General features: G+C 48.7%; 2 long non-coding RNA genes across 2 annotated transcripts; one reads left to right on the top strand and one right to left on the bottom strand.

Moving 5' to 3' along the window:
* Positions 1-35,216: 35,216 nt before the first annotated feature.
* On the bottom strand, positions 35,217-37,755 carry LOC144161481 (uncharacterized). The gene is made up of 2 exons (XR_013320479.1): positions 37,648-37,755; positions 35,217-36,188 (listed from the first exon to the last, which is right to left on the bottom strand). It is a non-coding gene; the product is annotated as an uncharacterized LOC144161481 (long non-coding RNA).
* Positions 37,756-44,524: 6,769 nt separating this feature from the next.
* LOC144161489 (uncharacterized) lies at positions 44,525-62,948 on the top strand. Its single transcript, XR_013320482.1, has 3 exons — positions 44,525-44,675; positions 59,747-60,036; positions 61,979-62,948. It is a non-coding gene; the product is annotated as an uncharacterized LOC144161489 (long non-coding RNA).
* Positions 62,949-72,089: the final 9,141 nt, after the last annotated feature.

The following is a 72,089-nucleotide window of genomic DNA, read 5'->3' as shown; positions in this document are numbered from 1 at the left end:
CCAGCACCTCCAGGCCTCGAGCCACGAGGGCTATGTGGGTCGACATGGTAGGGCCCACCACTGAGCGTAACGAGAGTGATAAATTAACAGTGATGCATCAGATAGCCCACAATTTGGAAAAGATAGGAAAACGAGCTAGTGTAAGAGTTGTATTTTCTGCGCCAAAAAAGCTTTCTGCCAGAAGGGTCAACAAAACCAAAAGAACAATGCCGTCCTGCTCTGCTAAGCACGAAAACCGATTTGTAGAGTGTGTTGAAGGCGCCGTGTATTCGATTCCGCTGTCCGAAAACGCATGTGGGCCAAACGGGACAATGCCTTAATGAGAGATTAAAAGAACACAACTGTAATGTACATAAGGTGATTAGTGGCAACTTAGGTGTCCGCTATAGATTACCGAGGCTGCACCCCGATCTTTCACGCAACACAGGTCATTGCAAAACACGACAAAATAACCAGAGAAATAATTGAGGCTGCAGAAATTGAGCGCCGAAAAGAAAGCTCCCAAAAAGGCTGCGCGGCCGTTTTCCCAAACACCATGTAGCTCTTTGCTCTCATCAGTGACGATGACAGTCTTGGCACCATATGCAGTCTTGCAGTGCTTAAGTTCGTCTTGCAATAGGGCTGCTTCATCCTTTCCATACGTTTACCGTTTCAGGTCATGCAAGTACTTTGCAATCACTGCTTTTCCTGCGCACACAGAAGTTAACAACATTGGTAATCAGAACACAAGGTATCCCTACAGGTAAAACATGGTGCCCCTTACCAGTTTGTTCTATGAGCTTCGCCACAATCATGCTGGGGCGCACATTTAGCTCCAGCAATGGTTTCACGAAGCTAATCTCATCATCACACAGCTGACGTTACTAAGGGTACGACTTGAAAGTTTCACTGCTGACTTCGTGATTGTGCTGCATGTGGATCTCCGTAATCTCCAGTTCCTGGGTGGCTCGCCGTGCTGCTAAGACGAGCTTTGCAGGGCAGTCTTTTTTATTGTCCTGAACAAAGGACAACAGTAAGTCGAAACAACTCCACTGTAATCAGCTTTGTAACAATGGGCACACATACAAGTATGGCAGAGCGACAGCGGGTAGTGGTTGCACCGAAAAAAATTGGCAGAATGTCTACACTGGCTATCTCTCACTGCCAAAAATTTTTTGGCTTGGGCAATTAATCGCTTATACCTCACCAGCCTCGACACATCAGGATCCAAGGATACTTTACAGAATAAAGTCCGGTAATGTGAGTGCCGGTGCGTTGCTCTGAGCATGATTGCTAACTGCACCCAAATTTCACCTTGGCCAAATTTAATTTGGATGTAATCCTCCCATGCCACCTCCTACCATACAATCTCTTGGAAGAATCTCTTGTCAAGGTGGGCCGGAGTTTTAAAGTTCCCTTTGAGACAAAGCGTTTTGAAACTGCAATGCCAGTAACATTACTATGCGCGTTAGTAACAAAACGCAGAATTTATTAATGCGAATTTTACCGTTTGGCTCGAAGGACAAGGCAGCACACTCAAGAACTGAGCATACGGGTGCAGCTCGCAGTTTTTTTTTTTCAGAGGTTTGGAGTGTTCGAACTTAATAATTGTACATACATCTCATCCCAATAGGTTACCCGAAAACAAATCGCTCTAATATTTTAATCTACGACTATAGGTGGGCGGAGGGTTCTCGATTATCGGGAGCACCCCCCCCCCCCCGGTAATTCTGAGCTTTTTAAATGTGTAAGAATTTATAATGTTAATATTGGCTGCTCTGAAACTATCCTTTTACGCGGGCTGTTTTGATCGGTGCTATACATGCTCTGTCTTTACGAGGAAAAGTAGAACGAGGACATGATCCGCAATCGATGCAAAAATGAGATTTACGTGATAAAGTGTTTTAATGACGACCTGCTTTTGGTCCCCGCCTTTCAGGGGCTGAAAGTAAACACCTTTCGGAAGGTACCATGAGGGTTCTTCGGCTGCCATTATAGTGAGAACACACACATCGTCATAGCCCCACGGTGCAAGTTACACTGAGTAATTGTATGGGGCAAATTTGGCGCCCCCTCCTGCCCCCCCCCCCCTTGCGCACGAGAGTGTATTACGCAATTGAACCTATGTGCCAGACTGTCGGCGTATAGTCTCTGGCGGCCGCGGCGAAGGCGGATGACTTGAAGCGTCACTTACAGCTGTACCAACAAGAAGTATACGACAAGGAGAGTTTAGGTGCCCTCGGATTTTTTGTGCGCAGTTATTCTAATTTATTGGCCTTTTATAAACAATTTATAAGCACCGGTTCACAGAAAAATGACCCTAATTTCCAAATTTACCATTTTTCTTGAGCGCAAATCACGTACCGTTATGAACCATTAATTTTTTGTTCATTCCGGAGCTACCGGAACGAAACTTTTAGTTACGAAATCAAGCAAACTTTAGGGTAATTCTATGGCAAACGCCCCAGACAGCAAGCTTGACCATCTCCGATTACACTACAAAAAATTATGGTCGACGACTTCACTACAGTATTCGTCGTTTTAAACAATTTTTTGAGAAAAAAATACTTTTTCTTTCACAGCAATTTTAATGTCATGGCTGCTGTGGGGAACCACGACCGCTCATAATTACAATAGACTTATTATATTGCAAAAAAAGGTACTCAGAATTTTTGCAAATTACCACGGAAGAATTCAGGATTTAAGAACCCATGATTTATTTTCCAAACATGGTTTGCTTAAAGCTAGTCAAGTATATTATTACAAATCGCTACAGTACATCAGAAATAATAACCTTTATAACACCTATACTCTTCACCCAGCGAGTCTGTACTGCCTGTGTGGTAGAAATAGAAAAACACCACAGATCCGTACTAATTATGGCAAACAACACTGATTTCCAGATTCCATGGCTCTTAAATAAAATTGAGGAAAACTATGATTGTAGCAGACAGTTGTCTAACAAATTCATTAAAAAATGCTTCTAGAACTTCGTATTGAATACTCTTAACCTGCCTGTTATTGCTTTTTTTTTTATGTCTGCAAATGTATTATTCCATTTAATATATGTTTACTGTATGTATACAAGATATACGTTCAACAATAATTTGTGTGTTTGCTAGCTACAAACAATTTTTTGTATTTAAGGATTCTACAGCATTACGAGAGAGCCTGTGAATATATGTATTGATCCCCACTCTCCTCACCCTACTCACGTTTCGAGTATATATTTGTGTGCATAAAATTGAATGTTACTGTTTTGATTTCTGTACTTCCGGATTGCCCCGTGAAGCAAGAGCCTCCGTCAGGCTGTAGCCTTTAGCTCTTGCTTCACTTTCCACAATTGGAAAGTGAAAGTGAATAAACTTGATAAACGTGAAACCTATGGATTGCGGTGAAAAATTCACAAAAATACAATATTGTACGGAACGTGCTAAAACGTTTCCAGAGGGTATAAAAAAAAACCGCGCTTCCTTTCATAACACATTCACAGCGGCTAGTGTGTCTCAATATGTGCTTTGCGGGGAAGCAATGCGGTGTTTTTGGACCATGGTTCGACATTTTTTACAACTGGTACAGCTTTTTCAGAGACAATGTGGCTGAATAGTTCCTTTATATTGTTGACGGTAAGTACGGAACAAAATGCGGGAGTCGGAAAGCCAGCAGTTTCGAAGCAAGTTTGGAAACATATATTGCTCATGTTCAGGAGCCTATCGCAGTGCGTGGCGGTCCATGTAAAATACAGTCTTAGGCTCATTTGAAAGAGTGTAGAAAGTGCACATATTTCTGAAAGTTTAATCTCAGCACTTTTCGTTTTGGGCGAGAAAATAATTTTTATATTGAGCGGCCACCGCGGTCTCAGTCGGCGGGCAGTAGGTTCGCTTCACTGCACTGACGATGTCCCCGCGGCAGGCCAGAGGTGCGGCGGCCACGCAGTTCGAGACACCCCATGCATCGTTTGTTTCCAAGTGTATTGTCGGGGCTAAGACACGTGATAACTCGCAACGCGCGCGGCAACCACATAACTCGCTGCCTCAGAATGACCATGCAGTGAAGCGGACCTACGGCCCGCCGACTGAAACCGTACATGGTGGCCGCTCAATGTAAAAATTATTTTCTCGCCCAAAACAAGAAGCGCCGAAATTAAACTTTCAAAAATATATCCACGTTCAACACTCTTTCAAATGAGCCTAATACTGTATTTTACATGGACCGCCACACACTACGATAAGCGCCTGAACATGAGCAATAATTCAATGTTGCCAAAGTTAATGTGTTTAGTGCTGCAAAACTGCTAGCTACACGACTCCCGCATTTTTTCCGCACTTACCGTCAACAATATAAACGAACAATTCAGTCGCATTGTCTCTGAAAAAGTTTTACCAGCTGTAACAAAATTTCTAACTATAGTGTCCAATAAAGTCGCATCGCTTCCCCGCAAAGCACATATTGAGACACACTGGCAGCCGTGAATGCGTTATTGAAAGGAGGCGCGTTTTTTTTTTCTAACCTCTGGAAACGTTTCAGCACGTTATGTATTTTTGCGAATTTTTCATTGCAATCTATAGATTTTCGCCACAGCTGGCCACGACGTTCAAATTGCTGTGAAAAAAAAAGTATTTTTTCTCAAAAAATTGGTTAATCATTGGCAGTGATTTTTAAGTCGAGCGTGATTTTAGGTCGAGTGCACTCTCTGGGACGTTCGGCGTTGAATACAACATTTGGTTATGAGTCCTGATATTTGCGCTGTGCGTGCGTGCGTGCGTGCGTGAGTGCGCGCGCGTGTGCGCGTTGCGCTCTTCAGCTAGCGCAAGCAACCAAGTGTAACCAAACATTCATTTGATTTCATTGTAGGGTTTAACGCGCCGACGCAATGCAGGCGACTAGGCGCGCCGTAGTGGGGGGCTCCTGATTAATTTTGACCACCTGGGGATCTTTAACGTGCACCGAAATCTCGTACAAACGGGCCTTTTTGCTTTTCGCCTCCATCAGAAAAGCGGCCGCCGCGGCCGGGAATCGAACCTGCGTCCTCGTGCTCAGTAACCAAACATTCAAGAACGAGACCACATGCGTCAAGTCGGTTGCTTACCTCTGCTGTGGACGAATTCCCTTGCATGTAGACCTCAGATGACCCCCCGTGCTTGCACACATAAACAACATTTGCGTACCTAAGTTTGCCATCAAGCTTGGTCAAGTCGGCGGAGAGTCGTGCGTTGACAACGCCAGCAGTGTTGCTTGCCTTCGTGACGAAAATGGAATAATTCGCCACTTGAAACTTCCTAAACGCTTGATCAAACTCAGCGTAGCAAATTTCGCAGCTAACTGAATCGGCATAGTGCTGGTGATGGGACGTACGTACGCGTGAGACCAGCTACAGCCGCCGCGGCATGTCGATCTGGCCCGGCTGCGTCGTTGAGTCGCAATACGCGCAGAATCCGGCAAAGCAGAAAGCGGAAGTTTGGAATGGTATAATGCCCAAGATATAATGCCCAAGAAAGTGCGCGTTCTGTGCTTCGGTACGGAAGGAAGGACCACACAAAGCAAGAAACATTTTTGTATTCCTTCTATTGTGAGAGTTTGCTTTCCCGAACGTTAACAATCACCACGTGTGGGAGCGTCCATTCGCGTGCGCGCACGTCAAAGAACTATCCGAGCGCTCAGCGCGGAACACTCGGAAGGATGAGAAGGGGAGAAACAACCAACACCGTATGTGAGCGTACACCTGCCGGCGCGCAAGAAGAGCGCGGAGAAGCAGAGTAGGTATACGGTTGTCTACTTCCACGTGTAGTAATCGTCAGCTTCCCAGCGCGCAGGCCAGCCGCGCGAACGCAGCGATACCGTCGACCGCCGTGTAAACTGCCCAAGACGGCGAAAAAAAAAAAAAAAAGGAAAATACCTCGGTAGGTGGCGCTAGCAATCGGAGTCGTGCGTAGAGCCATTTCCGGCCAGAGCGCACGACGTCGTGCTGATACGAAAACCAGCGACGAGAGACACAAATCAGCCCTTGTCTTCTCGTTTCGCACAGCTAGCAAGCTATCTCCCACGCCGCGACTACGCACTTCAACTCGCCAGCCTTGGCTCACCGAACAAAGGAAGGGACAAGTGTTTTCGCTCATTGACATTTATTACTGAATAATAAACATACAAAGAGCATGCAGGCTAGCCGGTTGAGAGCAAGGATCTGTTTCTTAGCCCGGGCAATTTAAGGGAATCAAGAGGTTCGACTCACCGTAACAACAATCCTCTCCGGGGCGTCTCAGCGCGCTCGCGATTGCTTCGGCGGACGCCGATGGCAGCCATTGTCGCATTCCTCTGTTTGCCCGATCCTCGAAGGAAGGAGGTCGCCAGGCGCGTCCTGTTACCTCGCTTCCCCAACACCAACCTCCCGCCGCTTGCATCCCGCGCGCTCTCGATGATATTGATGATATTTGGGCTGTGCCCTTTGAATCGCCGGCCCCAAGCAACGCCACCTAGAGACCTTCTCTGGGTGTCGTTGCCACAAGGCCCTCCTTCGGCGAGGAGGCAGATTCCCCTCGCCGACGTATCGCCCAGCAAGTTCCCGCGAGGAGCCAGCAGTGCGGCGAAGCCGAACGAAAGGAAACGCGCTATGGTAGTGTTCTCACATCCCGCCAACCTTAAACCTTTCCGTACGGTGGCAGGAATACAACGCGGGGACACCCTTACGCAATGTTCATAACCCAATGGTTCGCCCCGCCTAGTAGCTGTCCTCGCATTAGCCGTCATCAAACAGGCATCGTCAGCCACACGCACAATATAACGCTCAGGTGTCGCAGGTAACACCGTAGGTCAAGACTGCTGCGCCGGACGCTAAGGTGACAGTGAACAGGTTCGCTCGAACCGTCATCCGAAGCACAGAGGCAGTCTGTTAGTCGACAGATGTCTCCGGGGCCGCTTGCATCTCGTCCCGCTGAAAAGGCACTAGCAGGACCAATGAACCCCGGGCTGCAGAGCGAGCCAAGGGTTCGACGTAGCGCAGCGCAGGCCAACGCGAGCAATCGTCGCTCGCGCTGGCGCTCTTCTCAGTCGGTGGCGATGATCAGCAGGTCCGGTCCTGCCATGGCCGAAGACAGCAGGCCAGGGTCTCGAAAGGTAGGGCTGAAGCCAGCACAAGCAAGTGTAGCGACTGCGCTGACAGATGACGTCCGTGCAGCTGCTCCTCTCAGCCCGGACGCGCCGGGGGCGTATCACCAGGCCCAGGAGCCTCCGGACCGCGAACCGTGGCCCAGGCACCGAAGTGACGCCATCCGAGGCAGCATAGGACAGCAGCGGAAGGAAGCTCGCACGGAGCCTCAGCTAGGCCGCATTCAAGTAGCTGCCACGCCAGAACAGCTGCCCCCAGCTCTCGAACACTCGTAGGCCTGGAGCAGCAGGTGGCAGCGCAGACATCGCGTAACAAGCAAGCCTGGGTTACTCGGCTCAAATTGCGTGTCACAGCAAGCATTCCCTGAAGCCCCGAACTCAGGCAAGGACGAAACTTCAGCTTCGGCAGCTTGGCACGACGCCAAACGAGTGCGGTTGTCAAAATACGGCTTCCGACAGCGCACAAAGAAGCCTCACTTTCTTGAGGCGAAGGAAATTTTTTTCCCCCTGCTACGTGCAGAACCACTTAAAACAAGCATTACGACGACACGCACCCGGCATTCAGTGGAGAAGAGGGGCTGCTTTCCGTCCGTCGGCTCCCGAGCTACTTCCCCCTCGGTCGTGTACTCTCCCACGCGGTGCCGTCTCCGAAAAGCCTTCGCTACACGCACCTTTGGCAACGACCGGCAACCCAACGGAGGCTTGGCTCTGCTGCCACGTTCACACAGCCACGAAAAAAGCGTGAGACACATGGACGATTGGTGCATGCGAATCGCACGCAACTGATCGTTACGGCTGTCGCCACGACTAGTCGTACGCGTGAATTTGAGACACATGGTCCGATGCGCGCGTGCGATGCGTCGTCGGCGCCGCTCCGCCCACTGTTTTACTGCAAAGCAGTATAAGTCTAACCACCCAGTTTTCATTCCGGTGTCATCGATTTACTTGGCGCCGCTCCGGGGCTCCTCCTCACACCCAGTGACACCTCTTTCACAACTATTTCCCCCCTCACCTCCACCGATGCCCCTATGGTAAGTTGGCATTCGGCAGCAAACGGTGGTAGTGCGGTTATCGGATGATTGCGAAAAATGAACAGAGGCACGGATGGGCGAAAAAAAAGTGCTCTGCGATTACTGGCGATCAAATTTTCGCACAGCGCGAGCTGCAGTCTTCTCGGTCCTGGCGCATTCCTGCTGCGTCTCAAGAAGTGTTCGCGTCATCAGCGAACGTACGGCGGCGTGCGCTACTCTGCTGCTACCTCGAAGTGCGCCGACGCCGCCGGCCACCATGTTGCAAATCGTGTTTGAACCTCCCGCGCAAATGTCACGTGGTTTAGATTAGCCCCGCACAAGGGAGCAGCGAGCATGTTGTTGCTGTTGTTGCATATCGTGTTTGAACCGCCCGCGGAAACGTAACGTGGTTTGGATTTGCTGAGAATGGAACAGCGTCTGGGGAAAGTGTCAGGGGGAGGGCGCTCCTTGATGGCGGTGCATGAGACGTGTGAGGGAAAGGCAGTGAGAGAGATGATGCCGTAGCCGCACGTGTCGTACTCCACTTCACCCTTCGCCAGACGCTCCTCTCTGTTTTCTGTCTTTCGTCGCTGCCGCGTTCGCTCACTCGTTTACACGAATATAAACAGACGCCGCTCCCGCGAAGCCCAGGTAACGGCTGCCAAAACGCTTGCCCCCTATAACGACCGAAATCCGCCGTCACCGTTTCTACTAAAATTCACCTCGCCAACCCTGCGAATCCCTCCAGGTAGAAGAGAAACTTCCCCAGTTGGAACGCCGGCTTGAGCCCATATTTATTTTTCAGCTTGGAAGGCCTTCCAAGCGACATTTTCGCCGGTGTCTTTCACGCCTAAGTATGCGCCATCCCCGTTTGCCGGTTTAGGCTTGCATGGTTTGTGGGTATAAAAGGGGGATGCACCTCATGTAGTGTATGACTCCGCCGAAGCGCCGGACCCGTGACGTCAGTGCGCGCGCGTTTTGAAAGAGGATCGCGGTAAATGCGTGACATCATCTGCTTTTCTCACCGAGTTTTTGTCGTCACTGTAGTAATTTATGAGCAGATTAAGTCCGAAAAGTCATGGAAACGACTCGTGTCCGGTGTGGTTATTGTGTGCGTGCGCTGGCGGTGATTGCTATCGGTTGTTTATCTTGCGTCTATCATTTTAGAACTGATCGATTGTTCACACCTCACCCCACCAGTTCGTGGACGGCGCGAAATTTCGTAATTATGACATACGAATGAACAATTAAGTTTTAATATAGCGCGTAAAACAGCGACTGCGTCGTTAATATGTACAAGACTCACCATGTTACAAAGATCGATGCAGTTATACGTACCTGAAGTACTCGATATACTGAAGCATAGATTTTGTGAGGTACGCAACATAATGCGCGTTCGACGACGACGCGGAGAACAATTTTAGATTTTTAGATTATGCTGATGGGTAATAACAATGGCATCAAACACTCTTGTGTTTAGTAATGTGTGCACAAAAGTAGTGTGTGCACATTTTTGGGAAAAAGCGCTTTTAAGCTTAGTTCTGTTCAAGTCTCAACGCAATGCACTTCTAAACGAGTCTACGCAGGCGTTTCCAAATAGATGGTAAATTCTCCATTCCTGAAAAATGCTCTTTTGCAGCTGCCATGGCAATTGGGATTTTGAGAACGGCAATATAGGTTATAACAGGCTATCTCATTTCTTTCAGATTGTTATACACCCTAACACACAGCATTTGGAGTGTCATTTTACGATACTGGGGAAAATGCCTGTACAGGGAAAATTTTTGGCGTCATAGTTACAGCTCACGTTTTTATGCCCATTGCTTGAATTTACATCTGCTGGGGCAAGCTCAAAGAAATCGCAGTCCAAACAGCAAAAACGTTTGCTTTTTTCTTAATTATATGTGGGAGTGAATTATGCACACTATAATTTGGCTAGAGAACCGCCACTTATAAACAGAATTTGTTTATATTCCCTTTTACGCTGAAATGTTTATGAATGGAAAGTTGTAGTGTCATTAATGCAAATTCAAGTGCCAAAACAAGGGCATGATGCAGACAGTCTCATTGGCAGATGAACTCATGGATACGAGCTTAAAGTACCAATTTACAAATATGAAAAGGTTTTAGAACCCAGAAACATTAGAAGGCGCCTCCCCCACACCAACCAAAATAAACTGGGCTAAAACGTTTTGTGTGGTTTTGACATGGAGCTTCACCGAACACCAGAATGCAGAGTACGACAGGTGATTCCCTGCAGGCGTTCTATCTGGATTTACCACTAGGGCACTACCGCAGGTGTATGAAGACATTCACAGTGCCCGTACGCAGTTTTGTTCAATGTTTCCTCCACATTGTCACAATAACGCACTGCTAAGAACCTCGATATCTGACATTTCTCTCTGAAGTATGCTTTACAGCCCAGATGTTGAAACAGCTGCTTACACTTCTGTTCAGCTGCTTATTTATATACGCGAGGCACTTTCGACAAACTTGACACTCAGCCTTCTTTATCACATCAAAACAAAGTTGAATTTAATGAAAAGAAAGTTGCATTCAATAACCTCCCCATGCCCGTAATATGACAGTCACATTTTATCGTGCCTTACAATGAGCCTGAGATCCGAGATTCGAGATTCGACCATTCGACACGACACCAAGCCAGGGATGTGCTGCAAAATTGCAACTGCGGCGTCAATTGTAATTTTTTAATTACATATTACATACGTTGAATTACACTGCAAGCTTTGAATTGAAATCACATACAAGCACACCTGTAGTGAGAGGAAAATGTACACATCCTCAGTGAAAGAACAAAACATCCCATATGTGGCGCTGCCATGAGAAGTCCATTCAAGCACATAAGTAGCATATGATGCCACTTAGAACACTGCAGTGATTTCCCTTATACCTTACTTCCAAATGCTGCCGGGGCAAAGGGGCAGCATTTGGAAGCATTTGGGGCAAAGGGGCAGCATGGTTATACAAGTCGTTTTGTATTGCCAGCATTGAAAGCAGTTTCAAATGAAATAAAATCACCAAACAACGAGAAATATGATTGCAGGTCACGTAATGCTGCAAGACAATTTCAAGCTTATGCGCAGAAGGTTCCTACTCATCAGGCACAACGCCACAAATTAGACGTAAACAGAACAAAACGACATGAGCACATTTTGTACTGCAGCTAGTTATCGTAGCAGCCATTTAAAAAAAAATTTCTGTACTGCCGCGAGGCACAGTCCCTTCGTTGAAGCTTGTCGCTGAAACTTTCAGGCAGTCCGATAACTTAATCAGACAGCCTTGCCCTGGTGGTATTCAGCGTATCTTGTGAATTGTTGCAACATGTTGGCATTCGTTCAAAGGGTAGAAGAGTCTATTGTGGAAAGGCAGGGCACACATGGTAGCACCGTCAAAAAATTTGTTGATTGGACACTAAGTTAGCCTGCTAAATGTAGTTGTGCGGGCAGAACAGCCATTCTTACTAGAAAAAGAGACTTCCTTAAATTGAAATTGTTAACTGCAAGCTGGGGCAGATGGTGGTTTCTCCCTGGTCGATGCAAAAATGAGCGGGAAGTTTTTCTCTTTCCTTTGCGTGCATTCCCTGACAAGGCGTAAGCTCGTACTGACCTGTTTGCTTCCCCACGAACAGTACCACGTAATGTACCAGGAAATGTATTTCTTCTTCATGAGGAGATATTAGTTGCATAAATTGTCAGTGACAACGGAGAGCAGAGCCAGACACCCTCAACTTGTACGTTAATGTTCGTTTTGTGGGACAGTGATAGAATCCATGTGGACCCGGGACGTCAGTGGGGTGCTGCCCCGCAACACAAGGCGGCATGGCACGTCTCAAGCTCACCTGGACCGCTTCTGCGCTTCTGCGTTACCAGGGACTTCTTGCAGTGGGTGGTTAGATACGGTGTCGCACGTCTTTCTGACCATGGACTAGTGTCTTTCTCCATGTTAATCACCTTGGCTCGTGTGGAAAGAAAGACCATCAATCGCCGGATAACGAATCCTGACGCTGTTCACAAACCTCAACTCGTTGAAAAGGTAAACAAGACCATTGGCAACCTTAAAACCAACACTGCTGACGTGGTCGCATGAAAATATTTTAAGGCAAGAGTTGAGCGTGAGGCCACAAAGATAGGTGGGCGGAAGGCAGCCGAGCATAAAGTTACAGAGCGTCGCCTCTATAATACAAGATTGTATTTTCAATAATGCAAGATTGTGTAACCATCCCCCTTAGTTTTATGTTTCATGTTGCTCAGCCCTACATTGTTGACCAGCCATGTAAACAACCTTGGTATTGTTCCAGAAAAAAAAGCTGAATTCTGCTGCATAAAGCAAACATAGTGGGAGTATACACAGGTGACAAGCTGGCTGTAGGGCAGACCGCTATTCAACCTTTGGTGGACACTTAAAACAGCCGTTTGGAGCTTCGGAGCTGAAGACTGCAGCATGGTAAGCCTCAATCCATTTGCTGGATGCCGGAGAGGTCGTCATCTGCACTCCCACAGCTGTCGTCGTCTTCCTCCCCGAGGCTGATGATGATTGGCTCCACATGGTCGCTGAAGCCACGCGCCTCTCGGCACTTGTCCTCAATGCCAATGACATGCTCAGCAGCCTTGGCCCAGTTGTTTGGAGAAACATTCTCAGCTGCTGTGATGAGGAGCTTCTGCACACTGTCAATCTTGAAGTGAATGTTCAGCCTAGCAACTTCACCTTTCATCTGCGCCCAGATCAGCTCGATGGGGTTAAACTCGCATGGGGTTAAACACCTCAGAACGACGCACCCAGCCTTTTCTGCCGCGACATCAACCCTGAACTTCACAAACTGGCCTTTCACCAGCGCAACCAGTTCAAGAAGCTGCTTCTTTGTCATCGTTGCATCACACGGGATACCTTTTGATGTCAGCCAGGCGAGTATGTCAGGCTTGCGTGAGGACATGGTCGGGACAGTCTCCAGGCGCCTGGAGTGGTAGGACGCGTTGTCCATGACGACAACACTACCCTGGGGTAGCTTAGTGAGAACAGAGTCAAACCAAGCCTCGAAATGCTCGCCGTCCATTTCCTCGTGATAGTCTCCCGACTTCGCTCCTTTGAAGACGGACAGACAGCCGTCAGCAAAGCCGTCCTCGTTGCCGATGTGGGTGACTATCAGCCGCGCTCCTCTTCCGGATGGCCGTTTGAGTCCAGTTGTCAAGCTTCGCTGGAAAGTGTCCTGAGGCGATTTCGCTGTCTCGTCCCCCCAAGCCTTCGTCACGGTGTGGCCAGCGTTTACCCAAGTTTCGTCCGTGTAGAACACCTCGCAGTGCTGCTGCCTGTACTCAGCGATCTGACGAAGGTACCTCTGCCGCCAAGTCAGCACGTCCTGCCGCTCGATCATCATCGAGTTTCGTTCTCGTTTCTCGAGGACTAAACCGATGTCACTCAGGAGGCGGTGGATGGTCCACGTTCGATGGCTGTGGAGATGCTCACCCCTCCGAAATTCTTACGCAATCTTCTGTGCAGTAGGAGTCTCGTTGCGCCGGAAGAGATTGTGCACAATGTTTCTAGCGCGCACAAAGTGAAGCCGTCATACATCGCAGTGCGGCGTCTGCGGTTCTCGCTTCCGGGCCTTTTTCCGCGAAGTTGTTGTCAGCTTCGCGCCCGTCGCCTTCGCTTTGGATTTGATGTCCAAAATCTTGTGGAAACTGACACCTACTCACTTGTCTTGCGGCAAGTTTCTTTCACGCCAACGTGCGGGTGCTACTCTCGCAGCTTCATGTAGACGTTTAAAACTGCATGCTGAACGTGGCGACAAAGAACAATGCCGCTGCACATCTTCCTGTACAGATTCTTCGGCGTTGGTGGGCTCTTTGGGGGAGGTGAACTCGCCCCAGACCGCAAACGCGACGAAGAATCTGGAGTCGAAGAAACAGTAACAAATGCGGCTGCAGGTGGCACTTCGTAGTCATGCATGCTCCGCCAAAAAATCGACCTCGTACGAGACGTCCATGTTGGAGAATGAGACGGTGGAAAATGTGGGGACAAAAATACAATGCGCGAAGCAAAAAGGCCACTATACGCTAATACTTCGTAATTTCAAAGCTAGTGAATAATGCATACGTATGTAAAATACAACACGTAAGCCATAAAAAGTAAACTGAACTTTGTTATTTTTTCTTAATAAGGTTCTGTTTTGTCATTTTGCACCGGGTTTTAACTCGGAATGGCAATTTTTCATGATATTTTTACGTTTTGATGCACTTCAGTTGTGGTAATGTATCTCACATAGAAAATTTAAAATCCCAAGAACATTAAAGGAGCACTGACACGAAAATTTTATGTTACACTTTTATTGCTTTTATCGATGCTTAATGGCCTGGTGAACCTGAAGCAGCATTTCAAATACTTCAGCGCGCGATAGTTATTTATATTGAACGGCCTAAAAATCGTTTGTTTCAAATTCCCGCGCTTTCATTCCGAACGGCGCATATGACAGTCCCTGACTGACATCACCTCTTTGTGCGGACGTCACCAGCGCCCGCTTGAGAGGGTGTTGCGCCCGCTCGCCGCTCGTGGGGCCGCGCGCATGAAGTGACGTCACGAGCTTTTGACGAGAGCTGCCGCGTCACTTCTTTTGGCTTTCACTGGATGATGTCACGCTGGTGTCCCTTTGCTGAGTGCCGCTCCGCGCGCTGCTCCGTCGGCGCGATAAATGAGATCAAATTAAACTATGTTCCTCGCGTCGCAGGCCGCTCATATTTCAGACAGGGTATTCTGTTGAGCGAAGGAAGCGAACTGTGCAATAATATTAACGCCGAAAATTGGTGTCAGTGCTCCTTTAAGTTTACTTGTTTTGTTTTGGGGGGTTCTTTTATTTTGTGCTTCCAAAAATATTCGCAGTAACGCACTCTTTGCGCCGAGCGGAGGAACAGCCGGTAGGGGTGATGAAGTGCAAGGGCAACTTACGGTGCCGTTCTTAAGTTGTAACCGAGTATATCAAGCGGCTCCGGTGCAGCGTCAGACTTGGCTACTGCGCAATTGAGGCGCGCACCTGGGCACGCGCCGGCGCCAGTGCGTCTGCCGCGGCTATGACGCAACACAATCCAACACAATCCAGTTTAATCAAATCCAATCCAAGCCAAGCCAATTCAATCCAATGTCCCTCGCGCTTGCGCAGAACGGCCCTTCACTCCACACGCGAAACTGCTCAACCTCGGCCAGTGTAGCTTACGCTACAATAAATTATCAAAGCTGCACTTCTCTCTGCCGTTTCGCTTCATTTTTTTCGTGACGTTAAGGAGGCCATCACAAAGAGTCCAGACTGAGTGGGGGGCCAATTCTCGACTTCACTCGATAGCCGCCATTTTCCTGAAAGGCAGTTCTCATCGGCTTTCACTTTCGTCGCAAAGATTGGAAACATATTGGAAAGTCTCTTTTTTTTACTCCATCTTGGTACGGCCGCGCCCAACCAAAGTCAGCCATTCAGCCCCACCCATCTATGCCGCCCTAGCGACATTTCCGATGAGGTACTGCGTGGGCATATCCTAGCATCAAGGAACAGAATAACGCGCCGTCGTTATTCTCACTGCTCTAGCGCAGCACCGAACTAGACTCTGCCCACAACGGGTTCGAGCGAACCACGGCTCTCGCTGCGCATGTACAAACACTACACTGCACTACGCACCTAGCCCCAGGGGCAAACACCCGTCATCGCCGGCCCAGTCCGTCATCGGGCGGCAGTTAGCGTCCGCCTGCGAATGCGCCGACGCGACGCGATGCTCGCTGAGGTCATAGTCCCGTCTTTACCGCGCTACTTGACCATGTTTCACAGGTCGAACCAACTAGCCCACATTTACGCGTTGACAAGTCCCCAATGGAGTCCTGGACTGAGGGCCCCACACCACATTACGATGCTGTCAGTAAAGTTTATCCTCCTCCTCCTCCCGGTGTACAGGTTTTCACGCTTTCGGCATTTTTTGTGTTAATAAGCAACCGATATTGCTGCTAGTGGTATATTTCTATTCACGACACCCAAATCTACCAATAGAGGCCAACTAAAACATAGCACCAAAGCAACCACGCATCACGATGGCGCCAAACACGCCTCTCGATCCTCAGTCGAATAACATGCAATAAAATATTGCAGGAACTAATCCCAAGTGGAAAGGGTCGGATAAAGTCTTAAACCGCTCTGCTATACATCGGGATTTATTGAAGTCGGCTTCATGACTGTGCGCGGACGCGTTGCTGGAAAGACATTTTTTCTGGCGCCACATAAACAGCTTTAACATAAAGTAGGAAGGTCCAAGGTCCTCTTAATAAATACCTCCATAAGACCCCATGTATCCCAGTATAGTGCTATACCCCGTAACCCTTAACTATTCACAAATTATTTTCCAGCAAGTTGTTTTACCCTTACCAAAACATATACAGTGAAATCTCGTTGATACGTTTTTCACGGGAACCGGAAAATAAAACGTATCCGAAAATCGTATTATCCAAATAGGTTAAAAAAGAAGAAAAATATACATGCTCCTTAAGCAACTCACTTTTATGGAGTAACATTGAAGTAACTGCTTACTTTGTGCTGCCCTTTCTTCTTTTAAATGTCCAGGAGTAAATTCTTCTAAAACGCACAAAAAAAAAAAGCTGCCGGTCTTTGTTGGCAGCTTTTCGCAGACACTGGCAGACACTGCCTTTTGGCAGTGTCTGCCAGTGTCTGCCTTTTGGCAGCTTTGGCAGCAGCTGGCAGACACTGCCTTTTACGACAATCTGTGTAGTGCAGTAAATCGGTGAAGGCAGCCTCCAGATACTTGAAAGTTTTGAAGACCCAAGGAGAGCGTGATTTTGTCAACTGTTTCGCGTTGGACTGACCCGTTGAAGTTTACTCCTGTCGCTCTAGCTTCCTTGAACCATGTAAGCAGGATATTTTCCTTTTACTCATGCATAGCACCTCGCATTTGTCTTACACCAGGTCCAGAAACTTGCAGCTTCTTTAGAATTACTCTTGCTGACCGACAATACACTCTTAATCTGGTTCCACGTAGGATCCACTTAGTAACTGGAACTTTTTTGCAAAAAAGTTCCAGTTATATATTTGGAACAGTGTTCCACATACCCTGAAAATTAAGTGGAACAGTGCACCACATATTTTTGCAACTAAATTATGTGGATCGGTGTTCCAAATAAAAGTATGCGGATCACTGTTCCAAATAAAAGGGTACTTTAAGTTACTGGAACAGTGATCCATGTAAAATGATTATAAATTTATCCGGTGCGCCGTTCCAGGTACCTTCAGACCAGCTGTTTATATAAAACGGTGTTCCTATAGACATGGGGAAGCTGTCTATGGGACTCCACTTTTCCAATATTTCTGCTTTCCTGTCGGTATACCCCGAGGTCGTAATCCAGGCTGGCGGATGCATTGGTATCAGCAGGAAACCGCAAGCACCATTTTAACACAGCCTTGATATATGACCCGCAATGATACCAACAATTGGAAAGCAGAAACCATCGCAGCAGTGTGGTCCCTGACTGTTCCCAACAGTTGCCTATAGGAGCACAGTTCTATATAAAAGTTGGTCTGAGGCACCTAGAGCGGCACACAGTCTTTGGCGTCACCCGCAGAATCCTGTGCCGAGTGTTAGCTGCATGTAAAAGAAACAATGTACTTGCATTAAAATACGCACGAAACCAACTATTATGACTCATACACTGCTTTTCAATATACTTTACAACTTTATTGGGTGTTAGTATGCATACATTTCAGATATGAATAGCTGTCTATTTTAAATTGCACAGAAAATGACCAACGTACAAGGAATAAATACCATAACGATTGCACTAGGCTCCAAGTGGCATTTTCGCATATTCACCTTTACTCTAAAACCTGGTTAATAAAGACGGTATTATGGGCAACTGCTTCACAAATAAATAGACGTGCGCGTCTACCGCGGCACTGACACAGACATTATACAACAGTGAGCATCAAATATGCTGTCTTATCAGATAAACCAAGGTAATTCAAAGGCGGAATTACCCATTCGCTTGCCATACTATGTTTACACATAACTGTTTGCGAAAATGCAGTTTGCTATTAAATTGTACGGAAAGGCCTAAAAACAAGACATACACGGTTGTATTACCACAAGCCTATAACAGTGCAGTGCAAGAGCTTAGGAAAAGAACGCTCGAGCAAACATTAACGATAAAACATTTTGACACGAGGTCACATGTGGCAGTATGCCACAAATTAAAACATGAATATTAATGATAGTACAGTTTCCTGACACCAGACGTAAGTGTAACATCAAGCTATTTTCAGCCAAAACAGACTTTATGAGCGTCCTGAAAAGACGTTTCACTTAAGGCACGTTACTTGCCCAAACAATTTGTAGTTTAAAATAATTCATCCCAAGAAATCTCACAAAAGCCAACGTGAATCTTATCTAATTTTTCAAACCAGGTAGCTGGGAGCATGTTACACATATTAAAATTTAACAAGCAGACTAATTATATACGTCATCAGTTCAAGCGGGAACAAGTCAGACATCCTTAAGGAGCAAACAAGCCAGCGTTGAATCATACAGGTGACCAGTTTTACAAAGCAGACTTGAAAGCATTTTTTCCAGCCTCAACATTTTACCTTAGGTAAAATTCACAGTTGCGTGCTATAAAAACCCTCCCGTCTTGCTGTCAGTGTAATTGCTACCAAAGCCCTGCTTCTGCCAAGCAAGAAATGCAACTTTGTTCAAAGTGGAAAACTTGTTCAAGCCAAATACGCACATTTTAAATGCTTCTACGGCATGGGTGTCACCTCACATACAGTACTAAAATTTATCAATGAAGGCGGAAGCCATCTGCAGTAAATAAGCACTGTCACTTTTGCATCAGCAGCAGCACTGCCACGAAAAATCTCATGAGCTACACTTGAATAATAAGGACGTTACAATGCGGTGCCATGAACTACATTAACACCCACTATAGATTAAAAGGCAGCCTGCGCATTGTGCCAATGACAAAAAATCGTAAAGCAAGGCACGACTTCAGTGTTCAGTTGACATGAAACTTGCATGTGCCAGTAACTTAAACCTCTTCATCTGACCTCACCCCCTTCATGCCTTCTATCTGACCTCCTTCATGCCTTTCAAGAGATACTTTAACCTCTACCAATAATTTAAAATCCCAAGTAGAGCTGAACCCTTCAAGTATTTCAACAGAGTCTCCAACTTAAATGACACCAGGCCACTGTCAAATTTCTCATGCTTTCCGAGAACTCGCTGCAAAAGTCCCAAGAACTCTCCAAAGGTACATAACCATAAGAACATGACGCGATGAAAAAGATGACATATGCGGCGAAGAGGATGACCACATCCCGAAGTGACAATGCAGGCGGCGCATCCGTGATGTGTTTCTTGCGGGCAATATTGATGCCGCCAGTCCCTTCTGTCAGAATAACCGGGCCTCGAGAAGACTTACTGCTCACCTCATGTACCTTCAGGGAAACAAGAAAATTTTGTTACATGGTTGCCTTAAATGAGTGAGTTTCTTAGGCCCTTTCATAACACAGTAACTGATTTAAAATAAGTGATTTCTTGGGTTTTTTCTGGGAGTGCTGCTAAAGGTGAAAGTGCGCTAAACAATAACACCACAGACAATCAATGAAATTGCCCTGATTCTGGAAAGTATCCGACTTTGCTGCCTCGGTATCCTGAATATAACGTTTTTTATCCTTGAGAGGTTTCGTTTATTAATCAAATAATAATTACTATAATCACCTTTCGGCATTATATTTTACACACCTTCTCTCTGCAAAAATGTTCTCTGTACTGTATAATGTGCTCCCTAGAATGCTGTAGTGAGGCTGGCTTAATATAACTTACAGCTAAACGATGTTTCTACCGCAAAGAAATAAATGGCCAGTTATAGAAAATCATAAATATCGCACTGTGGCAGAAATTTTTTCTGGAATTATTTCCATCTAAAATATTTCCCTCTCGATGTATATTCCTCTATGGTGCGTAGTGGTATGAGCCAGAAGTTGAGCTCACTAATGCTAAACTAGGGTGTTGCACAATTTTCTTATAAATCACAACTCCTGCACATTTTATTGCAGACGTCACTTTCTGTACTCCAAACAATTCCCTTCAAAAAATAATCACCCCTTATTTAGCCACCCATCAAAATCCAATGAAGCATTACTCATGCTACACCTGTATTTGGGAGTATTATTGGTACTAAGGGCATATTAAAAGAGGGAAATTTAAATCTTCAGTTGCCACCGTATTGTTGTAGCAGCAACCACATCGGGCGTGTCCGTGGTGCTGGCAAATCCCCGCAACAACTCTCAAGGTGTAAAAGCTAAATATTTACAAAACTAAATACAAAATAGTGAACTTTTGGCCACTCTTGGAGCATCCGTAATAGGCGGAATGAGAACACAATGGCCAATATTGGCGTTCATGATAACTTCTTAACAGTGAGATTTTATCAGGATGAACAGTCCCAGAAATTGAGCCCCGCAAAAACAAAATGCTAGCTTACCCAACCAAAATTAAGATCCGGGTGTTTCTGCCACGGCCGTCTTAAAGTGCACTTCCAGGAAAGTTTTGGTAACGTGTTCCGAAAAGCTCCTACTGTCACCTTGAACCACAGGCCAAGTTGTCACTGAAAAGAAGTTTCAAACCATTATTTATAAACCAACTACCTAAAAATGCGCCGTAAAAGACCCAAAAATGGCAGTGCGTACTTACTTGTAGAATGCAATTATTTCACCCCGTGCAAGAGCTTTAATGTGTTGCCTTGTGATCATACACTTCCAAGAAGGGGTCCAAATACAATTAAAATGGCCATATGGATTCCTTTTCCCGCTGTTTTAGGTCTATGTTCGGCCTGTTGCCTAGAAAATAAACAGTACAAAAATATCAGAGAATAAATTTATGCCTTGATTTACCCAGGGAGCACGAGAAAATTTTGAACAATGTCTGATTTGTTCCACGAAACTCGAATGTTTTTTTTTTACAGCGGAAGCCCTGGTAATCTTTTCATGCTAAACAATTTGAGATATAAAATATCTGAACATACTTTAAGCTCACCTGTTCTTGGTGTATGCGAACTGGTGAATATGTGCACAATATGCACAACTCAAAAGGTACTCTTTTGTAGCTTATGAGCTCCACAGGGCATTCATAATCCGCCACACTCTCCCCAACGACCCTTCAGCATGCCAAAGATGTCTTCAGCCATAGTGAATTCCCCAGCCATGACTTCGCAGGAGCATGTAAGTTATGGAAATAATTTGTTTTCATTGTTTTTTGCAGAGGAACAAAAACATCTGTCACAACCTATCAGTGCAGGGCCAAATGTCTCCACGGTCAGCCATAGACTGTTTCTGAACAGGTCATAGAGTATGAATACAGAATGTGGCTCTGCTTTTGCAGTATAATTTCTACGTTCAAAGGAGAACAGAAATGGATTAACGTTTGGTGTACATAATGATGCAACAACTTTGACCCTAAGCGTTTTGAAAATTATTCCAACTCTCGAGCTGCCACTGACATTGATAGCATAAAAATGCAGGAATGGATTATTTTTAAGCTTACTTTGTGATGTTAAAACTTTTAATAGTCCACACGTGAGCTTTATGGGTAATTATTCTGAGCTCTCAGGTTACCACTGACATTGACAGCATAGAAACGGCACCACACTTTCTGCGTGATCCCACCTGCCTTCCCCTCCACAAAAGGAACGTTTTGTCACTACGCTACTGCTCAGACAACCACTTTCCCTTGCATTTCACTACACGTCAGGGAGCCAACTTACGTTGACTAGTGTAAATAGAACATCTGAATACATCGAAGGCATTGGAAGAAACCGGGAATAACTACACACACAGCACAGATAAGCAGTGCTGCCGCTAACACCTTGAACGCACATTAACATTAGGCGGAATAGCGTGATTAGCACAGTAAATCTATAGCTCTCAGCAGACCAACACAACGCAATTAACACGAAAGTTTGAAAATACCGATAAGTCTAAAGACAGACGCTCTGAAAAACAAGTTGTGCAGTGTGTGCGCGCGAGACAATGGCGTGCGACTAACCCGAGAAGATTCAGTACCGCTGACAGGTACAGCAACCGTCAATATGCAACTAAGCAACACCACGCCATAAGGGGACATGCAGACTCGAGAAATGCGCACACCAGCAACTTTCTAAATAGCACTAGCTAATGTACGCAGTTGGAAATGTCAAGCCGACTCCGACCCACGAACACACAAGCTTAAAGGGGCACTGACACAAAATTCTGAAGGCGAGATAACTTCGGAGATAGATTGGTGGGAACACATATACATCATCTGCAAAATATCAGCGGCGAATACAGCCTAGAACATATTTAAAATCGATTTTAAAGTGTGCGAAACGCAACCGAGCAGCCAACCGAGGACCACGCGCAATCGACATCCCGAGGATATTGTGTAAATAAACAACACCCAAACACGTCACGAGTTTGTGTTTGCCGCTTCCGCACTGCCGGCGTTTTTCGCCGGCTCGCCCGGCTCGCCGCTCCAATCGCAGGGCCGGAGGGCGGAGCTTCTGCTCTCGAGAACGAACGACCCGATCGTTGGCGGCGGAGGCGCCGGGATTTCGTCAGCTCATCGGGCAGCTGGCCGCGACCAAAGTTCTACAGCGATTCCATGCAGGCACTCTGTTTCTATTACTGTTTATTGCCATTGGATGCGAAAACGCGCCGGAGGCGCGAAAAGCCCACTGAGCTAGCCGCACGGTCGCTGTGCAGGCGGCGGCCACGGCCGCGAAGTGGCCCAGGCCGGCGCAGGTAGCCCGAGTGATAGCTTGTTACCGCTGCACGAAATTGTCCCCAAGTCCCGACCATGGTGGCTTACATGAGAAAGGAGTTAATGATGCGATGGCGGGTTGCATTAAAAATTGTCATCTGCACCGCTTACGATAGCGGCACTCGAATATCCGCCGCAGTGCTAAGCCGAACACATCTGTAGGCGGACCTGTAGGCAGACCGGCCGGCTGCTCCCAGCGCGCGTCTTGCCACCCACCGTCTCGAGCGTCGCGCGTCGTTCTTTAGCCGCGGTAGCATTTGCACTCGCAGCGCCTGCGTCACATCCACGGTCGCTTTTTAATTAAGCGCCTCACGAGATCAGTACGTGGGGGCATTCGCAGAAACTGCCGTCGATGCGGATTCGGCAGTGCTACGGCGGCTCTGCTCTGTGATATCCCTCCGGCGGTCACGTGGTCAGCTTTGTTCACACAAAATCCACAAAATCCATCATTTCGCGGCACTCGCTGAAACCGAAACTGCGACTGGCCGCATTGAAAATGCCTCTAATTTGTGGTCTCTCTACCTCACAATATGCATAACGCTAGCTTTGCACAAGGCAGGCATTCATGCACACTGCGAGGAACCACCGTGGGTTCGGGCTAGTTGAGCACGCTCACGATACTGAAACGCCGTCGCGCCAAATCAACACCGCCTCTGTTGGGCAGGTGGAGAAAGGGGCGACAAAGGAATATGCCCAGGGTACGGAGGGAAGACGTTTATTTTATACTAACATTCTAGTCACATATTTTACAGTCACAATTACACAATTTACAGTACAGGTACGTACTTCCCGTTAGGTGAAAGGGGCGATGGGGCGCCACGCGCAAGTGCGCACGTTTCGTCGGCGCAGAGCCAGTGGGCTCTTCTGTCAGGGCAAATTCCGGGGTGCACGCACGTTGTGCGCGCGCGCATCGCCGTGCTGGCCAGATCGGCTCGCAGCAGCGAGGGAGACGGGGCCCATTCGCTCACAGGCGCGTACCGCACGGCGTGTTCGTCGAGTGGTAGGTACGGCCTTACTATATGCAAGCGTAGGGACAACAGGAGCAGCCTTGGGCACGGGCCGCAGCCGGAAGGGCTGGTGGGCTTTCGCCGGCGCCACAGAGTGGCAGCCGGCTGGTAAAGAAAGCGTCACATACCTTCGGCCAACGCCTTCGGCGTCCTGGAAGCGTCTCCCCGAACGCACCCCCGCGCAGGGCGCGCGTTCGCCTCCCGGCGAGAGTCGGGTTCGGGCCTCGTTCAAACGGACCAATGAGGTGAGGTTAGCTCCGCTACCAGGGCGGAGCGCCCGCTGCGTGACAGTGTTTTATCGCCGCAACGGTCTCTGCAGGCTTCACCTCACGCAAGAGTTTGAGAGACGGCTCGGCTCTACGCAGTGGCGCCAAGACGAGCCGGAATTTTCGGGGAGAGAGGGGAAAGGCGCCGCGCGACGCCACAAACCCAGTGATCGCGCAATGGCTTGGGCGTCAGGATCCCCACACTCCCCTCTCCTTAAATGCCCTCGCCGGTCTGAGAAGAGTTGACCGGCCATCGCCCAGGCATGCAAAAGACGGCGAAGAGTAGAAAAGTATGCATGCACAGGGCAGTCTCAGTCCCCAGCCCATACAAAATATTTACAAACTACACTACCAACACTACCCCCCTCCAGCACGAATGATACACACAGGAAACTACACGCGACACTGAGATACATAATCGGTTCCACATGCATACACAAAATGAAGCTATTGAAATATACAATTACAATGAACGCGACACTATGATAATAACAATAATGGTAATAATAGTATATACATGCAGGACGATACTATGCTACATAGGATTACAAGAAAAAAAGAAACACGCACTACGACAATAAAGAATTAGGACAAAAGAGACGGCACAGGCATGCTATACAAACTACGCTGCGGTGCGAAAATAATATTTGCAAAAAAAATTCGGGAGACACCGTTCCGCGGGGCTTTTGCAAAGTTCGGCGGTTGGGAGCACAAAAGTTTTTCGGGGAAACGTTCGTTGTGGAAAATCGAGGAGAGAAGATGGTGGGCACCAGTACCGGAACGACCTCACCGTTGCGCGAGATAGCAGCTCCACGAGGGGGGTACCAGCCAGGAGGACATGCGGCTGGAGCAGCCAGCCGACAGGTATGATGACCGCGAGGGCGCTGCTCAGTTGTAGACCCCGCGTGGCACTCGATGGGTGCCCGCCAAGGAGTGACCTGCGCTGGTGGTCGCCGCTGCTCTGCGTGAGCGAGGCAGCATCCGGACGACAGTTGTTGAGCCCTGGTGCCCATGACGCATGGTGCGGTTCTGATGACCCCACCATATTGTCCGCATCTGGAGAGGGCACCTATGCCGCAACTCGCAACTGGCCGCCAGTCCCGCCCTCGTCGGTGCAGCGCAGCCCGGCCACGTTCGCCAGCTGAAGGCGGTGCGCAGGGGGTACATGCCGTTGACCGCCGAGTCAGCACAACTGTTCAGGGCCCGGTCAAGATCACGGCGCGGGAAACCCCCTCCCCATCCGTCGGTTACTCTGCCCGCGGACCTTTAACCACACCGGCGAGGCACGACATGACGGAGGGCGCACTGGACGAAGCAGAAGCCACTCGCGGAATGCACCGTTGGGTTCGCTGAAGCCGGCAGAAGCACACACCAAACGCACTCACGAACGCCTCCACAACACGCGCGTCACAGTGTTCGTGCCACCGGGGCCAAGTCCCTTCGCAACAACGCGGTGCGCCCCACTCGTAGCGTACGCCCGGCCCGCGTTTTCCAGGAAAACACAACCCCCCGTTGGCATTGAGTATATGGTCCCCCAAAGTCTGGCCTGCTCTCCCAACCGCACACAGTTCACGCAACGGCCTCCAGTACGCGCTGCTCGCCCCGAACACCGGGGCCGTGGACGGCCGAAATCCGACACCTTCAAAACAAGACTATAACTCTCGACCCTGGCTGCGCGCGAAAGCCAAAGACAGTCCTCGAAGGGCACTCCCGCGACCGACACAGCCGCCGCTTTTCGGGATTCGCTCTTTCGTCAAGACTGCGCCTGAGTAAAAAAACAGAAGAGAAGTAAACTAGCCCTGCTCACTGCTAAACTGGATAAAAAAAAGAAAAGAAACGTACACAGCACTTCGTCCCGCATGCGCAGACTAAGGGGGTTCCTGTACCAAATAAATAAAGTTAAAGCATTGGAAAAAGAAAACACTACATCGTGCACCGACAACACACACACACATAAAAAAGAAAACAACCCTAACGCCTTCAACGAGGCTAACACACGAACCGTACCGAACCCAGAAACTAAGCCAACAAAATGGGTTCATGCTACATCACGCGGTACAACGCTCAAAACTAAGCGGAACACTTCCTCACCCTGTGCATTAAACCAGTGCTCTAAACAATAACAAAACAAATTAGGACAAGATACATTATGTGCAGTCATCAACGCCCAAATGGGGACACACTAATACAGACAGTGCCACGTAACATGCACACTCTTACAAACCGAGTAAAAAGAGAAAACATGCGCTTACAGCTTTGCTGGAGGGGAGAGACAACTGACCACACAGATTGGGCTGGGGCGGCCGGGGCGGCCGCGCTGACTGAGACTGAGAGAAGCGAAGTCAGCACGGGGGTGAAAGCGCCTGCCGTTTAGTGTGCTATGATCACTGAGGTGACCTCTTCCTGAGATTGTACCGATGAGCCGGCCGAGAGCAGCCTGGATCAGCGGGGATGCCTCGTTATCACCGCGCAGAGCCACTGTGCTCTAGCGCCAAATGGTCAGCCCGTGACACCACGTAAGTAAAGCTCTGCTTGCTTCTGGGCAAAGGTCCCTTCAAGTCGCAAGCGACTACCTGCCATGGACGCACACTGTCAAATGGCTTCACAATTCCAGGCGGCTTCCCACCGTGCGCCCTCGCCGTTTGACAGACATGGCAGGACCGGCAACAGCGAAAATGTCTTGCCTCGTCCCGGGCCAGGTCACGGAGCGACTCAGTTTACCAAAACTTTGGAGCCGCCTAAATGATCGGCCAATGGTTGGTCATGAGCGTAGCGCAGCAGTGCGCACCTCAAACTTTTGGGGGTTACCATACTGAATGGGCCAATTGCCTCATTATCGGCGGCTACGTACTTCAGCACGAGTCTTTCACCGACCAGCAGAAATGAGTCCCCCGGGGCGTCGGCGACACACGCTGACTTCAGCCCCCCTCCCGCGCCTGCCACAAGACAAGTAGCATCTCGGCGCACGCCCGCAGCAGGACAAGCTACGTCTCGGCGTCTAAAAAAAATCAAACAAAAAAAATTGTCTCCCAGAGACCGTCGCACATCCGGCGACAAAACGGGTCATTCTGCTAGCCGGCTACTAGCTCTTTTCGGCTCAATACAGCCGCCTTGCAGCGGGCATCGCTTCCCCCTCCTGATTTTACAGCCGAGGCCCGTCCGCTTTCCGGCGGCATGGAGTTCGCGAAAAAGCGCCTGCCCCTCTCTGCGGGGTGTCCGCGCGCTCCTTCTCAACTCTGGGCCCTCTTCCTCTACTGAACGGCTGTCAATTTTGCCTCCTTTACTGGCACACGCTTTTGCGCCGCCGGCTAAAGTCACACTTGGACAATGAACCTCGATATATTACGAAGCACGAGATAGCGCGTCAACTACCACGATCGTGCTCTACTCTCAGGGGACGGCAACAAGCATATATCTTGCGTGCACTACTCCGAGTGGCGGCTGTGGCCTTTCTCCCGGAATACGTATACCGCCGCTCCAGTGGGGCGCGGTTGAACCGTCGCACTGCCCCGTGGGGCTGCGTTAACGAGGGGTGCACGCACACTCGCGTACGGAGGGGCAGTCGCCTCGTCCCCGTAGCAGCTACCGCTAGCGGATAAGCATTAAGACTGATTGCGGTTGCGTACACAGCTTAATTAGCGGCCAAAGGCTAATGAGCCAATGGCCCCACGTTGGGCGCCAGTTTGTGGTCTCTCTACCTCACAATATGCATAACGCTAGCTTTGCACAAGGCAGGCATTCATGCACACTGCGAGGAACCACCGTGGGTTCGGGCTAGTTGAGCACGCTCACGATACTGAAACGCCGTCGCGCCAAATCAACACCGCCTCTGTTGGGCAGGTGGAGAAAGGGGCGACAAAGGAATATGCCCAGGGTACGGAGGGAAGACGTTTATTTTATACTAACATTCTAGTCACATATTTTACAGTCACAATTACACAATTTACAGTACAGGTACGTACTTCCCGTTAGGTGAAAGGGGCGATGGGGCGCCACGCGCAAGTGCGCACGTTTCGTCGGCGCAGAGCCAGTGGGCTCTTCTGTCAGGGCAAATTCCGGGGTGCACGCACGTTGTGCGCGCGCGCATCGCCGTGCTGGCCAGATCGGCTCGCAGCAGCGAGGGAGACGGGGCCCATTCGCTCACAGGCGCGTACCGCACGGCGTGTTCGTCGAGTGGTAGGTACGGCCTTACTATATGCAAGCGTAGGGACAACAGGAGCAGCCTTGGGCACGGGCCGCAGCCGGAAGGGCTGGTGGGCTTTCGCCGGCGCCACAGAGTGGCAGCCGGCTGGTAAAGAAAGCGTCACATACCTTCGGCCAACGCCTTCGGCGTCCTGGAAGCGTCTCCCCGAACGCACCCCCGCGCAGGGCGCGCGTTCGCCTCCCGGCGAGAGTCGGGTTCGGGCCTCGTTCAAACGGACCAATGAGGTGAGGTTAGCTCCGCTACCAGGGCGGAGCGCCCGCTGCGTGACAGTGTTTTATCGCCGCAACGGTCTCTGCAGGCTTCACCTCACGCAAGAGTTTGAGAGACGGCTCGGCTCTACGCAGTGGCGCCAAGACGAGCCGGAATTTTCGGGGAGAGAGGGGAAAGGCGCCGCGCGACGCCACAAACCCAGTGATCGCGCAATGGCTTGGGCGTCAGGATCCCCACAAATTAAACAACCGTCACACGCTGAAGCAAATGAGGCTTCTACAGGTTATAAGTAGGTCGCTAGCTACTTGTCGCAACAAAAAAAAAACAAGGTGCAAAATGTTTGTGTAAGTGCCCCTTTAAAGTAAATAACGGCCGCAAACGTTTCTCGCATCGAACAGGCAGCGGAGCGGAACGTTTATCGGACGCAGTAATGAACAAGTCAATGAACAACAACCGTTACCAGAACATAAATAAGCAGCACTGACCTTTTTTGCGCCTCCTGGAAAACCTTCACTTCGTCGAACAGTAAATACAGCCCGAAGAAATGAAGAAATCCGCAGTTTCATGCCACAACCAAACTGGTAACCGTTCCCGCCAGTCTTACCGACATTTAATCTAGTACATCAGGCGCATAACGCGAGCAGTCGAGAAAACCGCTATGGAACGCCACTAGTGGCACTGCATGCGGAAGAACAAAAACTGGCTTGCTTAAACTTTGAGACGTAGGGGCGCTGAGGTCGTTAAAGGAGCCATGAAGAGAAAACACAAGTTTGGTTCATTCAAAAGATTGTCTCGTTAGAATCATACTGACACCACTTTTAACGTAAACTTCGCTCAAATAAGCTACATAATTAGGAAAAACGGGAATGGTCATGCGACCCACCAGCTCATTTCCCGCAACAGAACCTGTGATGTCACATGGGCTAAGCCCTGCGATTGGCGGAGGCTGGCAGAAGCAGACGCAAATTAGGTAGAGCTTACAAACTAGACGAACGAGCGATTTGCGCTTAAATTTAGGGCACATTCTTTACAAAGCAATAGGAATGATGGGACAAACAGTGGAAGTTACGAAAGCACATGTAAACATAGAAGTACTGATGCGTTCTGCTGTTCGTACTGCGCACAGCATGCTTTGGTTTAGCTGCACAGCACTACGGGGCTTGGGGTTGTCTCAGACGACACTGGCCGATTGACGCAAGCAACGGTGTCTTACGTGACCCCATTTGTCGAGCGAGCACTGTTTCAGGGAACGAATATTTTCTCCCAGAACAAAAACAAGCCAGGTTTAAATGCGGGCAAAAACAAACCAAACGCTTGCCACGGTATGGTGGCGCCATCTAGGTTACGGAACGTAAAGAAACGCGGGAACAAACCAACACCGCTATAGGGCGGAGACAACCTTTGAACGGTCCCGTGCCGCCGCAATTGGGCCAACGGGCTCAACGCGTTATTCTTTTCGTTTCCCACGAGACCTAGCAACGCGAAACAGACAATATGATTCAAACTTCTTCAGTAAACCGCGTTGCGGCGATAATTTTAGCGCGGTTTTGACACAATGACTTGCTTTGGCGGCGAGCGAGCAACCGAACATGGCGGCGCCAGCGTTACGTGTCTCTACCCTGTACGGCGGATGCGTGAATGAAGGTACTCTAGGCCCCCTTCTAGCCACTGTAGCAGAGCGGTCGATTCCCGTGATGTCACTTGGGGCCACGAAAACGCACGATTGAGCGGGAAAATCAAAATTTTAACCTAAATTGTTTAATTTCTCAGTGAATAAAGCACCGTTTGTATCCGGACAAGCGCTGGGGGCACTATAAAACACGAAATCTTTCGGTTAAAACCAACTTGCATTTTCTCTTCATGGCTCCTTTAAAGGTGTTCACGCAGTCCCGTTTTTCCCTCATCGTCGTTGTACCCTTTGCCGTCCCACTATACCATGCATCAACGCAAGCGGCGCTGCCTTGCGGCTGTCAACGCATGCGCACGGCATGCCGCACTGAAGTGGCGGTCGTTTCGTAATGGTTTCGGCCAACTTTTAAATGCGAATGCATTTCTTAGTCGGGGGTTGTCGTGCGTTGGCCGGCGTGCGCCCCGCAGGTGTTATCTCTCCGCGCCCTAGCAACAGCCGTGGCGCGCCTAGCAACCGGAGCAGGTGGTAGCTCGGGCGGGAGTAGCGGAGGGCAAGGGGAGAGGAGGAGCGCGCTCGGGCGTGTGAGGGCGCTCGCATCGCGGAGCTCGGCGGAGAGAGCTCGCGCGCGGGGCGGGCGTGTTGCGCGGGTCTCTCTCTCCTCTCCGCGTACCCTCTCTCCGCTCGCTGCGCTCGGAAAAATATATATAAATGCAGTGGAGCGCGCGCCTCTCTCCGTGACTGCTTGCCGACTGGCGCCTTGATCGCGATGGACGCCATTAATAATAATTACTCGCAGCGCACTCATCGGTGCACCCAATGCATTCGCATTTCCGCACGATCCCCTTCGGGGAGCTGGGGGGAGTTTTTTCTTCCTCCGTGGCTTGGGCGATGCACGCCGTGGCCAGGGACCAGTCCTCGGGAGAGATCACAAACTCGGCACCCTTGATCGCTTTTATTTGCTTCGGAAAATGGAAGTAGGCCTCTAAGCGGACGTCTACGCGGCTCTGAGGCTGGAACAAAGAGCTCAGATATTAGCCAATTTAAAACGTTAGTTGGGCTAAAGTTGTTTCTCGCCGCGGGCCGTGAGCGCGTGCGGTATGTGTGCATAAACTTTGATGACAGCTTTACTTCGTTGTTTGCAGTGAAAACAAAACGACGCTTCTTTATTGACGGTGTTCGCTTCACAACAAGCATTTCCAATACCAATAATATATACTGCGACGCTCTTTGATACCCACGTTATAGAAAACTACTTCCGTATAGTGAATCCAGTGTGACATAGCTAATTAGCGAGTAATAATACATCTGCCCGTTTTCCAGCAGTTTTTCTTCATGAACACCAATAGTGCAGGAAAACAGCAACGAGGGGACCAGCAGGAGTAAAGGAGTAAGGAGTAAAAGTTTATTGGCATAACTTCCATATAGCTGAGAGCCAGAGACAGCCAAAAGGCAGGAGCCCATACACCAGAGTGCTGGCCGCCTCCTCAGCTGTACGTTAACAATATGAAGGACATGTGAAAACGATTATGGTAATCTATATACAGATGAGGGGGAGAAGGCAGGTCATTCGGTGAACTTGAAGTACTATGGCAAGTAACAACATTAGGGTAACACTGCAGATTTTCCCGATACTGCAATGAATAATTTGAAATAATATTGCCATTTCAGTATAAATATATAGAATGTAAGGCAGATGCCGCGGGGTAGATTTAGTTCTCCAGGTTTTGTGTCGTTCTCCTCCTGCAAAGAGGCTTTCGTTCTTGCTTGTGAAAATAATAGCCGAGACGAGACAAAATACAAAAACGAACTTCTAAGCATATAACTGCATGCGTAGCATGATGTGTACGGTGTAAAATGTGACGCAGTCGGTTACTATTATGTATGTACCCCATCACAACATAAGTACCGTGGACTAAGTACCATTGAGCGCGTACTACACCACAGCGATATGATGACTGAGCGTTGAACAAAAACTGCCGTTTCTGCGAAGCTTTGTAAACCAGAAGCATAACATGTAATAGCCTCAACAAGTATTTCGTTATGAAGGTGCTCACAAAAGCACCACGAATTATTCAGCACTATAGCAGTTATGGCTTCGCCCGAACGGCAAATGAGGAAAGGGAACACGTTTAGTCCTTCTCAAATTCAAGTCACTGGTAATTTTGTACTTCACGCCTCAAATTAGAAAAATAAGATGTTCACGAAAGCGGTTTGCGTGCCACAGAACACCTGAAAATGGGTTCCTGCAATTTCTTTTTTTCCCTAAGATAGCCTTCTCTCGACATTTCTAATGCTTTGTACGGAGTTGGCAAAGAAGTGCGATTTCGTTTTCTGACAAAGGACATAAATAAAACTACACCTTAGCCGTATTATGAAAGTTAACTGCTGCAAGGCAGTTTCATAGATGTCGGCGAAGTTCATTATAATATGCGGTGTGCGCGTGTATATTAAAGGAGCCATGAAGAGAAAATGCAAGTTGGTTTTATTCGAAAGATTTCGTGTTTTATAGTGCCCCCAGCGCTTGTCCGGATACAAACGGCGCTTTATTCACTGAGAAATTAAACAATTTAGGTTAAAATTTTGATTTTCCTGCTCAATCGTGCGTTTTCGTGGTCCCAAATGACATCACAGGAACCGACCGCTCTGCAGCCTAGAACACCTTCATTCACGCATCCGCCGTACAGGGTAGAGACACGTATACGCTGGCGCCGCCATTTTCGGTTGCTCGCTCGCCGCCGAAGCAAGTAATTGTGTCAAAACCGCGCTAAAATTATCGCCGCAACGCGGTTTACTGAAGAAGTTTGAATCATATTGTCTGTTTCGCGTTGCTAGGTCTCGTGGGAAACGAAAAGAATAACGCGTTGAGCCCGTTGGCCCAATTGCGGCGGCACGGGACCGTTCAAAGGTTGTCTCAACCTGTACAGCGGTGTTGGTTTGTTCCCGCGTTTCTTTACGTTCCGTAACCTAGATGGCGCCACCATACCGTGGCAAGCGTTTGGTTTGTTTTTGCCCGCATTTAAACCTGGCTTGTTTTTGTTCTGGGAGAAAATATTCGTTCCCTGAAACAGTGCTCGCTCGACAAATGGGGTCACGTAAGACACCGTTGCTTGCGTCAATCGGCCAGTGTCGTCTGAGACAACCCCAAGCCCCGTAGTGCTGTGCAGCTAAACCAAGCATGCTGTGCGCAGTACGAACAGCAGAACGCATCAGTACTTCTATGTTTACATGTGCTTTCGTAACTTCCACTGTTTGTCCCATCATTCTTATTGCTTTGTAAAGAATGTGCCCTAAATGTAAGCGCAAATCGCTCGTTCGTCTAGTTTGTAAGCTCTACCTAATTTGCGTCTGCTTCTGCCAGCCTCCGCCAATCGCAGAGCTTAGCTCATGTGACATCATAGGTTCTGTTGCGGGAAATGAGCTGGTGGGTCGCATGACCATTCCCGTTTTTCCTAATTATGTAGCTTATTTGAGCGAAGTTTACGTTAAAAGTGGTGTCAGTATGATTCTAACGAGACAATCTTTTGAATGAACCAAACTTGTGTTTTCTCTTCATGGCTCCTTTAAACACGCAAGTGCATCTTCGCTCAAGAAGCACCAAATATATATGCGGTTCATTGTTCCAGTTGATGCATGAAAGAGTGCATACTTCCCTGCCGTGCACGAGTTATGTGGAACAAGACACGAGAAAAATATATACAAACGCACTCTCCACAACCGTTTACTGGAACATAAGTGGAACAGCAACCGGAACCGCCGACATGGCATGACGCCATTTTTTTGGTTCCAGATAAAAACCACAAACATACAGAAAACAAGATGATGGTTCCAGATAAGATCCACCTATATCCCTCGTTCCAGTTATTTTTTCGTTCGGATCCACATAAAATATGTGGATAGCCCTTTTTAACTGGAACTTATATGGAACCCCATTAAGAGTGTAGTGTTGGGCGTTGACACTGGCAAAGCGAGCTCGCTTGCCAATTCCACGCACTTCGGGTTCTCTTTGAACTGGCGAACAATTTCCACTCGCGCCTTGCATTTCTTTGACGTTGCCGCAGGCCTGGAAACACGGCCGCGCATAGCAACAAGGCAAAAATTCCCCCGCATTTCCCCGAGGGGGAGAATGTGAAAGTGCGAATGCACGGTTGTCGGCCCGCTTGCGGCGCTTGCGCTCGGCCCCCGCAGCCCACCGCCTCGCCGCCTTCTCTTCCATTTCTTCCATCGGGTTTGTAGTATCACGTGTACACCACGCAGTTATCAAGCCGCTATAACGCCGCTGAGTCGCCAACGCACGCCGCTGACGACGTAGTTTGAATGCGTTAAAGATATAAGGCGCGTCACTAACACTGATATCAGCGTCGCGTCCGTGGCTTGGTCGGTAGAGCGTCGCGCTGCGGCCGCAAAGTCCTCGGATCGAAACCTGGCGCCGGATGCTGTTTCTTTTTTAAATATAAAGGAGCACTGCGGACGCCGACGCCGCCGCCGGCGGTGGATGGTTTGGGGTCGCACTCTAAGAACTCGAGGAGTGCTGGGCACTCTGTCTAGGAGTAAAAACTTTTGTCCCATATTTCACTCCCTTTGGAAGCATTGGGCGACTCTTCCGAGGAGTAGCGCGTGGCGGCCGAACGAGAGGCGAAACACTCCCCGTGGGATTTACTTGCTGCTTTCGAAGCGGAGTACTTGAACCCTGTGTGGGAATTGCAATGCCATCTCCAAGGCAGCGTTCTGTCACTCCCTTTAGGCGTAAATAAGCTCTATTGGCGGCGTTCCTGGATACTGCAGACGGGTGCTACTACTCTCTCTTGGAAAGCATCTCGTTACGCCTCAAGAGCGTTCTGCTATTCCCCGCGAGGCAGCGTGCTTTCGCTCCGCCTGCTACTAGACCCCCCCCCCTTCCCCACGATGGTACTATAGGCAGTTACAAGCAAACAAAACAGGACAAGCTATTTTGAAACATGGAAAAGAAGAAAAAACAAGCTCAGACTTTATTTTTCAAAATACCACAACAATCGGTTCATTCTGCAATTTAACACAAAATGCAATTTATTGGGAATTAAAATATCACGGCATAAAAACGGTTCCTACTCCACATGCACACAGGAGACGTAGCGCCTATTTAGGATACATCCAAGAAAAAATTCACAAATAAAAATGCAGCAAAGCAATTGAAAACACTGAAATACAAACATTAAATTATGACGATAAAAATGACATTAACATCCACAAATAAAAAGGTACTGGCATTAGCACGAAAAGCGTCAGTAGAAATACAGCAGTGGGAGAATAGTTAACAGTTTGAACATAAAACAAAATGGCCTTAGTACATCAGTGAGTGCTTCACATGAACTGAAAAAGCCAGCTCTTATTTAACACACATAAAAAATATTTACAAATAAATTTTGCGAAAGAAAAATCTGGGACTAAAACAATTCAGCGTGGATTACTATTAACGCATTACAAGGTGCAATCAACACAAAGATACAAAGCCATTGACACGGCAACTTTGCAACAGATATATTTTGGTGGTACAATAGGAAACCGCAGGAAACATTCCCACTGGGTTTTTTAGACGGGTGGTTCTCAAATGAGGATGCGCTAGTAAGATTTAAAAAGGCATAACTTGGTATTAAAAACAAACACGTTCGAGCTGACTGCTTCATAATATTGGTGGCGGCCTTCAGAACACTACCGACCAGGGCACCGTGCTTGAGCCAAAGTAACGTCTACAGAAGCAAGAAGGTGCGCTTCGCCTTTGAAGCGTATTACACAATGAACGGTCAAAACACAGACAGCAGCAATAGGAACCCATCCACGATGTCCAAGGGTGTGAGGAGAAGTGTCTTGAATGCGACGGCCACTGCTGCTGACGCCTCGGGGATCTCTCCCTCTCTCAAAAAAAAAAAATCTTCGGGCAAGTAGCGTCTTCCCGTGGTTCCTACATAGACAGAAAGAGGGGGAAAGCAAAGATAAGTTCTACAATGAAAAAAATATTAACGAGTTTGACAACGTTAAATGAAGTTTATTGGGTGATAGATTAGTTTTTGCGCAGAGAGCACGCACTGAACCCGTATTGGAATGCCATACTGCTTGGCGCAGTAACCAGTCTAAATGCGGATGTGGTGACCTTGGATGCCACCACGCTCATTGTACCACTTGGCCAATGTCATGTCAGACAGTGCGCCCTACAGCTGTCTGCCTACGCACTGCGCCCCAAACCCATTAGTGCTTACGTGTCCGTAGCTTCAACTGTTTACCCCGCTATCGTTCCCGGTATAAAAACATTGCACAAAATCTAAGGAAACATAACTCTTTTTGTAAGGTTATAATCCCTGAATAATTTGCATTGGATTTTGTCCTCAGCCGACTGCAACGTAGGGCCAATTATACGTTCACAAGACTAGCGTGGAAAAGTTGCTAATGGGTCATATAGCTACTGTTTTCTTCATTCTCGAGTACGCTTCGTTGCATGCACGCTGCAGATCGCAACATTGGATGAGAACCAATAGGCTCGTTATGGAACGATCAGAACGCTCGAACGCTCGAGCGACAGCGACAACCGACGCGAAAAAAGTAATGTAATGGGTACAACAAACAGTGTGGGCAACAGCGACAAACGAAAAAAAGTAATGCATTGCTGCCAATTCTTTTCGCCGTCGTTGCTGCAGCTCGCTTGTGGGCTGCTTCTGTCCGGGAATAAACCCGCGACGGCGACGGCCCGTCGCCTGCCGCCGTCGCCGCCGTCAGCGGCCTGTGTAAAAAATTTTCGCTTGTCTGTGTCGCACACAATACCTGTTTGCCGTACACACTGAGTGAGGTTTCTCGCGTCGCTCATCGCCTTAGACGCATGTAATTACCCCTTACCAGTGCGGTGAGTACGCCCCGAAAAGTCCCATTTCCGTCCATCCTGCCCTCAAGCAAAACGTAAAAAAACTTGTCTGAACAGCATTACAGTCTGCTGCTGTGCGCGCGGCGGTCACTAAAATTATTGTAATTTAGTGACTACCACGCGCTAGACGCGCTCCTATCACTCAGCCTATTGTACGCAATTCTTTGGAGCCGCGCAGGTAGCCACAGCTACTGCACGGCCGCCACTCTAACCCTAGCCGCCGACCTAAGAGTACAGCGTAGCGCTGCGACTACTCGCGCGACCATGCTTCCCACCGGCGAAAACATTCCGCAAGGATACCAACACTTCACGAATCAAAGGGATTGAAACGGTGCAAGAATCGACGCTGTTTGCACACGGGTACAAAAGCCGCCCTTCAAAACTAAGCAACGGTCAAAATCAGACACGAAAACGTTAGGACTAACCACTTCCGCGGACCGAAGTACCGAGAGTAACTCTGCTTCGTTAAATACACAAGACAAGAATACGAGGTTAACTATTGGCTTACCTCTACTTCCCGCCAGCGTTTCTTCGTCGGGTAGATAAATCCAAGGTCGTAATAGCTGCAAAAGATCCCAAGCTCAAGGCGCGAAGCCTACGACGGCCGCGGATACAGTCCGGCCATAGCGCGCGCATCGCTACACAGTGCGCATAGTTCCGAAATCGGCCTCAGCGCTGTCGCCGCTGTGATGTTCGTCCGAAAGAAAAACTAGTACCACGCACGCGAATGAACGAATATACGACTTGCTCGCGTGTGCATGATGTCGCGCTGACGCACAAGCGGCCAGCGGTTAGCCAACACGCGTCGTATACTGTGTCGAAGCAAGTATGACGATAAGGGCAGGTCCAACTTCTTATGTTGCACGAAGCGTCTGCTTGAAAGCCCACTTCGTTCGTAGCACATTGACATCACGGTCTGGCGCGGCCTGTAAGTCGCCCGTCCGGCCTTGGCGGGTTCACCGCCTGTGTAGGTTTTCGCAGAACACGCGCACTTCGTGGCTCGCTGAAGGTGCCTTTCTCACGCTTGCTCGGGCGGTTCGCGTTACCTGATCCCCCGGACGTACGACGCGTTACGTATCGTGATCCACGCCTGCGCCGCCGCGCGGGGGGGGGGGTCATCATTTCTCTTTGCTTAACAAAGGCGCTTGAGTTCCGGCAACCGATCGGTGTGTACGCTTTTATCGTCGCTCGTCAGCCGACGAGATAGTTTTCACCGTAGAGGGTGTATTTGAGATGCCCTCGCAGTGATATCGCCTGTTCCTCACACTCCGATCTTGCGGATAGGCCCCATATTGCTGTTAATACCAGTTATGTATACGAATTTCCTTTATTTAACCTAGTAAAAGCTATCGTATGTACATGCCTATCTCGGCGACACTAGCCACGGTTGTTGGGTCGGGTTCGTGTTGCGCTTGCAGCTTGAGCTATCAGAAGAGCGCGGACTTCACTTCTTGCAACACCATTTTTCTCAATCGATCTCAGATTTACAATCCGTTTTTTTAGCTCGACTAGGCGCGGGACAAGCGTACGTCTATAGATCAAACTCTTTCTAAGCGACCGTCTGCAGCGGTCCGTAGATTAGTTCCTTTGGTTTGCCGCCTGCCGCCACTGAACGCTGCGAGCAATCGTTACACGAATTCATATTCTTACCCGCCGCGGTGGCTCAGTGGCTAAGGCGTTGCGCTGCTGAGCACGAGGTCGCGGGTTCGATTCCCGGCCGCGGCGGCCGCTTTTCTGATGGAGGCGAAAAGCAAAAACGCCCGTGTGTACGAGATTTCGGCGCACGTTAAAGATCCCCAGGTGGTCAAAATTAATCCGGAGCCCTCCACTACGGCGCGCCTCATCGCCTGCGTTGCGTCGGCGCGTTAAACGCCACAATCAATCAATCAATCAATCAATCAATTCATATTCTTGCACGTTTAGAATGCGCGGCAGAAGTAATCGGGCGCTTTTTACACAACCGCTTTATATAATATATTCGTATGCAAATAAAACATCGCTGATGAGTTGGTGTGCGCAGATGGCAGAAGTGAATCTCCATGCTTACTCCCGCACTGGACAAGAATGAAATTGCAATTCTACTCTTCGTACTGGAGATGGGAGACGATGCGCAGGTTTACTCTTCACTGGTGCGGGAGCAGAACTGGGGCTGCACTCCGCCGCGCACGAGAAGAGTACACGGTCACTTTTGCTCTCCTCCTCATGTGGAGCGAGCATTGCATCCAACTCCCCGCAGCTTTCGAGGGGAGTCCACCAACGCTTGCAAGAGTACAATGACGGTTGGACTCTTCAACTGCTCCCCCGATTTCTTAGAGTGCGCTTATAAAGGGCATTCGCACTTTAAACAGAACAAATCACTGCGCAGGAAGTCGGAAAGGGAAGTCGCGCCTGCCGCGATTATTGCACGCCTTCTTTCTTGATTATGATACGATTTGCTACATGACGGGGTGCGTCGCCTGACTTATCGTCAGCCTTGCACCGAACTGCCACGCATTGCAGTACTGTTTCTGCCGCAGAACCGGCGCTTCCGCTCCCTCGGTGTCTCTGCGACTTGCAGGTTTGTCGGAATGCGGTTTGAGCGAGTATACCGAAGCATAAACGTAAGATTACTAGAAATGCCGGTGGAGATCCGCTACCGCGATTGTATTATCCAATTTTCGGCAAGAATGTGATCGTAATAAACGCACGAAAATGCATTATTTTTAAGGGACGTTGGCCGGAAGCGAAAAGTATGATGATGATGATTGTAGGGTTTAACGCGCCGACGCAACGCAGGCGATGAGGCTCGCCGTAGTGGAGGGCTCCGGATTGGTTTTGACCACCTGGGGATCTTTAACGTGCGCCGAAATATCGTACACACGGGCATTTTTGCTTTTCGCCTCCATCAGAAAAGCGGCCGCCGCGGCCGGGAATCGAACCCGCGACCTCGAGCTCAGCAGCGCAACGCCTTAGCCACTGAGCCACCGCGGCGGGTGGGAGCGAAAAGGAAAAAGTATTAGGCCGAAAAACGTAATATGCCGAATCGTATAGACGAGATTCCACTGTAAGGGTTTTTTTTTAATTAAACATAACACCCCAGTATCAACTCGAACCGCATTACGCCGAGCTCCTATAAAGTCGGCTTCGCTATTACTCATAAATGCATTGCTGGGAAGAGACATTTTATGGCAATATACGGGGCCTGATAAAGTATAAAGCCTCTCGGGACTTTATTTATGTACTAATAGCATTTTCGGACGAGGCAAAAGTGTGACACATCAAGCGTTACATACGAGTTTCTTAGTTGAGTCCGCGAAAAGAGAGAGACGCAATTATTACGCTGGTGAGCAGGAGGATGTTCTTAGGGACTCCACCCAGTGAGAGGCATCCTTAGTCTAAGATGCCTTGGTGCTGAAAATAAGAAAGTCTCGGGTACAGTCGGCGGAAAAGGGACTTTCCGCAGCCCTCCCGCATCTGCGTCCATTGGCACACGGTGTGCTGAATATTTGACAGTCACTTCCGAATCAACGTGGTCTCTCGCGGCGCCCAACAGTTTAACGAGATTTGTGAGATTTTAGACAGAAAGCTAAAGCAAGGTATCGAACATATACAATAAACTAGAACGGTAGCCGTCGAAGCACTTCATTGCAGAACACAAATAAAGTGATCAAAATGTGTCTGCCCTGCAACACTGTGCAGAGCTTGCCCTCGTCCCTAGGGCAAGTCAGCAAGGTGTATCAGGAGAGGATCGTGGATAAGGGAAGGGCGTAGAAAGGGATTGAAGAGTGACAGAACAACGAAAGTGCGAGTCGTTAATGTAGATTTCAGGGCAATCGAGGCATGTGCAGGCAGAGTGGCAACGTTAAAAATAAAGTTTTAGGGGCGACGTCTCCTGTCGTCGTCGTCGTCGTAATCGTCGTCTCATGTAGTAACTGTACTAAAACACCGGGACACCCGTTTACGCCTCGCGCTAGAACGTAACGCGCACTAAAAAAAAAAAATTAGCAGTGGCTTAGCTAGGCTATGCCAGGATATACGTAGCGTGAGCTAAGGTTCAGCTGGTTATTCTTAGGTTTCCTGGTTGTCTAGGAATAGCTGATTATCATGCTTACTGCTGCTGAAACGATTTCCAATCCAATCCAACCCAATCCAACTTAACCAAATCCAATCCAGCTCAATTCAATCTCATCCAATCCAAATCAAATCTAATCCAATCGCGGCTGCGGCGGCTCGGGCGTGCCAGCTGTCCGCCGTGATACGTCACTGCTCCTCGCGCATGCGCAGCACGGATCTCCAGGAGCCACGCGAAACTGCTCAATCTCGCCCAGTGTCGCTCACGCTACAAAAAAAAATTAAAAAAAAACACACACACACACCGGGACACTCGTTTACGCCTCGCGCTGAGACGCTTCGTGCTTCAAAGACACGAGACTTGTGCATCAACGCTGTATACCTCTACCCGCAACGGTTTCATCTCCGTTGGCAAAAACGCTAAGGCACCAAGAATACACCAATAGACTCCATGCTTCGCCTTTCCCCAGGTTTCACGTTAGTGGAGATGGCCCGGGATGTTTTTTTCTGATGTAATGAGTATGTTCTTGTGGACTTCACTAAGTATATGGCCCTGTGAAGCAGAGAGAGTTGTGTGTGAGTCAGGGAAAGTGGTGAGCCCTGGCTTGAACTGGAGCTAGGACTGTAGGATGACTTTCTTGATCGGAGGGTCCTCGTCGCGCAAGGATATACGCGACCCATGAATAGCTGGTGCCGAGTCAAGACCGTCGCAGTTGAGCTGACTATATTAGTAAACCACGCCCATACACCTTTAAAGTAGCAAACGTAGTACACCTTTAAAGGAGCCATGAAGAGAAAACACAAGTTTGGTTCATTCGAAAGATTGCCTCGTTAGAACCATAACGACACCACTTATAACGCAAACTTCGCTCAAATAAGCTACATAATTAGGAAAAACGGGAATGGTCATGCGACCCACCAGCTCATTTCCCGCAACAGAACCTATGCCGTCACATGGGCTAAGCTCTACGATTGGCGGAGGCCGGCAAAAGCAAACGCATGTTAGGCAGGGCTTACAGCTTGCATAGCGAGCTAAATGCCCGTGAAACATACTGCACATTCTTTTTATGACAAAGAACGGTGGAGTAAACGGTTGAAGGTCCGAACGAACTCGCAAGCGTGTGCGCCAATGCGTACGAAACTAGCGCGCCGGCCGAGCTCGACATCTCGCCGTCGCGCAGACGAATTTTCGGGTTCGAGGCTCTTCGGGGCCAACGAACCGTTCCAGCACGCACAGCCGCGACCTTGCTTCGTATCGTAATCCCTTCACAGGAGGTTGGCCGTCATATCGCCAACCAGCAAAGGTAAAAATAGAAACGAGGGGAGTAAGGAACAGCAAGAAGCGAGGAGATAGTGCCAGTCGTCGCGTAAGTTTCGAATGGTGTTGGTTTGCTGCTGTCGTTACGAGCTCGTTTCCAGTTTACAACCACTGAAAACTTCAGTTTGTTCAGTTACGGCAGGGACCCTTACGTTAGCTCACTCCTGGAACATGCTGGCGCTCGTTGCCGACTTCGTCAAATCGCTCTGACCTTGGGGAAAAAAATGCCGTAAACACCGCGCATTGACGCTCGCATCTTTCTGGTCGAAGCAGAGAGCTCGCGCGAACGGCTTTCCATACACGACACCGGCCAACTGGCATAAGTGATACTGCTACTGAAATTTAACTATTATTAACCGTAATCAAAATACGGCACATACGTACCAGTCTATATTCGTCCGTCGCGACGGGGCTGACGAGGCAGCGGTGCCGACGGCTGGGCGTTCGTCTGTTGTGGCTATCGCGGAATGGTCGCTTTCCCGTCCACCGCGTATCCCACAACCCTTGCCGCTCGTGCACTTAGAAGCATTGAGCGTTTTTGTGGTGTGAGGTTGTTAAATGCAAGCCCGAGCTCCTCGGCGAGAGTTTTGTTCTCCGGATCAGGCGATTCCATGACTAGGGCTGCGGGTGCACTAGGTTTTACTAGTATTTTTAAAATGGCCGCCGTCTCGATCGACTCCCGCGTGTGGGTGCTATATGGAGTCGACATACTAAGTATCTGTTTCATGGACCGGCTCTATGACGCCATTGTACACGTCACGGAATGTTCAATTTTAGCGGGAGATTTAAAATTTTGGCTTAAATTGCCTTATTTATCAGTGAATAAAGCATCATTTGCTTCCGGGAAAGCGCTTGGGGTACTATGAAACACCAAATCTTTCGAATAAAACAAACTTTTGTTTTCTCTTCATGGCTCCTTTAAGCAGGTGGGCCATGCTGCTACAGCAATGAGCGTACTCCGAAGCAGTGGTTCAACAACACAGCGGTTTATTCTCTGCTCCCAACAATTGAGGTCTACGGTTGAAGAAATTGAATTGAATGCCTGCATACGCCGCTGTCTCAGACCAGCGACCACTAGGGCCTTGAGAGGGCCCGGCTGGCCAGCGAAATACAGGGTATCACCAGCACCTCACTCAAAGCAATAAAGTTTATTCATCGTCATCATCATCATAAGACATAGTTTCAAGGGTGGAAGGTGGGCGGAGTTAAAGGCGTGTGCCAAGATTTTCCTCTTGGCAGCCCACTTTTCTGACGGAGGCGAAAAACGAAAACGCCTGTGTGTTCGAGATTTCGGCTCACGTTAAAGATACCCAGGTGGTCAAAATTAATCCGGAGCCCTCCAGTATGGCGCGTCACATCGCCTGTGTAACGTCGGCGCATTAAACCTATCAATCAATCAATCAATCAATCAATCAATCAATCAATCAATCAATCAATCAATCAATCAATCAATCAATCAATCAATCAATCAGTCAGTCAGTCAGTCAGTCAGTCAATCAATCAATCAATCAATCAAGCAATCAATCATTCTTCGCAACCTCATTTTTGTGGGTATGTTAGAGGGTGGTGTAAATCACAGCAGCAAGTGCACGGCAATGAATTGCTAATAGCAGAGTCCTTCAATGCTTTTTCATTGAAGGACTCTGCTAATAGTAAGCGCTGCCCCAACCTTCGCTTATCCGTGATGTATTACGTTACTGGACAAGCAGTCATTTCGTCAATAATGGCGTGCACAAACATGCAGAGATAGGAACCATTCTGTGGAAATTGGAAGTTTGGTACCGCTAAGATCATTTCAGGCGTAAAAAAAATAAAATAAAACACAGTGGAAGAGAGAATGCCTCGTGCGTGTCGAAGGTGGAAATGTCGTCCACCTTGCTGAAATGGCAGATTTAGTAACTCAGCATTGTAGTGCTTCCAAAAACTCGCTATCAGGGTCAAACGAAACGGCGGGGCAGAAGCTTTTCTGGAATAGCAAAAAGAAAAACGGAAACACTTTGCGCATGCGCGAGAGCTATAAAAGCACGTTGCTTTGCCTTGACGCTGTTCTGTGCGACACTTAGCAGAAGGGGCGTCTGGCTGAGCGTCGCTTCCTCGTCCCTCTGCCGTGCCGTGCCTCGTCCCTCCGCCCTGTCTGCTGCCGTGCTGCTTACAAGCTTCCCCGAAAGGTGAGTGTTCGCCTTGAATAAACAAACGTAGAATCAGAAGGGAAACTTGTATGTCATTATTTTTGTTAAAAGATCGCGAAGGTAAATTTTAAGAAAGCGGTTAACGTTCGACTCGAATGTGAGACGCATGCGAACGTGAGCACCGTGACAACTCTGACAACAATGTGCCTCAGGAGCTGGGGCTGTTGACGTCTCCTGTCGTCGTCGGCGTCGTAATCGTCGTTTCATGTAGTCGCGGTGCTAAAACTCCGGGAAACTCTTTCACGACTCGTGCTAGAACGTAATGCGTACTAAAAAAAAACACCGGAACACTCGTTTATGCCTCGCGCTAGAGCTTTGTGCTTCAAAGACACTTTTACAGCAAAGCTGTGTACCCCTGCCCCCCAACGGTTTCATCTCCGTTGGCAAAAACTCCAAGGCGCCGAGAATACACTTATACACTGCACGCTTCGCCTCTCCCCAGGTTCCACGTTAGTGGAGATGGCCCGGTATTTTTCGGTGGCTTATCCGCCTTATGGTCTGTGTGTCGGGCTACTATAGTTCGCCTTTCCGGCATAAAGGTTCTGGGGAAACCTTTTTATTATGCCTACCGATTGGATCACACTTTGGATTAAATAAAACCTATCCTTACCACTTCTAGTCCTAGCTACGGAATATCGGTCTGGGGAGTGACGAATGAAACTAATTACAAATTAATACTTACGATGGAACTCCGCATATGTTCAAATTATCGGGTGTTACGCCAGCTTCTGGAGGGGTTCTTTAATTTTTCCGTACGGTATGCGTAGAGCTGATTAAATTGCTTACATGAAGCTGCTACAAGCTAAACACAAAGAACCTGCGTGCCATTATCAACGACACTAGCTGCAGTACCCTTTCAGACTTCATGAGACACACCCCTGAAATGCGAACTACGGTGGGTAGTTTGTTTCAGTGTACTGACATTTTAACATAGTTCATATCAACTGCACTACAAACAAATTTAAAATACAAGTGAAATGTTTGCTGAGAAATAGTTCGTATTTTACATGGTTCAACTGTACTTATTGCTCCAAATTCACTTTTTCAGTGCGCAAGTTTCGTGTTTTGTTTTTGTTTAACGAGATAAATTTTACATCTTTTATATTCGCATGTGTACATTGCAATGATTCCTTTGAATGTGCTCTATTCCTGCACGCAGTTATAGTGGACATGTGCGCCGCAACGGAACTGTGCGCAATTAGCTGGGGCACCCGCCGCGGTGGCTCAGTGGCTAAGGCGTTGCGCTGCTGAGCACGAGGTCGCGGGTTCGATTCCCGGCCGCGGCGGCCGCTTTTCTGATGGAGGCGAAAAGCAAAAACGTCCGTGTGTACGAGATTTCGGCGCACGTTAAAGATCCCCAGGTGGTCAAAATTAATCCGGAGCCCTCCACTACGGTGCGCCTCATCGCCTGCGTTGCGTCGGCGCGTTAAACCCCCACAATCAATCAATCAATCAGCAATTAGCTGGGGCGTCGGTCAGGCGTTCGCAGCGTTCATTCATCGCACACCCGAGAAAAATGAAATTAAAGTAAAATTATATTTTTTGGTTACTTGGCGGCCGACCTAAGTTTGAAGCCAGCTTCATTGTAACGTCATTGCGCAGTTGGTTTCTTGCGGGTTAAAAAAAGGAACTCTGCTTAGATATTTAATCCGGCCATGCGTATACGTACGGAACTGTTTTGTGCCGGCAGCCGACAGAGTAGGCTGTGCGAAATTGTTGCCGGCACTGCGCACCCCATTGGCTGGTCGCGACCATGTGACCATCCTGTCGGAATTTTTTCCGGCAGTCGGTATTTGCTCTTTACCGCGCGGATTCATTTTTCTCGAGCATGCTTTATTATCTTATGCATTTCAAGCAAACGTCTAATCTTACCAATCCTAACCAGCCCAACACATAAAGGCAGGTCTCGAATAAGCAATAAAGACGGAACGCCTCCAATGTACCGAGCGGATGTATATTGCCCAGCTTAGTTTATGAATAAACAGCGTAAATAAGACGAGACAAACTTAATAAAAATAAGACCGAAACACGGATGAAGGCGAGATCGCGATCATATATTTTGCGATCAAACCAGAAGCGCAACCACTGCGCCACGCTGACAACGTCTAACTCCGCCCCCTGCAGAGGCAGGCATACCAGTCACAATAAAGTAAGCCACAACCAATCAGAAGATAGTGCCGGCAAAATATCCCTACCGGCTTAAGTGCCGGCTGCCGGCATTATATCTACTTTCTACACGTACAGGGTCTGTACGGTCGATGCGGGTAAGCAGTGGAGCAGGGCGTTTTGGGACTGTTTTGGCACTCATTTGGCTCGATAAACATTGTCCACTTTACTCTTAAAATTCGGCCGTATTTCATGTGGGCTGGCTGGGAAGTAAATACGGGTCACAGGCTTCCTTTTAGCGATTTTCATTGAGGCGCCTCCGGAAATTCTGGGGAAAAGCAACATGAAAGCGGCATTGAAACACTCCTCACAGCACTTCAATATTGACATTCATTATTCCTGAGCTCGGCAAGTGCACGTAGAAAAGACTCGACTGGAGCGCTCACTTTGAACGGGCTTTATGTAGACAGAGGGAAAAGCAGGCTTTGAACGCATATGGTTGATATGCTTTTAAAGGCTCTTCAGCATTAATCTTGCCTCAAGGTTTGTCAGTCTGCCTATGAAAGCCGGTAATAGCATTGCAACGATCTCATTTCTTTTACGTAATGTAGGCTCAAAGGCCGCAGATCAAGAGCAACGCGGTGGTTCGCCCAATCAGCAAATTCTTATTATTTTTTTTTCAACGCAGTGCAGCCCAATCGGGCGATCACAGGTGTCGGTTTGTGCGCAAGTGTCGAGAGCAACACGCTTTCCTGTAAAATAAAAAGAAGGAACACGTTAAACAGAGAATTAAAGCCGTTCCACTCAATATGAATGCTGCCGGAACTGCAGAGCAGTGATTCTGCATAATGGCTTGTAGCGCTGTTATCCGCTCACTGCTACCACCCAATGCAACCCAAATTTCCCGCCTTCGCAGTGCTCGCGCGCCCCCCTGCCTGAAACTGCGCAGGCGGGAGTTCTGTTCTTTTTGTGCTTGCTTTTCCTCCCGCACTTTCTGGCGTTGTACTGCCACTTTTTTTCGCTTACTATCGTAAAAACCAACCCAACGGGCATTCCTAACTAAATCAACGCGGGCGCTGCCGGTTAATTACGCATATTTTGCCTCAAATGCACCTGCAGTTTTCTTTACGCTAAACAACGGGGAGATGTATGACAAGCGCCAGCGGTTTACGAGTTTCGAACGCTTATGACTATATAAACCGCTTGGCTTTCGAAGCCTCCGGGTTACGCCGCGACGACGGCACGCCGTGTGGCTGTACTTGGGTCCAGCGAGCTCGCTACAAGGCGAGCCCCTAAAGGGTTCTGCAATTACAGAAGGGTGGTAATAACAAACACCACGAAAATGAACTGAAATTACACCAAACGCAGTCTAAAGGCAGTAATGACACTAATGACCTAGCTACGCTGGCTAGTGAGCTCCATTTTGCAATTGTTAGAGTGAAGAAGCTACACTGCTAAATGGTGCAATGCTAAGTTAGTGGCAATTTCTAGTCCCATTTTAAGTTTAGCAGGAGTCAAACAGTTGTTCGTTCGTGAATCCTGCAGTGTGTTAATGGGATTATGCACCTTTCAGAGAGGTTGTCACGGTAGTAGAGAATAAGATGGTGTAAGGTCGAGGCGTCGGAAGTGTATTGAAGGGGGGGTGGGGGGGGCAACTCGAGACAATAGATGTTGATGATGATTATTATGACAATTTCCCGTTTCTAAAAACCGTGGTGTTTTTTCGCTGTCTGAAATGAATAGTTCATTTTCTAAGAGGTCGGCCCTGGCTTTTCCAAATGAACCTTGAATCACGCTTTATTTTAAGCTACAGCTCTTCATCCTCTTCGGAAATCCCACAAAATGTATTAAAGTTAATATTTTAGTTGGAAGGAGCAATCATACCTCCTGTGTGGCACTTAAACTGCACTCGCAGGTGCCTTCACGCGGAATGCAATTCACGGTGCTAATACAATCATAGGAAGGAGCTAGGCCATTTACTTCTCCTTACCGAAAGAGCAAAACTCCAGTTGATATGTTAGTAATAATTGTTACAAGAAAAGAGACAAGGTGAATTGAGAATCGAGTAATACGATTAGCCTTGGCACACTGGTCTTGTGTTATCGCAAATCGACGCAGTCGTATATTACGCCTCGCGCTTTGGAGAACCCCAGAAATATTTTTTGCTTTTGTTTCAGAGCCAATATTTTTGTTACCGTGCCAAGACCGGGGGGGGGGGGGGGGGGGGGAGGAGGCTGGCCGCTGCGGTGGCTCAATGGCTATGGCGTTGTGCTGCTGAGCCCAAGGACGCAGGTTCGATTCCCGACCGCGGCGGCCGCTTTTATGATGGAGGCGAAACGCAAACACGCCCGTGAGCTCGAGATTTCGGGGCACCATAAAATATCCTCAGGTGGTCAAAATTAATCCGGAAACCTCCACTGCGGCGCGCCTCACCGCCTGTGTAGCGTCGCCACGTGAAACCCCATAACCAATCAAAACCAGAAAAGGCTGAACACCTTCTTTTCGACAACCAGAGGGTGAAAGAGCTACAGCCGCCCCCCCCCTCCGGAACACCTAGCTGTGTAAGGTGGCAATTATGAGAAGTCTTAGCCAAAGCGGCGGTATATATGATAGTGATGATAAGGGAGGAATGAGGTGGACGCGTTAGGGTTGGGGGCGTCAGGAACATCTTGGTCTGTTGGGGCTCTCGAAGTGAGGCTGGTGCACCTCTTGTGAAAGTGGGTTAAGCCGTGCGGGGAGAAGCGAAATGTTTTCGTTTGAACCGATTTGAGTGTGTTAAGGTTCCTGATAGTGCGGACGTAAACCGCTCAAATGAGTGATTTATGTACCAATAGTTCTGTAAGTGCATAGTTTCGCCCATGATGCGATTTAGATGGCCTAATTTTTTAGGGCTTTGGTGCGTGTGTATGCTTTGGCCACGATATATGTTAGGCAGAAGAAGGCCTAGCTACTTGTAATCCGACATTAGCTCTACGGAAGAACCATGGAACGATTAGACAATTAAGCAAGGGCGCATTTGCTTGAACGTAGTGACTGGTTTTATTCATTTGCGGTTGTCGCACTTGCAAACATTTTATTGAACAAAATGTTCGATATGCCTTTGTAAGCTAGTCTTCCAGCTTTTTATTACGAGCTGTGCTAACCTGCTGTTGCTAGTTCGTGTGACGTCACGAGTAAGAGTGCTGAAAGGCGCGACACCCGTTCTTAAAAGTTCCATAATGTGCTAAAACAAATTGGTTCACATACTTGCTTCCGGCAAGATTTCGAGCGCCCGCTTACGCTGTTGCACAAAGTTTGGCGCAAAATTAAGCTGCACGCGCAGCGAGAGTGCATGAGTAAAAAAAAATTATATAGCCATATGACAGCACGCACAACTTTCTAGGGCGCGTGCGGCTGTCTTGCTACCGTACCGACCCAGACTCCAAGGAAGCCAGACTACGGAAGGCGTGTCTGACGGATGTCAGCGAAAACTGGGTCATGCTTGCCACTCTAGACGGCCGCGACGAAGCTGACGGGCGTCGAACAACTTAACGGCATGTCGATGCATTAGCTCTTTAAAGTTTGACCTCCGAAAAATTTTCAGTTGTTTTACTTTAAGCGGGCTCTGAATAAGTACTACACGTCTAATTAACCATGAAACGTTGCAAAAAGTTTTGCGTTATATTTGCAACACGGTACCATTTAGCAGGTTTATAAATAAGCAGCCGTAACCGAAACCGAAAGTGAACCTTAATTTGGGTTAATGGCAGCTACATAAATAAAACTAGCTAAAATTACTAAAACAAGCATAATTTTAGTACAAAAATTGTTTGCACTTGCTTTTAATTTGATTTTAAGTGCAACACGTTTACGCAGTTTTTTACCGCTACGAGTCGCATGGCACTTGTGGGGAATTTCCCCCTCCTTCATCCATGCCTTCATCCGTCAACGCTAAAGAACCGCTGGAGAGTTGCGGCAGCGCGAATACTTCGCGTAACAGGATTACCTGTGTGGTTCCTGTACAGTCCAAATGCAGATTCACATTACGTAAGTTGCGTTAAATATGCATTTACTCTGCACGAGACGCATAATCGCTTCCGGCGCAGGACCGTCATCATTGCTGCTTCCGACCGTTTCATGCTTCCGCAAGTTGTAACGGCACTTGAATTCTGTGTGTGCTCGCAGATAAGATTTTTTCCACGTTTCGTTGTTCGTCATGGCCAGGATTTCGGGACACGGCGTCGAGTTTCGAAAAACTGACACCACGTGGCGTCGCGACCTGAAGACACAATTCCTTCTCTCTTGTTCTCTCCCCCGCGGTGCGAGAAGCAGGGCCTTCACACAGGGTCTAGCCGCTCGCGACGGTTTCCCAAACAGGCCAGCTTTTCGCCTTTGTAATTCGCCGAACCAGGAAGGAAAAAAAAAAAAAAAGAGGGGAGCCCTCACAAAACGACCCCGCATGGGCTGCGGTTGGTGCCTCGATGCGCCCCCGCTCTGCGGGCGCGCATCGAGGCACCCTACCCGTGTGGACGGGGAGGGCTCGCCCCGCTCGGGCGCCTGCTTTTTTCGTGGCGCTCGTGCCGCATTTCTCACTCGAAGGAAAGACCCGGGTACAATTTTCTTTCGACTTGTGAAACAATGTGCGTTAGTACGTATCGAGCAGGCTCGGGTCAACTGCAGCGTCGCTAATGAGTTAACTTTTGCCAGTGTCGTCTTGTCGTCTGCTACGGACGCATCGTCTGCTCACCGCGCCGCTCGACCAGCCCGGTGTCCTGGCTATTTCACGGAATGAAACGTGTTGTTGGGGGACGTCGGTTCCGAAAGCCTTTCAGGTCCCATGGGTCGCCTTTTCGACATTAAGGGGTCATCTGTTCAATTTGTCACAGGGCATTTTTTATTTCCTTCCGCTTGCATGATACTTGTTCGCACTTGGCACAACCCCAACTTTTTTTTTTTTTTTTTGCTGTTGAACAACTTGCACAAATTGCGTTGGTACATTGATTCGTACATTAGAATTAATCAGGTGTCTGATATGTGGGCGTCTTTTGAAGACGCATGCAATTAAACGAAACGAGCTTTTCTTTTTCTGCTCGCTTTTAATTTCTACGCGCGAACATTCACACCCGAATTCAGGAAAATTATTTTTCCTATGCTAATATCTGCATTGACAAATAATTTGCAGCACAAAAACATTTTGCGTTATTGTTGCAAAGCACAAGCGGTAGAGCAAGATCATAATCTATTATTTCGGGGTTCATAAAAAACCAAAAATCAAATGCCTCAACCCTTACCTACTTTGCGTTAAGGTTGAGGTGCAAGTATACTAACATTATGAGTAACGGAAAACAAAGAAATACGCAATTAACGCGACAGTGCCAAAACAAGCAGATGAGCATATGCAAGTCTTCGGCAAGTAAAAGAAAAACACGTTATGAATGTTTTCTATTGCGTGGGACGCGTCCGCTCAACGGGCTTTCCGGTGCCTCCAAAGCTAAAAAAGACGCACGCCGGCCCGACGAGAACGCTTCTGAAAAGAGCACGTGCTGGATCGACTTGCACGCGCTAGCCCCTGAGGCAGCTTTGCTCAAGAAGAGAAAGGTGCTACTGATTGCGGGTAGGTTCTTCTTTTCTTTTAGACGTACACTAAAATATTTTAATACTCCCCGCCCCAACCACCGGCTAGTGTGCGACATGATCAGTGAACAATATTCTTGGACTAGCGCTCTTACGTGAAACGCCCTGTCCGTCATACTACCTGAAATGGGGTATGCTACCGTACTGTAAGTAGTATTTTTATTTACAGTACGTTCCCCGGGTATGTGCCGAGTCATAGTCACGAGGAGAAGATAAGAAATTGGCTGCGTATCTGGTTGCTTTGCTGCAAATGTATACCATAGCCTTCGGCCGCCCCCGCCTCGTAACATCCTCCCCTCTCCCCCTCACGCTGTTCTTCTCCCCCTGCCTGCCCCATAATTAATGCAATTGAAGTTTGATGAATTAGATTCATTTTTCCCTCGTTTTCTTGGTTCGCGCGCCACCTGTTGGGACCTTTTCTTTCAATTGTTCTTGGAACAGCGCCTCAAAAAAAAACCTCACCCCGCCTGGGTTCCTGGCTTCTCTACCTACGCTTCCAAGAGCTGCTGAGGTATTCGTGAACAAGTGCCACTCCCTAACCAAAGCTGATCTGCACCACCTCATTTGGTTTTGCCCCAAATTAACTCGCTATAGAAATTTCTCTGCCCCCACCAACGATCCCGCGATAGCCATAGACCCTCACTCCGTGGGCACTCCCATCCTTCACAAGATTGCTGTATTCGCAGTCACAAGCGGTCTAGCACGAGCTGTATAGAACGGCCGGTCTGCTCCCCTTCCTTACCCATTCCTTTGATCCTATTCCCCCAACAGGCCTAGGGCCAGCCTTGCCCCAAATAAAGGTTTCTCTCTCTCACTCTTGAGGAGACATCTTTCTTTTATTATATTTACTTTTATCTGGCCTGTTTTTGACACCGTCTTTTACCGCATTTTTATTAAAACCAATCGCACGTCTATTTTTGAATAAAAGAACGCTGCTGCGGCCAGTTATGCACTAATGTTTTGCCTCAATTATGCCTAATGCTTTTTTAAAGACGATAGTCTTTCTTGGGCTACTTAAACGCGATTGATTGATTGATATATCTTTATTTGGCGAGCATGAAGCGCAGATGTTAGGGCGCCCGCCCGGTGGACGGCACCGATTCAGCCACCGGTTCAAAAGTTATAAATATTATTAAACAAGACGCTTATATACGCAAAACCGTTCCAAACTTCTAAAACTGCCAAGATTTGTCATACATGTCCCAATAATATGGCGCGAAGGAAACCCCAGGTACATTTGAGGCAAAATGTAAGCACATAACCGGGATTACGCGCGTTCTTTTAAATAAGCATAGACATGGCCTTGGTTTTCACGATAGCAATTTAAAAAAGAGGCGTTAAAACAATGGTTTGACCAAAAAATACGAAAAGAAGCTGGCGCCCGAGCCTCGAGCTCGAGCGCAACCCTAAGCCGAACAGTAGCAAAGGTTCCAACAGATGGCGTGCGAGCTCTGCAGCGCGGGAAAAGTGGATTTAATTTAGCTACCCTCCATCGCGTCAGACGCGCGAGGAGTGAGAGAGGGGGGAGGAGAATGTATGAGACGGCAGGGGCTGCAGAAGACTATCGCCTTTCGACGACATTTGCAGCGAAGCGAGCAGATACGCGGCCAAGTTTTTCTTCTGAACAATATTGACACGTAGAAATATATGCACTCCGCCAGGTTCAGTAGCTTGGGACGGTTTTGCCTATATATACTCCTTGTTCCAGCATTGTTTCATGTTTGGCCCAGCGGCTGAATCGAGTGACAGACGGACAGATAGACAGACAGGAAAGAAAAAAGGACGATTGAGAGTGCACGTTCGGCAACTGGACACTAATGCTTTCTCAATCACTGTATCATAAAAAAGTGCTTAGGTGTCCTCGGAATTTACACCTAGGAAAAAGAGCTGCAATTATTGTGTGTGACACCGAAGGGTGCACAGAAAAGGCACAGTTCAGAAGCTTGGTGCGCAAGCTTAGCAATAGACGTCTTTTTTTGGAAGTGCCTACGTTTGAGCAAGTTTTATTTGTTACAAGTCTTAATGAAAACCGTTTCTTCAGCTCATTTACACAAAGTTTCATGAACGACAGCATAAAGCTTTAAGAGCTGCATAATTTGTCCCTTTCGACGTCAGTGTAACATTATATGTGCCGTAACATCGTTAAATATCTCTTTTTGCGCAGATGCAAGGCGCCACACAAGGCGGCAAGAAGCTGCTCTTTTTGTGACTTTCTTAACCCTCGCCCGCGCCCCTAGAAAAAAATAAGATACATAATAATTGGTATTGCCTAAAGGAGTTATTAAATAAAGCTCTAAAAAATCTCAAATTCTGACCGAAAACTTTCAAAGCATAAACACAAACGATGCAATCAGTGCGTAGACAGTCATCCATAACCTAATACCTACGCAAATAATAAGTTGCCGAAAGTTTCACACAAATAAGCACACAAATCCGTTCGCAGAAAAGTTGGCGTACGAAAATGTCGGTGCACCGGAATGCTTGCACCGTAACATCCCGCATTGAAATGTTCCAGTACATCGAAATGTCCTAGGGCCGTTCATAGGCGTCTAAATAGTAGTAACTTGGAATCCCAAACATCAATGCTCAACATTGGGGTTAATTTCAGGTGCAGCACTACCATTGCGTTCGTATAATTCACGACACTTTAACTGTAACAGTGTGCTGTAAATGTATAATTGCTTCCATTTCGGTTAAGCGCCATTGACTTTTTCACGTATATGCATGCTTCTTACGGCGTCGTTTATACTTTTTATAACCGTTTTTAACGCATATCAGTTTTTAGCTGGTGCTGTTCTGATGGAAGCGCCTTGGAAGCAGTGGAGCGGGGCCACAATTTTAATATTTACAATTAACAAAATATCAAACACATTCTCTAGAGCGCACACAAGAATGAGAAAATTCGCAAAGCTTAAAGGCAACAAATATTGAACAAAAAGCTGCGGGAAAAAAACTGCGAAACTACGGCAATATACTGGGAATTTTTCAAAAGGATGAAAAACAATTAATTAAACTTGAACACACCTCTAATTAATATATTCCCTCTGGTAAAAAGCGTTTAAATAGCATTGGGATGAATGGTACATAAATTGAATAAAATAACAATTTAAATGAAAAAAACCAACGAACATTGGTGAATCTATAAACCGGCATTCGAGAAAACGATTTTTGATAAAACGGACGCCGCTACGATATAATAGCGTTAAAAAAGCGGCGCTCGTTCAGCTCTTGGCAACCCCCCTTGCGCCATAATTTCAGTCTCAGAAACTTGAAGATAGTGCTTTATTTTTATTTATTTACTATTTATTTCATACTTCCAGCCTGAGCGCCAGGCCTTAGGCATGTGTGGGAATAGATATATACAGTAACAAGGACGGCATGATTACCTGTATACATAAGAAAAACACAATACAGCAAAAGAAGAGAAAACGCTAAACAGATTACAAATACATTCATACTAATCCGTATGTAAAAAAAGACAAAATGGCATACCTGCGCGCAAACATATACGTTTTACACCATTTAACGCATCACTGCAGGAAACCGTGCGGATAACTTATTTTCACATTTGACACCGTACTAACATAGCGTTATTTGCCACCTCAGAAAAAAGAAAGAAAACGAAGAAGTAAAAACTGTACACAGTAGCGCGTGTGGACACGTCGTAGGTCCTTCAGGCACAGTTCTTGTTCTGGAAAGTCTTCCCCCCCCCCCCCCCCTCACCCCGAGCGAAAAAACCAGGGGAGCACGCTTTGTTTGCTCTGCGCAATCTAAAAATGAGGAGGGGGGACAGTCAAGTCAGCCAAACCTTTTCAGTGGCAGCAATTATCTCCCCCACCTCCTTGGGATAAACCAGAGGAGCAGGCCTTGTTCGTCCTCGTGCACACTACCGACTGCCTCTTTGTTACTCTCAGCGACAACAGATGGGAACCCTCCCTGGTTCCGCTGAGGAGAGGCGAGTGTTGTGTTGGGTGGAGACGGTCCTCCTCTCCACTCCTTCCAGGAAAAAGGAGGGGGACGGGGGCGCCACGTAGCGTCAGTTTTTCGAAGTTTGTGGCGATACGCCTCACCCCGGGCATGAAAAGTGTTGCAGGGAACCTACACAAACAACGTTGCAAAAAATCTACAATAACAGGTTTGTAGCCCACAACCTGAAGTACTCAAACCCGGGAGTCGTTTTTTCTATCTGTTTTCTGAGCGCCACAATTTTGTGTTAACTAGTGCGGAACGACCTGAAATCCAGCCTGTTCTCATAGGCCGCAGCAGAAAAATTTTAGACTGCCCGGGAACCTCGTGAGTTAGTCGTACAAGCCCAATATTTTGCCACGGCATGCCGCTAGAGCCATGCTACGGATATCCCGGAGTCGATTTTTCTAGCTGTCTTCGTTATTAAACGGCGGCCGTTTCTTTTTTCTGCCCCATTCAGTTACGCCCCGGACGGGCGAAGCGCCGGGAGAGGGGCGCAGTCAGGTTTCCGCGGCGCGTGTCCCTCAATCCTGGGGATGTCCAGATGAATAACTGGTCGGGCGCGAAAACGAAAAAAAAAAAAATCCAGAACCGGCGCAATGCTCCGCCGTGCTAGAGAAAGCGCCAACGACGGTTGCGAAATGGCACAGCTTTTTGACAGTTCTGAAACCGTCCGTCCGTGATAGCTAGAGAAGCTACGACAAAATTCTGGAGTCTTCTGGCTGCTTAACGTGTTGCTAGCTCATTGCAACACGTCCGAAATATTTAATTTTCTTTTATTTACAAATCGCCCTGTGCGACTAGTCTGACCTCAATTTTAGACAACTGTCCAATCGTCTTCCGAGTCCGTATGCTATTATTCAAGGACTATGCTATATGTACTACGTAGTAAGTCCCACCACTACCCATATAGCGCCATCTATGAGGCGCTGTCGGAAACGCTCCCGAGCTTGCTTGGTGGCGGGCTGACGCGACCTCCGTACGAACGGCAACGTACCTGGTTTCGGTCACGGCAAAGTTTGCGCTGTAGTCATGTAGTTTATTTCAGGTAGACATGAAATAGATTATGGCTGCCCACAGGGCCGTTTACGACGCGTTTGAGCTTTTAATCGAGGCAGGAACAGAAATTACGCGGGCAGCCGGTGCACAACATACGGTTAATACGGTGTTGATCAACATATCGTATGTTGGGTCGGGCCGGCCGCGTCATTTTTCCTTTATTTTATTTTTGAGTTTTGTGTAAGCAAGTATGTGTAGCCCGAAGCTGTTCATTCCTGGGTATGCCAACTCTCTAAATATCCCATGGCGGCTTTATTCGTCTTAAAGATTTCTCAGGCGCCAGATTGCTCATATCTCGCATGGTCTCATGTCTGCAGTCGGTACAATGTCTCATGTTCGATTCCCGGCACCCAAGGCTGCGTTCAATTTACGATGAAGGCGAAAAATTACTGTGCGTACCCGATGTTTAGATCAACACTGAAGATCCCTGTGTGAGATGTCTACAGCGCTGCCCCGTGCCTCTTAGCGCGTTGTGGTTTCGGCGGCGCCCAAAACACCAGTTTTAATTGACTACGCAGCAGTTAACTAAAGCATGTTCTACAGGAACTCCTGAGGAATATAGGCACGTGCTGAAATTTGCATTCAGCTAATTAGAGCTATGCTTGTGCTTACGGGCCGGTCACTGTCCCGTCCGGCTGTCGAGAGGCCTCGGAATCCTGTGCTTAACCCCGAGTCGAATCTTGGAGACGCTGCACAGTCCCACAAGGCTGAGAACCTCGCATCCGGTGTAAGGCTTAAACTTTGTCTTATGTGGGTTACCAAGTTTTGCATGCTACACATTAGTAGAAAATTCTCTGAATTTGTTTTTTTTTTTTTTGCATGTTCTGTTTAAAATGGTAGGAAGGTTTCAGTTTCTGGCGTCTGCAATTACTACTTCAGGCAGAAGTTAAAAAGCAATCCTCGCCAGAATTTGTTTACGGGTGCTACCTAGCTAGCAGCCCATGTTTGCCTTCCATAAGGAGCAGTTGCATTCCCTGTCCTCGGAAATTAAAAACTGTACGGTTCCCTGATGGCATGCTCTTACTAGCAAGCCTGCAACGCCTCCTGTGAATGTTCTGCCTCTTTTCAGTGGGCCTCAGTGGTACCATGCATGCTCTGCAATGCAATGGCGTGTAACTGTTCTTATACCTATCATAGTTTGACGCACTTACCGTATTCAATACTTGGCGCTATGCTGCTGTTCCAATGTCTCCATTTTAAGTGGAGTTAGCTCCCGTACACACGACTCTTAAATGAGCCACTCATTTGCCGAAGTCAGGGGCGCTACTAGTCGTAACAAGTTCTCGTTTTCGAATTTTTGCTGTGTGTGCGCGCCAATGTGCTGGCATTTGTGCACTGCAGGCCAGCTCTCTGCCAGCCTCCAAGCCCCTGGATGTCGAGATAGAGACGACGTGAATGCTCATATTTGTTTTTATTTTACCCACTGGTTGCTCGAATGGTTGCTGCACACTGATTAATGCAAATAGGGATGCCAACTTTGTGAATGCAATCTGAATGTTGCGAAATGGAAAGCAGACGTATTGTCGACTCGCTATATGTGCATAAGGGGGATATGAAAAAGACATCAGCGAAAAACTGCTGGGCAAAGATATTTCACCCCCTGCTTAGTTTTATGGGCCACCTTTCTCTCGCTGTGAATCTGTTCTCGTGCAGCCTTCCGGTTGATGCCACACTGTAAAACATGGACAAAGGATGGGCAGGGATCTCCTTTGCTCCAGCAGCTTATTCTCTTTGAGCAAACAGCTCAAAGAGAATAAGCTGCAGGAGCAATTCCGTACTGTTTCCGTACACCATTCCGTACTGGTGTTTGCTGGGTAGACCTTGGCGGAGTTTCACATGGGGCGAAGTTTTTGCTGAGCCAGTTCCATCCTTGAAGATGGGCGAGAGGGGAAATGTTTAAGATTATGCGGGATTACGTGTGAAAAATGTGCGAGAAATTTCAGTGCCACAGATGAAATGGCTTGTTAATTTGCCCGACTACGCAGCGAGCCACTATAGCCAGCTGTAAAAGCTGAACGGAGTGCTACAGCTGGTTGGAATAAGCAGTGCGGAATTGCCCGTGACCTTTCCTGCACCTGCAGCAGCATGCCCATTCCTGTAGTCCTTGCTTTGGGCTCCGCGCATCATAGGCAGCTTTGGATGTATCACACTTTGCCTCTAGATTTTGCTGGGATTCAGTGTCTCAAACTTCCTGCTCACCATTATTAGCCAATTGCCAGCTACATGTAGTGGGCTCTCTTTGCTCCCTGGGCTCGCTTTTCAGCACTCCATTCCCATTCCCACATTCCCATGGTTGCTCTTTGCAGTGGCCCGCAAAGGTCTCCCAGCCCCCCCGCGAGGATGGCTGCCACTTCCAGGCTCGGAGATGGGGGACCCCTGCAAGCTGAGTGTGGCCGCCAAGGTTTCCATTTTCGGGAACTGGCCGGTCCCCGAGGCACCAAAGAATGGGGCCGAGCGCGAGCGGCCTGCACGCGTCGTAACTGCGGCCTCCCAGGCAGCCAAGGACATTGAGGGGCAGGACGAGAAGCCCGAGGTCGAGGAGGACGACCTCTCCAAGATGAGCCTGGCTGACAAGCGCAAGCTCTTCGGCCAGAAGGCGAGTTTGGCACTGCTGCGGGCATCTCTCGCGCTGTCTCTTCCTTCGAACGAGTCTCTGTGCTAGAGTTCAAGTTGGCAGTAGTTCATCTAGTGTATCACTCCGCTGAAGCAACACCTGTGATGTCGACACATGTGCGCGATTTGAAACGAGGTTGTGCTTAATGCGTGACATCGTATGCTTTTGTCACCTGGTTTGTTAGCCATTGCTGCAGCAATTTATAAGCGGATTAAACCCCCCCAAAATCATGAAAATGACCGGTGTTGTCACGGTCAGAATACTATGAGGAATGTACTCTCTGCGCCGTGCGGAGGAACAGTCGGCTTCGATGAGACATGGGCCACTTCCGTTGTCATTTTTAAGTTTTACCCAAGTACACTACTAGAATCGGTATCGCTTTGCTAGTCTCTAATACCCCTGTCGCACGGGCACTTTTAATCACGATTGAAGTGAATCGCGATAGAGTTTTCGAGCGCGCTTGACGCACTGCCGCTGCTACACGGCACGTTTCAATCGCGATCGAGAAGTTGCACCGGTTGCATTCGTGTACGCCAGATGGAGCTAACAGTGTACTTTCGGCCGGCGTCTGGTAACTTCGCACGGTCGTGCGTAAACATAACTATGTAAATATTACCTCACGCTTATTTGGGTCAAGTTATTTGACGCAATTTGTGGCGTTAGTTGAAGTTGTCACATTCTGTGCCATTACTGAGCGGGGACGAGAGTATTGCCGCTTTCGTTAGATCGCGCTTGGAAGCCTCGATCGCGCTTGAGAAACCAGGATTGAGTTCAAGCGGGATCAATCTCGATCGCGATTGAAACTGCTGTGTAGCAGGGGCCCGATCCGGATTGAGCTCGATCCGGGTCGACTCAATTGCGATTGAAAGTGCCCGTGTGACAGGGGTATAAGGATCCTGTAGGGAGCGGCAACCACCTTAGCTCTTTAACCCCACAGGTCAAAGCTGTGCCTGCCTTAGGGTGTTGAACTTGCTTGAACACCATCATGGACGCTTGTTTTTGCACATCTAAGACTGTCTGAAATAGGTTTTATTATTTTTTTTCCGTGCCAGATGTGTTTTCTCTCGTGGTTTCTCTTTAGATCTCTATTCTACATCTATGCCTTCATATCGAACTTCCTGTTTCGATCTTTCACTTTTTTTATTTGGGGATCTGAGCTACAAACGACAAAGAAGCAAGGCCAAGCAGAAAACTTTAGGCATGGTAGAGTAGTTTCCATGCACTTGCCAGACTCTAATTTTGCTCATCTTTTGTTGGACTCTAGAATACAAAATGCCAGGCACAGATTTGTGAAACAAATGCCCTGGTGTCCGGATTTGCACACTCCTTGTCTGCTTCTTGCTCACCTGTTGCCTACATTTGTTTGCTATCCAGTCAACTCTTACTCATTTCCTAGCCCTAGCATTAGTGTGCACGTACTTGGAGGACTTAGGCCTGCAAACTGAGTGAGTTGCTACAAGCTCATAGTGAAAAACGCAAAACGTACACTTTGGGAGAGGAAATGGACAACACTGTGTTCCTTCCCTGACGGCAACTGTTGTACGGTTTTATTGCATTTCGAGGATACACTTTATACTTAAGGTGTGAACCAGCAAGGTAATTAGAATAAACTGAATGCAGTGAAGCCTTGCATGTTGTAGGCTGAATTTGACAAATTCTTGTTTTTTTTTAATTCTTCACCTGTAAAAAAAAGTCAGGGAAGCTTGCATTTACGCGCAATACTTGAATGGCGAAGATCTTGTAGGTCGGCATTGCCGGACCAATAGTTAAAAAAAAAGTTTCATTAATATTGTTTATTTGCATAGTTGCGGAGCTAGTAATCGTCGTCATATGCATTGAAGAGGTCGTCGTTTTCTTCGCAGTGAGTAATAAATGCAAAGTCATCCTCAGCATTGAAGACTTCCACCATGCTCTTCTCATGCAGCGGTGACGGGATCTGGAAGTCAAGGAGGGGCCCACTTCTATCCATGTGTCCCAGATGGATCCATAATGGCTTCCATTATGGGATTGCGTGGCAACCATAATGGCTTATGCGGCGGCCCCGGTGACCTCTCCCAACAGGGTCTTTTAAGTTTGGCCTTGCGATAAAGTTTTAGCTATTTTATATATTGTATCTATTTTATATTTTTAAGCGAATCTTACGCGTTTGATTTTCAGCCTATTATTGTGTCACGCATGAGTGTCTTATTGTTTTAGTTGCTGGTGGCGTCGACTGCGGCAAGGCACTGCCCTTGCATGTTTATATGCCCTTCAACATCATTTTCCGCACCTTAAAGGCTGCTGGTTGTAAATCTCAGACTGCCTGCTGCTGTAGCTGTTTCATTTTTGGCGTTATAAATTTTAGTTCATGCAGCCACTTGTTTGCCGTGTGCTCCTTTAGTTAGAAAGAATAGTAAGAAAGTTATTCATTAAGTACAGTTTTCAACATTGCATATTGTAGGGAAAGATAAAAACGCTGTGTTGATGCTGCTGCCCTATAGGTGACAGTCTTGTAGCTTCGGTCCCATTCCTTGCCTTGGTGCCAAGCTCAGCCCATATTTAAGAACGTCAGAAACAGCGCAAGCTCACGGGACGCAGAGTAGGGTGCACCCAACACACGTCGCTGTGGGTGCTTGATAGCCGCGGATATTTAAGTGATAGCTGTGGGGCTGCTCTGATGGTTTAAAGCAGTCGAATAATTTTGGCCTTGTTGTGCCAGTTACGAAGTTTCCAGGCCAGGTTTGTGATAAAATTTCTGTAAAAGAAGCTCGGTGGCCACTTCAGGGGAAACTATTCCGGTCATTGATGTTGCTTATGTTCGCCTAATGCAGTGAGGTTGATTTCCCACAGTGCACTGTGAGACAACTTTGTTTAGTTTAAAGCTTGCTGCCTCTAACAGTGGAGCTGCTGACAGGGCAGCATAAAAAATGTGAACTGCTTGCTATCAATAAAGGGGCATGTAGACAAAACACAAGTTTGGTTGATTCGAAAGATTGGCACGTTAGAATCGATACTGACACCACTTTTAACATAAACTTCGCTCAAATAAGTTACATAATTAGGAAAAAAAGGGAATGGCCATGAGACTCACTAGCTTATTTCCTCCAACAGAACGTTAGTCATAAGCCCTGCCGTACGATTGGGTGAGGCTGGCAAAAGCAAACGCAAATTATCTTGCCAAACGAGCTACTTGCGCTTACATGTAGGGCGCATTCTTTTTATAGCAGTAAGAGTTGTGGGGTGAACAATTAAGGTTACGAACACAAAAACACTGAAGTTGTTAGTGCAGCACTTTGCTGGCTGACACTGCCTAACACAGCCGTCGGACGCGCTGGGCTTTCTGAAACAACACTGACCATCTGACACCAGCGGCACAGTCACTTATGTGACCATGTGTGGCGCCACAGCCGTCAAACAGTGCACGTATGGTACTCCGTCGCTCTGTGCATCGAACGCAGTAACTGCCGTCATAGGCGTGCGCACTGGGGGGGGGGGGGGGGGGGGGGACAGGGGGGGTGGCCGCCCTCCTTAATAATCTGAAGGGGTGGCGCCAAATTTGCCCCATGCCTTAACTCAATCGAACCTGTCCCGTAGGGGTTATGAGTCGACCACGCGTGTATTTTCACGATCATGGCAGCCGAAGAACCCTCAGGTTACCTTCCAAAAGCTGTTTACTTTCAGCCCCGGAAATGCGGGGACTAAAAGCAGGTCGCTGTGAGACACGTTATCGCTTAATTGTCATATTTGCAGCTACTGCGGAGCTTGTCCACCTTCTACTTTTCCTCGCAAATAACTTGCCTAGTACTGAGCAAAATAGGTAAGACTTCGCCCCCCCCCCCTAATCGAGAACCCTGCGCACGCCTATGTGTGCCGTTTTATAGCTCATGCCACTGTAATTTTTGGTTCAGTGTCTCCTAAGCTCCTAAGGACTCCATTCTGAAAAGTGGATTGTGGCTGTTTCAGCGACACAAGATCTACGACCGGTGGCACAAAGCGACCACGCCTAGGCCTAACCTAGCGGGGTAGGCCTAGCTATGAGTAAGGCAGCCCTACCGCCGTGCCGCCAAGATGGCAGGCGCCCCGGTGGCGGTGCCCATGGATTTCAGCTCGCCAGCCGCGATGCACTTCGTCACGCGCAGCGAATCTGAAGAACGGCAAAAGAAACGAAAAATTACCGACAAGGTCTACGCAAAGAAGGCGACCACCGACGAAGAAATGAACGTGCAACGCGATGAAGATTCAGTGGATGACGGACCCTGGCAGGACGCACACTCCCGCCGCCGTCGGCGATCCCGGCAGACCTACCGCAAGGTAGATGCGGAATGCACAAAGCTTCAATGGAAAACGGTCCTCATCTGCCCGAAAGATCACCGCTCCGTAACTGCCATCCCAAAGGTGACGCTTCATAAGTTGGTTCAAGCCACGGCACCGGACGCCAAGGTAGTGGACTACGCAGCATGTAGAACCAATGCCCAGTCCAACACTGTTACTGGGACCACGTATGACGAACTTCACGCCGACAACTTGTGCAAGGTAAGCACCCTCCAAGTTACGGACGGGACCACATTTGAAGTCGAAATTTTTCGTCTTTATGGCCATAATGTTTCAAGAGGCGTCATCACAACAGACCCTAATGATACCAACGAGGAACTTCGTAGTGTGCTGCGATGTGAAACTGCTAATGTGCTCGAGGCAAGGCAGATGGGCAAAAGCGGAAGGGCGCTCCTTACATTTGATTCACCTGTACTGCCGAAGCGAATCAAATACTACAGCGAATTATGCAAGGTTACCCCTTACGTTGCACGCATGCTGATCTGCTACCGTTGCCATGGAGAAGGCCATATGCAAAAGTACTGCCCCAATGACGAAATATGCTGTCGGTGTGGCACCGGTCACACCGAAAAAGAATGTAACAGACAAGATAAGCACTACGTCACGATAAGGGGAACGGTCACCTGGCGACAGACGCCACTTGCCCGGAGAAAGACAAGCGCTTGAAAGAAAACAAAGACAGACTGGAACGCTGCTCTCGGAGCTGCTCTCGTAGAAGAACCGCCAATTCCAAAATGGCACCGCAGGGCTCCCAAGATCTTGAAAGCTATCCCGTACTCTCCGAAACGATGGTGTATACAACGCCCAAAGCAGTCAGCTTCGCGAACGACAAAGATACCTATGCCTCCAAGGCTTCCATGGACCTCCATGCCAACATAGAAAGTGTGATTGCTGCTCTAAGAAAAACGATAGAGGAATCGTCTCGGCGTCTCACACAGCTCCTGTCCCAGGAAGTATCTATACAAACACCTCACGAAACCCGGGACACCGAACTACGGAGCCCTCAAGACGACCCCCTTCAGCTGGTGCGCGCAAACGAACAACGATCTTCGTCGAAACCACAGCGTTCTACACCAAACCGACCTGCTTCCAAGACAACAGGTTCGAAATCGTGGCATAGCCATGACAAGTCACCGCCATCGCAGCCTGCAGCCCCTGAAACAAATATAAAAACCGACACGATGAAGGAATAGTGAATGAACGGTTGAATTCTGAGGTGCCGACTGTACAAAGCATGTCAACCACCGTCCAGACACATGATCAAGTGCTTAAAGATCTTACCCAGAGTTAAGCACTGGCAACGGAAGCACTTGACAGTTTGGGAAACAAATTTGAAATGATTATGACGCAGCTGGACACGCTGACTTCGGAAGTCGGCCATCTTAAATCGACCCTGGAACGCCGGGAACGGCGACGTTCATACGGTAGCCTTTCTCGTTCACCTCGACGCCGCCAAGATGACCGCAGCCAATAGTCCTGCAATGGAACTGCCGTAGCCTCCGAGCTAATGGCGCTGAATTGAGCGAACGGTTACGATGCGTTCAGCACCCCTGGCACTTCTACTTCAAGAAACCAGGGGTACACACCCAGTATAAATGGATACCGCGCTTACTTCCAGCCAAGCATTCTTCATGAAGGAAAACCTGAACCCACAGCACAAGCGGCAATTTTTATCAGCAGAAATATTCGGCACTGTCAGCTGGATACTTCAGCATACTGCACGGCCTTCCAGGAAGTCGTAGCAGTACGCATTGACTTGAATTCTCCACAAAGGATAATTTTAGTGTCCGTATAATTACGTCCTGAAACGGGCTGCTCCAACAGGGGTGATTTCACTTGGATGACGCATCTACGCTCCCTTCGGACGCCATCCTCATTGGAGGGGACTTTAACGCGCCTAACGTTATCTGGGGATACCCTCGAAATACCCCCAGGGGAGCTCAGCTGGAGCATGAAGCCCAAGCAGCCGACCTTACCTTGGTTAACGACCTTGACGTTCCCACTAGGACGGCACTGCACTCTCGTCAAAAGGGTACCACACCGGGTCTCACGTGGACATCGCATAATCTCTGTTCTTCGTGGTCCTGTGAAAATGACCCATGGGGCAGTGACCATTACCCTATTCGCTCTTTCCAGCGACGCTGGCGACGCCGCGCGGAATTTGTTTGAAGCCAGGACACGGTGATCGGCGGACCGGTCGCTCCGGCGGAGGCGGCCGGCGGCGTCCGTGCGGCCTCGCAGAAGCGTTAAGGAAAAGAGTAATCGATAGTATTGGCCCCGAGGACATACCGTGGCGCCACCTACGAATGACGTCACTTGTTGGACGCCGGGTCGGGTTGTCGTCTGCTACAACCAATTTCCTGTGCGTATGCGGCCGCCGCGTGTTTTAAATGCAGAGCATTTCAGTAACTCACAATGTCACCCGCGTTGTCCCGTCGTAGTCCGCACCGTCGCTGTCCGCACCCCTCCCCCTACACTATATAAAAGAAAATACTATCCGGCGCCAGGTTTCGATCCCTCGACCCTGCGGGCGGAACGCAATGTACATGGTACTCTACCCACTGCGCCACAGAGCCAACTTTTTCTTTTTTTTTAACAGTAACTTTATTTACAAATATACATACAGGGCCAGATGAAGTGGTTACTGAGGTTTCAGAGAACAGTGTAACATGCTATGCTCACACAGACAAATAATCGCGTTCGGGAACTGTACAAGCCAAGACAAAATTCAGCGTGTTTCGACAGGGAAGTGGAAACCATTCGTAGGCAGTGCCAGCAAAGCCACGTAGTGCTGGCGTGGTTCCTGTTAGAAACACTTACAAATGGGCGATGGTGTCATTTGTTTACAGTATACGGTAATGAAGTAGGGGCAAGGGGTTGGGCGTAGAAGTTATGGAGAAAAGTCGTTAGTGGGCAGAAGTGGCCCATGGTGCTGTCCCGCTTCCGGCCCTCAGATCAAGTCCCATCCCCTTTGCTGCTTTACCTTAAACTCCGTGAGGGCTCGTGAGCCCCGCGCCAGTGAGTCGCGAAGCTCAGTGTCTGAATCGGGCCTGTCAAGGGCGGCCACTGCCCACTGCGCCTTCTGTACAAAGTGCCTCCACGCCGGCCGCGTGCTTTCGGCACATTCAACCACGTCGACTCTCGCCCTCCATAGCGAGTGGAGACCTATGACGTGGCCGCAGTCACGGAGGAGCGGGTGCTCCGAGGCCGCCTCCAAGAACCTCAAGTTCATTCAGGTGAGCTGCCAGTACGTGTCGAAAGAGCACTGCAGCTCGTCCCAGAAATACGACGCCGTGTTGCACTCCACAAAAACGTGCTCTGCCGTCTCCCTCCTTCCACAGAACAAGCAGTTGGTCCCTCCAGGAAGAAAGAAGCCCCTCTCCCCCTGTCTTGCCTTAGTGGGTAGAACCCCTGTGTGAAAGCGGAAGAAGAAATCCTTCGAACCAGAAGGAATGGGGAGCTTCCGCACTCGCCGGAGGACGTCACTTTTCATGCGCCCTAGAGGTGGTGAGCGATACATGGGGGGTGGGAGGATCTGTTCCACCAGGTCCCACTACAACTTCTTCGGGGCCACTGCGCACAGGTACTCCCAAGAGAACAGTCCCTGCAAGAGGGCCACCGCTGCCGCCACTTTGTAAAAGCCCGTTGCCCGGTTACTATGTGTAAACTCCACTGTTGTTGGCAGCCAAGGGGCCAAATGTGAGCAGCCCGAAGGAAACCGTCACGACGATCGCGGAAGAACAAAAAACGTTGCACTGTCAGCTTGAGCTCCACGTTAACAAGCCCGAGGCCACCCGCTTCCGGACTCCAGAAAATATTATTGCGACGCATAGGCTCGTAGGTGGATCGCCAGATGAATACTGCGAACAGCCGGTGTGCTTGGCCACTGAGCCTGCGTCGATGGTCGATACTCTGGCCACGTACAGGACGGCAGGGTATAACACAGCATTGCAAACATGTGCCCTTGAGAAAAAGGCGATGTGTCGCGCTCGCCAGGCCTCCAACTTCCTACCCGCGGCTGCCAGCTTTGACTGCCAGCGGGGGGCAATGGCTCGGCCGCAGTCCAGGTTGACTCCGAGGTAGCGGGTGATGGCCTCCCTCCATCGAACTCCGTAGAGCTGTGGTGGTTTGGTGGGCCATTCACCTAGCCATGCTCCCTCGCACTTAGAAAGATTCAGCTGAGCACCCGAAAACTGACAGAATGATTGCGCGAGCGCGACGATCTCCCTCACCTGTTCTTTCGACGAACATACGAACGCGACATCATCCGCGTAAGCCAGGACTCTTAGTTCTTCGTCGCAGAGAACCGAACCTTTGACTGACTTCGATGCGATTGCCATTCTGCAAAGTGGCTCTATATATAATGGAAACAGAATCGGGGACATGGGGCAGCCCTGCCGGACCGACCTTCTCAGGGCGATGGGGCTCCCCACCTCCCCGTTCATAATGATGCTGGTGGTGATTTCAGTATAGCAGATCTTGATCCACTCCACCATTTCGTCCCATATCCCGCACCGATGGAGGAGCATCTACAGAAAGGCGTGATCTACTTGGTCGAAGGCCTTTGTGATCGAGGTCGAGTTGCAAGACAGCAAGGGGAAAAAACCCTGACTCCGCCACCTCACAGACAGTCCTCATGCGGTGTAGGTTGGTGTTGATAGAGCGGCCTCTGAATCCGCATGTCTGATGTGGTCCCACCACACTGCTGAGGGCCTTCTCGAGCCGTCTGGACAGGATTCGGGATAGGATTTTGTAGTCTGTTGATAGTAGACTGATAGGCCTGAAATCTTCAACACTGGGTGCCGTATCATGAGACGTTTTTTTCGGTATTAGGACCAAATTACTGCTCCGCATTGAAGGTGGCAGCAGCTTTGTGTTTTTGATGTTTTCGAATACCGACGCCAAGACAGGGCTGATCTCCTCTCAGAATACCTGGTAGAACTCCGAAACGATCCCATCCGGCCCCGGTGACTTATTCTTTGGCAGTTCCTTTACAGCGCTTTTGACTTCTTCGACCGTGATGGGGTTGTTTATGACGGCCTTAACGTCCTCCGGGACCTTGGGCAGCTCATCGAGGACATCCGGCGGAGGAACATCGGGAACAGCGCGCGAGAACAGCTTCTCGTAGTAGTCGCCGAAGGCAGCCGCCACCTCACCGCTCCCAGGAGCGAGCCCACTAGGGTGGTTGACCTCGGAAATCGCTTTAGTGGCAGTCCTTGCCCGCTCGAAAGCACCAAAAAGTTTCGACGGCTGTGTCTCGGCCACCACTCGCTGCTCCCTACTCCGCACAAGAGCCCCCCAGTACCGCTTTTCCAGCTCAGTTCGGATCTCCTCTTTCACGCTGCGAATGTCCTCCGAGAATTCCCCCGGCCTCTCCTCGTCCGCTTCCACAAGAGAGCGTAGGCACTCCGTGAGTCGACTTAATTTCGCCTTTCTGTCTCTCGCTTCCTGTCGTCCGATTGTGATTGCTGCATTTTTTACCCGTTTTTTTGAAGCGCTCCCAGGCGACCCCATCGATGGGTGCAGCATTGATTGCTTCAATTTCACCTCTTATGCGATCAGCGAAGGTCGCATTATCGAGGACCGTAGTGTTCATCAGCCAACGGCTGCCAACCCCTCCCTTGGTTTCGCGTTCAGTTCTAATGGTACATGTTACCAAACCGTGGTCCGAGAAAGCAACAGGGGTGACGGTGTAGTCAGTCACTAACGGCAGCGCATCGCCCGTCAAGTACACCCGATCTAAGCGAGCCTGTGACGTGCCACACCATCTGGTGTAGCGGGAAGGTGACCACCCACGCTGGAGGGCGACGTCGTTCAGGTCACCCGACACAGAATGGGACGTTACGGACGCGCCTTATATCGTTGACTCATTCAAATTACTGCTGACGAGCGCTCTCTCGTCAGCAGTTGCCACAAGTGCAACAACATTCACGTAACGCAAACTACTTAACGTCGTGCGCCCCCGGAAATGCTCTGCATTTGATCGTGCCCCCCGCGAGGGGATGTTTATACAGGAACTCCTACTTCTAGCTAAGGTCCCTGAAAGAACTAAGGTAGCGCCAACTGCTCCCTCCTTCTCCGCTGCCCTCCTCTTTTTTCTCTCCCCTCACCCGCGGCGCCGCCGTCCCTTTAACTCCGCGGCGGGGCCGCCATATTTGTTGGCCACTTGAGAGCAGACGCCCTCGCTACGCTTCAGGGCGCTCGCTGCAGTTTGCTCTTGTTTTCGCGCCGAAATCGCTCTTTGGTAGCATTTATAGGATTTCTAGAGCCCCGTTTTACCAACAGGCACTGAGTGATAGTGTTTTGTTTTATATTTTTGTCTACAAGGGGATATTTGCGGGGCGGATGCCGCTGGCGCATACGCACAGCGCGGTTTTTGTTTACGTGTGCGGCATTCTGTAACACCTCAGGATAGCTCGTGAATGCGAAAGGATCGAGCGTGGACATTTCAAACTGCTCTGTTACGGTAGTTCCGTTCTTGCATTCGCGTGACTGTGGTCGTGCAATCACTGCACAGAGGTCCTGCGCACGGTTCGCGGCAGTATACAGTGCGCTTCATTCGCAAATGCCGTAGTTCGGGCGCTGCGCTGGCGTCCTTGCACTCGCCTTTCTTGCGATAATTGTGTATCCTCAGCGGCGTTCACTCTGCGCCCGCTTTTACTAACGACCTACAGCCTACCTTAATTACGCGCAGTTTAGAGTGCTTTGCCGTTTTTGTAGAAATGTTTCCTTCACCTTCATGTCGTTATAGGCTGCTGTGAGTAGACTAAAAACATACACATGCTGTTGTGCGTGTGTGCACGTACAGCGACGTGAACAGCCCCTGCTTCCCCGACTTCGCAGCCGGATACACTAAACTGCACTCGCGGCCGTACGTTCATGTGCGAACCTAGTGAAAAACGCAGACTTGTAATTCTGGGAATACGCGCCAGAGAAGACTGCGATCAATCGATCGGGTTAACTGAAATTACAGTCCCTCTAGGTACAAATTATGTAACTAGTTACTGCAGTTAATTAATCATGCAATACGTTTTTTCACCGGGCGCGGTCGTTTACAGCCGTTATTATTGGAGGCGCCTGGACAGAATTGTTTTGTGCTGGGATATATTCTGGCAGATTTGTACATTGCACTAACACAGGGATACACCCGAAAGAAATTCGAAAGAGGACCAATGTCACGATGATTATCAAGAGAAAACAATAAATCACAAAAATGAATTGGTGCCAGCAAATATATATTTTATTGGAACAAACGTCCGTAATGACGTCGTGCAGGTGGCTTGTGCTGCTGACGTGGCTTCCCGTGAGAAAAAATGTTGGGAGTGGCATTTGGGTTTAGTTTTTTTAACGCTAAGCTTCTCCAATATCCGTTGCTCAAATTGATCCGTGAAATAATCCTATTGAGAAGGGAAAAGAAATGTCGCCACCGAGTTTGAGATGCGCCACAAACACTCCGCAAATATAGGCAATAATGCATTGCAGAAGGGAGTTAGTGACTGTTCTACCGTAGCATGGTCAAATTCGTGTTCGCGCATCTGCTCAGTGCCGCGTCCGCTCAACTCGCTACACTAAACCCGTTTAGCAAGCGCTTTGCTGGACAAAAATACGTCTGCTGAAAATAATATAGTCGCCCAGTGTGTTTTGGTTCAAATCGCAATGACTGGATACGCTGCGCCATTGACTACTAAGATGAAGTAAGCGCGCACACTGCAAATGTACGGCAT

The sequence above is a fragment of the Haemaphysalis longicornis genome, unplaced genomic scaffold (genome assembly GCF_048455015.1).
Source record: "Haemaphysalis longicornis isolate Haplotype H1 unplaced genomic scaffold, Haemaphysalis longicornis Haplotype H1 scaffold_117, whole genome shotgun sequence".
Classification (NCBI taxonomy): domain Eukaryota; kingdom Metazoa; phylum Arthropoda; class Arachnida; order Ixodida; family Ixodidae; genus Haemaphysalis; species Haemaphysalis longicornis.
The sequence above is the reverse complement of the archived record's forward strand: the minus strand, read 5'-3'. Positions and strand labels throughout refer to the sequence as shown.